Below are 60,948 nucleotides of genomic sequence, written 5' to 3'. Positions count from 1 at the left end.
TTCTATCTCTCTCTAACTCTCTTTATATTCCTCTTTTTCTCCCCCCCCCCCTCCTCTCTCTCTCTCTCTCTCTCTCTCTCTCTATTTATATGATTCTCTCTCTCTCTCTGTATCTCTCTTTATATCCCTCTCAATTTTTCCTCTCACTTTCTCTGTCGCCAGACCGATTTCAATTGTTTCAGGTAGTGATAAAGCAAACTAATCCTAGCTTTTATATTTTTCAAAACAGATACAAAACATACACAGAATCAATCTTCACTGCATTGTGAATGACATCGTTTATTATGATGTTCATCTCAGAGACCTACCTGTAGATCAGGTTTAACATAATGTTGAATCTAATCCTATCACAATTTCTTTCATAACCCACCCACACAGAGGTGGTAAAGTGTGTTATCGCATTAACACTCTTTTATCTTTTAAGATCTCAATGTCTAGTAAAGGTTTTAGGAGATACATTTCGGTATGAACATTTCTTTTGGAAAGGGTGATTGGAACCTCTTAAACCTTTCACTTTTACAGTTTGTCTAAAAAACACACATTTGTCAAGATGATACTTGCATCACTCTTTCCCAAAGTATTATAGTGTATTTTTTTATATGGGCATAATGTTGAATAAAGACCCCATTGCATAAAACTTACTAATGATGGTAACTTCCATGGGAGCCTTGATTTGAGCGGCTGTTGAGTGATGTTGCCATGGTAGTTAAAAAATTGATGGCCAGTTTGCCATCAATGGTAAGTTTTATGCAATGAGCCCTGGGTCAGACCTTACTGGATATCTAAAACAAAAATATTATAATCATTCCCAAATCACTCCTCTGTTTTTTATGTGAAAAAAGAATTGGAAATCACTGTTTTATAAGTGTCATCAAAAGTATTGCACTTCAAATTTCTTATTCCACTCAAATAAGTTAGTGTGCATAGGACCTTTGTTGTGTGTGGCAGCTTTTTCCATCCTCACTTTTCACTCATTTCATACACGAAAATTGCTGTGGTTAAACTGGGGCCGTTTGCCACAGCATATGTGAACGTGCCCTTATGTTCTTCCTCTTGCATCTTGATATATCGAGGAATTCACTTCATAGGAGTTCACATATGATGTCCTGTTATAACCTTCCCATTGCTTCTTGGTATATGGTGGAATTCATAGGAGTTCACATATGATGTCCTGTTATAACCTTCCCATTGCTTCTTGGTATATGGTGGGATTCATAGGAGTTCACATATGATGTCCTGTTATAACCTTCCCATTGCTTCTTGGTATATGGTGGGATTCATAGGAGTTCACATATGATGTCCTGTTATAACCTTCCCATTGCTTCTTGGTATATGGTGGAATTCATAGGAGTTCGCATATGATGTCCTGTTATAATCTTCCTCTTGCATCTCGGTATATGAAGGAACTCATAGAAGTTCATATAAGATGTCCTGTTATAATCTCCCTTCTGCTTCTTGAAGTATGAAAGAGTTAAGGACAAAGACTGTTTTATCCGTCTGCAATTCACTCTGTTCTAACCTGTGGATGCATAAAAATAATATGAATAAAAAGAAAATCATGAATTAATACCAGAAAAAAGAAAGAAATAAAAAGAGCATTAATTCATAAACTGCCAGTTTTAAGATAAAAGGATCATATAATCCATTCCTGGGTATTCCTGATAAGATAATGTATTTCATATTTCTTTTCACTTTTTTATCTTGCGACAATGGCTTAACCATGAATTTTTTATATATATTAGTTAAATTTTAATAATTCAGGATGAAATGCTATATTTTAATCCTAGAAAAATAATCTGATAATCACCGCAACCCAAACACTAACCCTACATCTTCAATGATATAAAGCCTGGAGCAAATATCACAAGAATTACAAAGGACAGCTGATCCAATATTTCTTCCTGGCTTTATTTGGTAAAAGATAAAGGTTAGGGATTGGATAGCCGTTGGGTTTTGGGCTAGGTTTTCAGTTATGATTACTGATGGGTATCCTGTCTTGCTCAGGGGTACATTTTGGAATTCAGTTGCTATAGGAATCATCCAGTATAACATGCAAACTTATTATGCCATATTTTCTGTCTACTTTAGTTTGGTATCCCAACAAGACCACTGCACAGAGGAGAGATTGTTTTCAACCCAGTTTAGGGACCCTTTGATATGAATGTTAATGGAACTGAACTCACTTAGCTATCCTTCCTTTGTATTTCTGGAGTTGTTCTTTCTCTAGCTGTGTCATCGTCTTCTCGATCTCTTCTAGCTGAGCAGGTTCTGCTCCTGATCCTTGCATGGAGGCTGTGATGGCCTCCACCTTCTGCTCCTTCTCAATCAATCGTCTGCATTAATAAAAAAGACATTCTTAAATGTCTCTACGTTGCCAATTTTCCTGTGCCCATATTCACTGGATTATTATTTACCTTTTGCCACAATTTGAGAATTATTTTCACTGATCTTGAAGGGGGAAAACATTTTCCTCTACATTACTAATTTACAATTATATGTATGAAATAAATCAAGATGCTAAATTGACATTTGACCTTTGAACTGTTCATACCCCATTCACACCAACAAGACAGACACCATACCAACAACTGACCCCCCCCCCAAAAAAAAAAAATAAATAAATAAATAAATAAATAAAATAAAATAATAATAATAATAATAATAATAACAATAATAATAATAATAATATCAATAATAATAATAATAATAATAATGATAATGATAATGATAATTATAATGATAATGATGATAATGATAATGATAATGATAATGATAATAATAATAATAATAATAAATTAATAAATTAATTAATAATAATAATAATAATAATAATGAATAAATAAATAAATAAATACATTGCCGGTACCCAGGGATGCCAACCTTTCAGAGCACAAATCCGTAATCATAAGGCTAAAAATCTGTAATTTGGAGACAAAATCCGTAATTTTCTGCGCGACGCAAATTTTTCTGCACGCTGGCAAGCGCAGCTCCCGCAGGCAAGCGCGATAGCACAACAAGTTAAATAAAAGTAACATACCTGTTCATTAGTTGGTGTTACACGATGCATTTCCATTTCTTACTGTATTCTTCTTTAAAAGTCTGTAACTTCTTGCCACGCTTCTTAGTTGTGGAAGACATGATGATTGATATCTAAATCCAACCAACATGAGTTCAGATTGTCGACGAAAATCGACGAACGCTGTGACAGCCTGTGAGAAATCCGACAGTGTACACGGCGCTAGCGTAGCGAGGCCTGGCGCTGGGCGGGCGGTAGCGGCGCGGCCAAGAGAGGTATTTCACCCGGCCCCCGCTCGCGAAGCACATGTTGTATGCACATGTATGCACTGAAAGGGGTGTGCTAGATAACAAATTTTCCAATCGGAAGCCCTGTGGGATTTCTATGCATGGATTCAAGGATGGCTGCGCTGCAATAGTCAAAAGTACGTGCTAAACCTTAAACGTGCTAAACCTTAAAGTGCTAATTTTGAAAATCGGCAAAATCTGCAAAATCCGGAATTTACGGTATGAAATCGTACCGCCCGTAATCGGCCGATTTCCCGTAGAAATTACGGGAAATCCGTACTAGTTGGCATCTCTGGGTACCCCAAAAGGATATAAATCTGTCGGTCTGGAATCGATAGTCAGTGACTGGGGTATTACTTACAAATCTTATCAGGCTACCAAGTTTGCTACAAAGTTTGAAGTTCATGCCTCTGGTCATTCTTTTTACTCCATTAAAGATGATGCATACCAGTACAAATCATAAGTTTTTCCATCAAAGAGGTCATTAGAAATTGAAAAAAAATTAAAATAGCACAGTAGATACACCTGCCACTAAGCAGGCTTTAAACCTTTTTGTGATACAGGGTACCGTTACTTCATTTTTTTTATTAAACCTTCTGCTCAATCAAATTTAATGGATAAAAATGGTCATAGTCTGATGCAAAATAATCCTGGAGAGTTCCACAAAGATTAAGATCGACTTAGGTTGGACTGTGGCAGGGCCTCAAGCATAGTGTATTTGAGGAGGAATACTGAATCATGCCGGAATGGGAATTGCTAGACTTGCTTGTTTCAGCCATCTTATAATTGCAACTTGTCGTCAGATTGATCACAACTTTCATAAAACATCCCTAACAATTTGCACATCAAAAAGTTTTCGTAATTTGGGACTTCATATGTACATATTTTTATTCTTCAGGTTGTCTACCAGATCGTGCCTGAACGAGGAGGGTTCAGTCTATCTGCCAGTGAGACTCACTTGTTTTCAGCCGATTCAAAATGGCGTCTTGTCATGAGGTTGATCAAGGACTTATAACACCTCTCTGCCAGCATAAAGGTCACCTGACCAAGCTCAACGGTGAAGAGGTAGAAGGTCCTTGACGGGGCGTGATCAGGCGTACGAGGAATCTCTTGAACGGTTATAAAATTCTCAGCAAACATCTGATACACAAGCTCCTTGGCTTCTTTGGCAGGAATTAAAGCAAAGTTTTCAATCTGAAATACAAATAATATTAAACTGTATCAGATTTTTGAATTATATTAAATGTAATTGTATTAACTGGGCCCCTCTTATAAACAGTTATGAGAGATCTGGATTGATAAAAAGTCCTCCAATCAACTTGCAAAACTCCTATCTTTCAATATTCTTTCATTCTTTAATCATAATTTTATTTAATTACAAAAATGCCTTTTCCCTCATAGTGCGGTATGGTATGTAATCCTGTAGGATTTTTTTGCCAAAGTTGATTTTTTGTTTGTTGCTGTTTTGGCTTCAAAAGGGTCCCAATTGGCCAAAAATGATGGGGATCAAATTTTCAGACCCCTCCTTCATTTCCTGGGGGGTCCATATTGGGCGCCAAAATGGCATATATAACGCGCAATAGGGAAATTTGGTGTCTTCGGGAAAATTTGAACCCCATCAATTTCTAATAGCTTGGACCCCAATGAATCCAAAAATGCAAAAAAAAAATCAACTTAATTTGGCACAAAAATCCTACAGGAGCCGTTTCAGTGACATACCGTACCACACTATCAGGGCAGTAATTAAGATACACAAATATTTTGGAGAGCATGTTCTTAAAATCACTCAGTCATAACTATTTTCACTCTGACATTTCTTTTAGTCAATTTTTTCTGTTGGAACAACTAATATGAATGTTGGAAAGTGTTCAAGGCACTCAAATGTTACCCTAACTACCGTATTTGCCGGCGTAAAGGCCGCAGTATTTTTGGAAGAGAAAATATAAAAAAGTCGGGGTGCGGCCTTTACGACGAAAGAGTAAAAAAAAAAAAAACGAAAGTCAAAACCAACACGAATTTGCACGTACAGTAAACAGTAAATACAGTAAAATAACAATACCACTATGGTACAGGACATTTCCAAACATCTTACCGACAATTTTATCTTGCATTGTTGACATGAAGATGAAAATAAACATCCTAACACAACATTTGCCGATAGATCTTGATCTAAGTTCGTGCCAATGCATTGCAAAGGTAAAGGAAGGGACAGTCAACGGAGCTGCCGCGAACATCCATCCGAAGTCGCCATTTTGTTTTTCCATTTCATGCAGTTTCGCATTACACCCTACATTGTGGTAGGGGTATATCGGACACCAAATCTGCCAGCGATCACTTTTTTAGCTAAACTTCCGGTAAATTATAAGAATATGGATGAATTTGGTATCAGTTTGTAAAAAAAATACAGTGTTTTCGAGAAAATTATAATTATTTTGTTTTGTCCGTTTGTTTTTTCAAAGTTAGGGGTGCGGCCTATGCGGCGGTGCGGCCTTATCGCCGGCAAATACGGTAGCTCTAGTTTTAGCTACATGTAGGTTCTTCCCGGAACCCATTTAACACCTGAGTGGAGAGTGGCAAATATAGGTTAATGTCTTTAAAAGGGATATATGGCTCAACCCACAACCTTCACATCTCCAGTCAAATGATTAAACCACTCGACTAAAACACCTCCCACTAAAGAAATTGAATATATATATACTTTTAAAAAATCACCTGCTTTTGCTCCAAATATTTCTTCTTGAGAAGTGTCTTGAAGATGCGGAAGCTCTTGGAGCCGAATCTCTCCTGGACCACAGACTCTATGTTTGCTGTACAAATGACCCGAGAAGCCTGCTCCAAGTCTATCTCATACATTCCACCGCCTGCATCTCCATACTTCTTTACTATCATCGTCTGACGAAAGGGAGATCAAGAAAAAAGGAAAAGTATAAACAGAAAGCAATGAAAAGTAAGCATTCATCTGTTGGTTTTTTTTTATTCTAGAATATATAAGTACACAACTGACTGATGGGACAGACTTATTTTGTTATTTTTGCTGCTATTGTTATTATTACTATCATTATTACTACAACTACATATACTACTACTACTATTACTACTACTACTCCTACTACTACTACTAGCATTATATCATCATCTTTACTACTCTGGTGGCAATGTTACCAAATGGCTATATGGAGTAGAAAATGACTGAACTTTAATAATATGAATTTCTTTTTTGATAATATCAAAAAAGATATTCATAAGAAGCAAATATGTAACAGCAATAGTTCACAGACTCACACCTAGCCGTGGGTTATCACTTTTTGATTGATTTATTTATTTCTGATATTTATACAGGGTGACACATATCACCAATTTGGTAGTCTTCCATGAGGCCCTGTTTGGTAAGAATAAAACAAATAACAGTAGCGAAAACAAAATACCTGGTAGATAAACACAAGCATATAAACAGGTAATATACAAATTAATTGGTATCCTCATGAAATAACTGACCATTTAAGAAATTATCCTTCATCATTTCCAAGATATATGTGAACCTCTTCCACAGTAGGTATGGCAGGAAAGAATAATGCACACAACTCATTTTATAATTTCATTTATATACCAAATGACAAGATATTAGGCCTCTGATTGGTCAGAAAAATTTCATGTCACAGTTAAATCTATAGCTCCTCTATGATCTTAAAACAGAACAAGACTCCTGGTCTCAGAGTACAGTAACATTTTAAGATCACTTTGAGCAATAGTTTTAACCATGTGCCTCAAAACAGTCACTATCTGTATAACATTGTTTCAAATGGAGTATGTTACAAATGACCTACCTGGTCATCAAGCAATAGTTTCATGTATTGTTCTAGCTGCCTGTTTTCCAGTTTCTTAGGCATCTGTCTTGCAATATCATGGAACGAGAGAGGCTTAGTTTCCCGCGCCATAAAGTCTGTAGTCAGTTCACTCATTCTCAGCATGGTAGCAACCACATCTCCAGCAGACTGCCAACACAGAGAGGAATTGATTTAATTCATGAAATATGATACTCTTCTGCTTTGGTTCAATAGAGATCACATGTATCCATGTAGGATTATCAAAGATATTGATTGTGGAGAGACGATAGAGGAATAGAAGAAAGCAATAACTTAGAAAGCCTACATGCTTTGGAAGTATCTGTTAGTATAAAAATCTCTTGAATCCTAGCCTTTTTTTAAGGGGAAGCAAATGTTCTGGAATTTTTTCAATTCATATATGCCTTTAACAATGTAACACCACTATTTAATCATAAAACAATTTAAACTTTAAGGATTCACTCTGATTAAAGTATCAATCACCTGAGAGATTTTTGTGTATAGGAAGAATGAACTGTACTAATTCAAAGACATCATTACAATCAAAATATCATTCTGATGGGGCATATATATATATAATGAGCATGTAAATAAAATAAATCATCAGTGCTACAGAGAGTAAATTATATCTAACCTTGTCTATTCTCTGTGTTATAGCCGAGATGATATCTTGATCTCTGAAATAACGATGAAAACGTTCAAAATTCACTTTCCAGTAGATTCCATCATCAAGAGGCACCTACACAAAACCATGAAAGAAAATATATTAATATTCTACAACACATGTGGTTAGACTCTCAAGGTCAGTATTACTACTAATTCTACTAATAATAATACTACTAGTAAAGGATTTCCTGTCCATTTTAATGACATTGCTTTTAAAAATGTTTCCAGTTTTACAAATCTGAGATGCATGGTCCTACATGTTATCAGTGTCTGTGATATTATGTAATATTGAAGCCCTAACAAAGTTGCGCTTCAAAATGATCATGAAGTGCCTAAAAAAAGAAAAATCGTTGAGTGACCGGTTTTACCATACTCATTTTCCCCAATAGACTGCAGCGTTATAGAAACTGTTGGGAAATATCGGGATAATCAGACAGGCGATTGGCTTGTAAAGGACATGGGATTCCTGACTGACCAAAAGGTTTATAACTATGATTGCAGCATGGGCTTAATCTAGGATGTTGTTTAGAATCTGAGACAAAGATACCCAATCCCATTAACAATTTTTCTCACAATTTCATGGTGCACTTCAATTTCATCCCGAGAATCTGGCAAGGTGCAAATGTCAAAGTTGATTTTGTTATTTATAATTCACTTTAATCAATGGTCAATCAACTTTAGCATCTGTCCATTCAATTTTGTCAGACTTCATTCAAATTCGTCTTACCTGACGGTTCGCTGCAGAATGAAATGATAAAATTGTCTTTGTGCACTTCACGTTTGTTTCATTCAAATTAGTCAAAATTGGCAAAATTAGGAAAAATTGATTTGTGCAATGGTAGGTTGGCAGCGAGAGATGATGAATTTGATTTGACGTGGTTGCAATTGGATTCATATTGATGAAATTAAATGGACAAAGAAGAAATTAACATGGTGATGTGCAAGATCACAAAGTTTCGGAACGAAATTGAATAAAGAAAATATAAAATTGAATGAAACTAGATGGAACTTTGACTGCGCGCAGTCGAAATGATGCCTCCGTCATAGAGCAATTTTACAAACCAAAACAGAAGAAATTTTTCAAATTCAAGTTCAATTGTAATCCATTAACAGGTTCTCAGAATATCGTGATTACAAGCAATTTCTCATATACATAAATGACCCTTTGATCTTTGACCACAAGACCCTAACATCTACTCAGTTCATTGGCTCTGCAAGATGTCCCGAGTTAAATAGTCATCCATCTGTCAGTTCTAATGAGAATGCGTTCACAAGCTATTTTTGCATACATAATGAGCACATGACCTTTGACCTCATGACCCAAGAATCTACTCAGTTCATTGGCTCTGCAAGATACATACATGATCTAAGTTTGGGAGGAATCCATCAATCTGTTCTAATGATAATGCGATCACAAGCTATTTTTGCATGCATAATGAGCCGCACGACCTTTGACCTTGACCTCATGACCCCCCAATTTAATCAGTTCATCGGCTCTGCAAGTAACATACATGACCTAAGTTTGGCAGGAATCCATCAATCGGTTCTTGAGATAACGCGATCACGAGCTGTTTCAGCATACATAATGAGCCCTTTGACCTTTGACCTCGTGACCCCAAAATCTAATCAGTTCATCAGCTCTGCAAGATACATACATGACCAAAGTTTGGCAGGAATCCATCAATCAGTTCTTCAGATAACGCGATCACGAGCTGTTTTTGCATACATAATGAGCCCTGTGACCTTTGACCTCGTGACCCCAAAATCTAATCAGTTCATCGGCTCTGCAAGATACATACATGACCAATGTTTGGCAGGAATCCATCAATCGGTTCTTCAGATAATGCGATCACGAGAACGGGACGTACGGACGTACGGACGGACGGACGGACAACCCGAAAACATAATGCCTCCGGCTACTTCGTAACGGAGGCATAAAAAGGGTTGAAATGGACAGGAAATCTATATTACTACTACCTGTTGAATATGTAAAATAATGCGAGTTAATGCGTAATGAGCCTCTTGTAGACCTGTGTGATATCACAGGGATGTCTTTTGCACACAGCTACTTTTTTTCTGCCCTAATTAGCAATATATGCGCACATGTAAAATGGCTTTCATTTTGCTGCAGCGGATTTTAGAGGCAGTTTACTGAGTCACGTATGAACAAGCATACCTCTTGATCTGGTTCTGATCCTACAGAAGAACTCCTGGCTCTCTTGCTACTTCTTCCACCATCATTCAAAGGCCTCTTCCTTTTTCCTGTTACTAATAAAACAAATCACAAATCAATCAATCAATCAAATGATATTTGATATAGCGGCTAGAGCGCCTTTTCCTTGCGGTTACAAAGCACTGTACACACCGCTCCACAATGTTTGGGCCACTTATAAACAACTGTTTGTGAAAAAGAGAAAACAAATGACACTTTTAGAATTGCCTGTCATTTTTTAGAGTAGGTAGTAGATATGAGAATACATGTACGTACCATTCCAAAGCTTTGGAACAACCTACCACTAGACCTAATAAAAGCCTTATCTGTTGCTGTCTTCACAGTTTTGTTGAAGACGCATTTGTTTTCAGAAGCTTTTGAGTAGCTTTTGGTGGTGCGTTCGCAAAGTAGCACTGTTAGGATTTTTTTTACCATCACACTGCCGTTATATGAATTGATCTATATGTACATACTGAATATTTATCTCAAAACTTGTTTTATACCAAATACCATGGTTGGTTACACAAAGGTCAGCTTAGGTAACTTGCTCTAAACCCCCTTGCACCAACTGAGAAGGTATTAGTAGGAGATAGAAAAAGAAGCAAGAAAGAGTTTTTATCCATCAATTTGTTTTAAATCAAATCAAGCTCCAGTTAAATTATAAGGATTCTTTCCAAATGTGTACGACAACATGGTGTATATTGCCAAAAATGATGGAAGCTGATCGAATCATTACATCATTATTAAGTATTTGGCATTATCTATGCTTGGGAGGCAAAAAGGGAACTGAATCACTGTAACCCTCTGGTCTCTCCTCCTAACTGATTTGGGGTATGCAGGTAGACTACTACACCGGGGGTTTCCCCCTACTCTTACACGAATAGTGCAGTGGGTTCTTATCGTGCAGAGGTTGTAAAGCTGCCCTTCAAGGGGCCTCCATTTAACCCTTTGCTTACCGGAACCTGGTGGTCCCTGTGTTAAGCCTATGGGACCTATAAAATTGAGTGGTCAAAGGGTTAACTATCCGAGCATCACCTATGATAGAAACATTTTTTTCTTTATTTGTTCTCACCTCCTGCAGTCTCTGGTATCCTATACAGGTCAGCATCGGAGACAGAAAGGTGAGGAATAAGAGGAATTACTTTGCTCTCTTCATCATCTTCAGCACTCCATGATGGTAACCTTTGCAAGAAGTGTGTATTGACAAGGTCAATGAACTTATCTTTGATTGCTGAGGGTTCCAGCTGATTTCCTAAAAAGCAGACAAAAAGCACAAATAATGTTAAAGGATAGTAGGATACCCTAACTTCTTCAAAACAATTTCTTATGTATCCTAGTTTCACTTATTATTTTTTAAATCAAGAATATCTTAAAATAAAACAAAATTGAAATATCTGTTCACACATATGCAAAATTAGGTGTTTTGGCTGTATCAGCATCATGAGCGCTCCAAAGAATATCTTAAGGAAAATTTTAAAAGATCTAAAATGAACCCTGCCTATAGCAGTATCTGTATTATATGTCAAAATTATGTTTGTATTTGAAATGTTTCTCTCAGCATCTTTGCATCTCTATTTTAATTTTGTTTTCCCCTCCACAATTCCAGAAGACAGTGTGAACACCAGAGACCCCTTTCACAAAGGGTTTTGACAACTGACAAAAATCAGTGACAAATCTGCTGATAACCAATCAGAAGCAAGGATTTCACTAGCTTATAACAAAAAAATGTCATTTGTAACTGGTGACAAGTTTTGTGAAATGGGGCCCAGTTTACTCAAGGTTGCATACATCTAACATTGATGAGTCAGAATAAAACTCAACAAAAAAAGAAAGTGGACTCTATTTATAATTAAGATTTTCAAATAAATATTCAAAGGCATTAGGTAGCTTTGCCTCTGATTCTGAACAAAATCCTGGATTTAGCTCATGCTGCAATAACAATTGAACCCTTAGGTCAGAAATGAGTCTCATGACTTTTACAAGCAAATCACATATTTCATTAACAAGATATTTATGATTGGAATTAGAAATTTTTCAACAGTTTTTATTACACTACTGTCTATTTGGGAAAATGAGTATGCCATGGTAAAACCAGTCACTCAAAGATTTTACCTTTTTGAAGCACTTCACGATCATTTTGAACTTTGAAGCACAATTTTTTAGGGCTTCAATATTACACTATATCACAGACACTGATAACATAAAGGGCCATGCATCTCAGATTTTTAAAACTGGAACTTATGTTTGATATATCAAAACAAACAAAGATGAATCCTCTTTAAGATGATATTTTATTGGAATCATACCATCCACGTATGACTGAGCACAGCCATTCAACAATATGGAGTCTCTGAAAAAAATATGCAACTGAAAAATGGGACATCTGGCCATGTTGATGAGCATTTCCCTCTTGTCGGGTTAAATCAAAACTATTAAAAACAAAATCACAAGAAACATAAAAAGGAAAGGCATCTTGACCATACTATGCAGTCTTGAAATTACAGTCGACATCAAGAGATCAATTCTCCTCATCATTTCTCGCTCTCTGTTTTCATTGTAGAACTAGAAAATTTTACACATATTTATTTACATTTGAATGGCTGCTTGCTCTATTTTTGCAATTTTCTTAATCAGATAATCTAACCGGTAAATGAATATGCCCATTCAAGCGTGAAAGTTCAAAACTTGATCTCAATGACGTTTGTAGAGTATAAATTTTCCTACAATTTGATATTTATTGTATTCTTATCTATTGACTGCTAATATGACAATTTTGAACTATAAACAGTGTCCATTTTTTTTTTTTTATCAAGTGTATATTTACCTTCCATTGCTTCTTTCAACCTGACCTTGACCTTTTCAACGACATTGCTCATGAGTATCTCCCCATGATGCAACACCTCCTCTACAATCAGCTCTCCAATGTCACCATAGAGAGTCTTGGCACTGTAGATGTAGCGTGGGTAACGAACGAGCAGTAGAGCCTTCTCAACGTCAGCTGTGTACTCCACCATACCACGCTTGTTCAAGCCATATTTCACAATGTTATGCTGGATTAAGACACATAACGCCTTTTTTACCTGTATTTGGGTGAAAGAGACAAAGTTCATGATTTGGCATCATATAATGTTTTCACATTCTATATTCTAGATCTTTTTAATTTAATTCAGTTTAGTGACTTAAATTTATTATCATGTTTATTTGATAGACGTCTATTTTCCCATTGCATCATTTTGTTGCCAAATTGTGAAAGTATTCATAAATTGAAAATATCGACCTAGAGTAGACCGTACATCAAAATACAAATAGTGACTTGAAGAAGCACTGAAATGTTTGTATTTTTATGTTTGTACTAAGGCTGTGCACAACAGTGTAATGAGGTACCCGAGTACACTCCCAGGCTCACAAGCGAATACTCGAATATTCGGACGCCATGTTTTTTATAATTTTTTATTTTTTTATTTTTTTTATTTTTTTGCCACTACTATACCACTCGGCAGTTACCCAGGTCCCTCGCCGAAAACGCATGCAATTTTACTTCAAGTTGCAGTTGAAGGCGCCGATTTAATAAGAATAATAGCAGTAAACAATGCTGTTTTAAAAACCAAAGATGGCAGAATAATCCATTTTCCTCCAAGTCCAAACAGAAATCTGGACATTTGGTCCCAGTTTCTGAAAGGTGAGTTTGACAGTGCTTGAGTTGGGAAACATTTTTACCGACGGTACCATGCCAGCGGTCGCCGCTCTCCCTGGCACGGGTAAGCGTGGGCCTGGACATTTTTTTTTTTTTTTTTGCGGCCGAATATTCGGGTACGAGAAATCGTACCCGGGTAGTTGTCAACCGTGCGGGTACTCGAGCATTCGACTACCCGTCGCAGCCTTAGTTTGTACTTTACCCACACTGGTACTGTATAACTAAACAGTATGGTTCGAAGTACTTAAAGGAAACCTCACAACAAAGAATAAGTGTAAAATCCTAGCTGAATGGGTACAAATTATATTTGACTAAAAACTATTTTTGGGTCAAAGTTATATTTGGCGAAAAATATATGACAGGGGAAATTGTAACTAATCCATTCAAAAATACTAACATATTATAGCATATGAAAAATCTATGTATTTATGAGAAGCCTTCATTCCAGAAGAACACCAACTTATTTATGCAATTTATTTGCATTCTGGCGATTGCAGTATAAAGGATTAATAATAATACCAGGTGAATGAAACACCACACACACCTGAAAAGGGAATATCCATAAATTTAAATACATAAAAAAGTCATGTAATTAAACGATGCATGTCAAGTTATCAAGAAATTTACTGAGAATGTTTACATTATTCTTGTTTTATAACTCTCTCAGTCTTACGAGTCATACACTTTGGAGGGGAATCTTGTATTAATGGGCAAGAATACCACAAGAATACTAGTTTCAATTTTACTACAACTTTGTACAAGAATACATCTCTGTCTCTCACTTAGACTTAGTCGTCTCATTCAGTCATTGCATTGACAGACACAGACCGAATTTTCTGTCTCTTTCGTTCGTTAGCCTCTTATTGGGGTAGGGTCGGCCGGCTCTCTCTTTAGAGACGGAAACCGTCTATACACATTCCCTTGATAACGCCACGGCCATTTCAGGTCGTAGCGTTTTGCCCCCAAAATGTCATTTTACCTCGTGTATATTCAAATGTAAATTAGGCCTAGGCTATAATACATCGGTTCCACTTACTAACTTGACTGAAATAATCCGTTTAATGGTCCCTTTTAAGGAAATTATGGGTCAAAATCGACATCCATGTTGAAAATCTTGCAAGCCGTGTTAAACTCTCGCTGCCGGAGTCATCTAAATCAATCTCATCCCTTCTAGTCTACGCCGAAGGCAAAATGATTATGAAGGAAAAACTGTGCGCCATCTACACGTTCGTAATGGCGTTATCACAGTTTTTCCTTCATAATTATTTTTGCCTTCGGCGTAGACTAGAAGGGATGAGATTGATTTAGATGACTCCGGCAGCGAGAGTTTAACACGGCTTGCAAGATTTTCAACATGAATGTCGATTTTGACCCATAATTTCCTTAAAAGGGACCATTAAACGGATTATTTCAATCAAGTTAGTAAGTGGAACCGATGTATTATAGCCTAGGCCTAATTTACATTTGAATATACACGAGGTAAAATGACATTTTGGGGGATTTTGGGGGCAAAACGCTATGACCTGAAATGGCCGTGGCGTTATCAAGGAAATGTGTATAGACGGTTTCCGTCTCTAAAGAGAGAGCCGGCCGACCCTACCCCAATAAGAGGCTAACGAACGAAAGAGACAGAAAATTCGGTCTATGACAGACACTGATCTCATTCAGTCTCAGGCTGCGTTCATGCTTAAATTTTGAAGGCAGAATGAGCGATCTGAAACGCTCATCGTAAACGCTCATCGTGATCGCAGTTCCACGATGTACTGTTCATGCTTACTTCTCTGGCTCCCCCAGGCAATTCTCAGTGTGTGGCCTTAATTGGTCTTCCAGCTGGATTCGCAAACCTTCACTGTGCATGCTACGTAGACCCACTAGAGGTCAGTGCGTTGACCCCATTTAAACGCATTTACAAATTGTAAACGCATCTTTTTGTGAGTTTACGATCGGCGATCGTGATCGCCGTTTTTTCGGTGATTCTACAAAAGTGAGCATGAACGCAATCGTGTTTTAAACTAAACGCGTAACAGATGCCTGATTCTGGCCGTCAAAATCAAGCATGAACGCGCCCTCAGACTCTCTCTCACTTCTCAGTCTCAGCTCAGAATAACTAGCTATTTCTTGGGTTGAGCCATGGGATCCTATTCAGGACCTCATGAATAAGAAGGGGTGCCTCACTGCCCTGCCTCCCACACAATTAGGGCCTAACAGCTGCAGCATGCTCCCCGGCCCCCCCCCCCCTTTTTTTTAAACCTTCACTAACAAAAAAAATTATACGTGGGACTAGACCTAGATCTATACTAATAAAGCCCACTAACAGCCCACCGACCATGTACCTGTTCTGGCTTTTCCTTTACGGTAGACACTACACTCCGGAAATTATTCGATCCATTTTTAAGGAGATGTGTGCAAATTTTCTCCACAACATCTCCGAAATGCTCTTGAACTAGAAGAGAAACCAACTTTAGTTGAAGAGACGACATTATTGCTGAGACTTTCAATGATTTTTTTTTTTACGCAAATCGTATTAACGTCTTTATTGTATGTATGAACGGACAAACGATAAATGAAAAATACATGTGATAATAATTATGTGCGCCAAGCCTGTGTAAATTGAGTGCATGTATTGTTCAATTTGTACCGATTTGAAAACGTGGATTAAGCACTTTATATTTCTAAATGCATTTTATTTTGAAAAATATTTTAAATATATGAATTTTATTTCATTTTGAGGTTCAATCGTAAGATTCGAAGAAGAAAAAAGGTTATTTGTAATTAGTATAAAACCGATCAATACCACAAGTCCACAACGCTTTGTACTTTAATAGACCATTTTCGTAATGTAACCAAATTTAATGCACAAGTGTTTGTGAAGTGCCTCAATACAAATTATTTCATTCACCTGATAAGAATATAGTAATTCAATAGTCAGAATGCAATGCATATATCAAGTGTTACTAGGTAGGTCAAGTCATAATGGTTGTCCAACCTGTCAACAACTAATGTATGCAGTTTGAATAATGTCTATTGAGATACAATTTTTTGTAGCAGATGAATGAAATAATTTGTATTGAGCCACTTCGCAAAGACTTATGCATTAAATTTGGTTACATTACGAAAATGGCCTTATATTGTTCGGCTTTGAATAGAGAGCCCCTTTGACCTACATTACCATTAATTAATTCGAAATATACTAAGCTAAAGCAGATGCGCCCCTTTTCCTTTGTAAGAACTGCCCCTTCTAATAGGTGCTCCTTTATCTTTTGAAAAGTGCACCCCCCCCCCCCATATTTCACTCAGTCTCATAAATATCTCTTTTCCCCTCTGATAAATGCCAATATAAAATCTGATAAGTGCCTCTTTTCCTGCGACAACTTCCCCTTTTCCTTTGCAATAAATGCATGTTCACCGTCATTTCCATAAGTGTCCTTTTTTCTCTGGTGCCCCATTTCAGGTACGAAAAGTACGCCTTACCACCTTTGAGAAGTGCCCCCTTCACCTCTGATGATTACCCTATTCAAATCTGACAGTTGCACATTTTACTTCGACAGTTTTCCTTTGTAACTATTGCCCCCTTTTGCTCGCTAGCTTTGCTCGTTCAAAAATTGATATTCAGGCCATCAAACCCAACTGCAAAGTATAGCAGTATTTTTTACATTGTGTACCACATAAAGAGAGAAACAAATATTGATGTCATCCTTGGTAGCAGGCGCGTACGCAGGGGGGGGTGTTTGGGGGGTTAAACACCCCCCTTTGGTATTTTTACATGTGTAAACCCCCCTAAACAAAAAAAAAATTACCTCCATGGCTGACCTAAGAAAGGTGACCTTACCCCCCCCCCCCAACAGAGCAAAATGTCAAATTTTCAACAAAAAAAAAATGTCCTCTTACCCCCCCCCCCCCCCCCCCCCCCCCCCCACTGAGCGACTTTTCGGCTGGCTGAGTCGTTGCGATTTTTTTTTGGACTCCCTAAAAAAAAAAAGTGTCCGCTTCCCCCCCCCCCCCCCCCCCCCACTGAACGACTTTTTGGCCGGCGCAATTTTCAAATTTTCCTGAGTCGTTGCGAAATTTTGGACCAGATTTTAAAACCCCCCCCCCCTTGAAAAAATCCTGCGTACGCCACTGCTTGGTAGTGTTATCACAATCTTGACAGTGTAATCTAAAAATGGTGTATGTTCACTTTGAAGTTTCCCTTTGGCTTTGTAGGTGCCCCTTTTTTTCCAGAGAGTGCCCTTTTTGTTGGTGCCCCCCACAGTCCACCGCCCCTGGGCTAAAGTTTGAAAATGTTCACCGTCCGTCGGGGCACATGCCTACAAGTTCCTTATAGATTTAATCATAGGGCCAAGATCCAGTGTACAAAGAATGAATGCCTTTTTTTTTTCTTCTTTTTTTTAAATCTCATTTTTGAACCTTTGATTAATCCATGAAATTTGTTTTTCCCTTCCACAGGGTTCTTTATTTTCAAAACAGTATATCCATACATTATATACAAATAATTAAAGCAATAATGTAGTGCACAATGATTTCCATACACGATTGTAATCATCACGACCGAAAACTTTGCCCGCAGAAAAAAAAATTATGACGAAACTAGTATTTTAGATATTTAAGAAAATACCTAACAAAAAATACATGATCATAGTCGTGTTGGCACATTTCCAACACTCTCAAAATATTTTTTAATTTTCTAATTCATGAAAGAGCCTAATCGAGCGAGCTAGCTATTTTAGGTTCAGTCTCTCAACTTCTATCCAACTCTTGATCAGACCAAGATTCACGGACACAGTAAACAGTAATTTAAAGTTTCCTGTCTTCCCCCCCCCCCCCCCCCTCTCCACTGCCTCTTGTGTCTCCGAACGCTTATATTTATTTGTTATTTTCTAGTTTGTGGACACCGTATATGAGTATTCAGACGACTAGGATTCTATGTTCAGACATGTGGTACGAGAGAAAATCCAGTCGTTTTGTATTATATTTGACCGTAAGTTAGGAGGACACATGCGCTCTTTTTATTTATTTTCAAATAGACGAATGCGAAAAGTCTAAGCGCCTTATCAGCTGATTTACCTAACACCATCCAATTCAACAACACTCTTCCCGAAATCCATTATTAATACTATTTTGTAAGGTGTACCGTTAGTTCTAAGTTTAGAATTTCAGTCAGAATAATGGATTCTATAACTCGAGATAGCACAGCCCCTCGGGATCAGTTATTAGCAGAGCTTCATCGCTGTGCAGGTCTAGGCGAGACCGCTCATGTTTCTCGAATGGTGCAAGGGATGAAGTCCGGGTTGGATGGTCGCAATGAGCAGGGATGGACAGGTCTCATGCTGGCTGCTAGAAATGGACACGCTGATGTGGTCAAGCTACTGCTACAAAATGGGTAAGCATGCATACCTTGTATTAAAGGCATATCGAATACATTAACTGATATTAGTATTCAACAAACAAAGCAACAACAAAAATGATAATATTAAATTGATAATGATATGATTGATGCATGATGATAATCGATGTAGGCCCTAGAATCTATACGAATACTGAAATAGTAAATTTTGAATAGGTCTAGGTCTAGTCTCTAGATCTAGACCTATATAATATTAATAATAATGATAGATGATGAAAATCCTATTAATAATAATGATAGTTGATGAAAATAATCATGATTTAGATAATTATGATGATAATGATAATTAGATTCTAGGACTAGACCCAATCAACATTTTCTTCATCATTAGTGTTTTAGATCTTTGTGACAGGATATTAAAGGGTTCATAGCCCACATGCATGAAATAAATGTACTTTTCTTTTTTCTTTCGCTATAATTATACAGGTGCGATCCATTCTTACCCAATAAATCAGGCCAGAATTCTTTGGATATAGCTGAGTTCTGGGACCATACAGAGGTCATCAGTCTTCTGAAAAATGACCCCCAAATCAAGAAAGTGGCCGACAAGGAACTGATCAACTTCTTCGGTCTCAACCCTCTTGATCGCCAGAGTCACCAAAGAACCAACAAACAGTGGTTAGAAGATGCGATGCAAGCCCCTACAACTACCTTCGTCCTTTACAGAGACTTGAATCCATACATCATCCCTTCTGAAGACAGCAATGGAACATTCCAATATAACCTTGCTGCCTTCTCCTATGCAGAAATCTCATTTGCCTTGAAGGAGGAAGCTTCCATTATATTTCTAGGGGTAGGGTCACTCCACATTTCAATGAAAAAAAAAGGAAATGCCCAAGAGAAGAGTTCTGAAGAGGGCGCTTGGTTTGCTTTAGACGTTGCCAGTATTCCTTCAGAAGATCTACAGAAAATCAAGCCCGAGGCAGAGTTATTGCCCAAGAGGAATCGCATGGCTATCATGTTACTGAGGGCAGAAGATGCTGGAATCATTGCTCTGGGCAAGTCCGTGCTGGCCTGGCATGACAGGTATAAGTTCTGCCCAACCTGCGGTGCACCTACTACCATAGCAGAGGCAGGATATAAACTTGTCTGCACAAAAGAAGGTGATAAGCTCTTTTCATACCAGCGACTTCTTTAATACTGGCATTACAATTCATTTTCCATTTAGTGATAATGGTACAGTTAAACCTGTCTACAGCGACCGCCCAAGGAAACAAAAAGTGTGCTTGTTGTACACAGGTGGTCTTTGTAGACAGGTGGTCACCAAAGCAGGTTTGACTGCATCAGGTGAACTGTAAGCATAAAAGAAAATTGAATTTAACACTGGTAAAAAAAAAGTGCCTAACAAGGCTACCAGGATAAGGACTAGTGATACAAGTATAATGATAATAAATATGTGTCTAAAGTAGACCATCTAATTGAGATTCCATGTATGTATGCGATACCTAAACACCCCGGCCCCCCCCCCCCCCACTAAGTGTTATTTAGGGTACGCATATGCGTGTTCCAAGCGACCCCCCCCCCCTTTCAGCAAAAGTCCGGTGTGTAAAGTCAATACGGGTTGACCTTTTTCTTTTGTTATACAAGCCTTTTACAGCACCCCCCCCCCCCCCTTTTCAGCAAAAGTCCAGTGTGTAAAGTCAATACGGGTCGACCTTTTTCTTTTGTTATGAAAGGATATTTTGGTAGCATGGGGTCCGTCCGTTCTCGGAGTGGGGGGGCCGGGCTAAACACCTGACTATCTAAACAAGTTTGATTGGAATAAACAATAATTTGATTAGTAGATGAAAATTAGTGATTGAAATAATTTCATGTGCATACATATATATCTAAAGATAAAATTGACAAGAGTAATGGAACCACAGTCTTTGAAGATATTTATCACCCAAGTTATTCCTCAATAATCATGCTACAAGTACAATCTTGTACCTATTGTTTAATTCCCTCAAGTTCTCATGAAATGTTCATACTGTTGCATTCTTTTTATTGGTTATTTTATTGGTTTTTATCTTCTCAGGCTGTAGAAGTCTTCAAGGTGTTCATAACACCTGCTACCCCCGCCTAGACCCTGTGGTAATCATGCTTGTAGTCTCAGAGGATGGTAAGAGTGCTTTATTAGGAAGGAAGAAAGGCTTTCCAGGAAAGATGTACTCTTGCTTGGCAGGCTTCATGGAACCAGGTAGGTTCATCACCATTAAGCCTCCTTCACACATTAAAGCCATCGCTTAACAATATTAAATCTGAGATGCATACCGGTAGCCCTACATTGTATCAGTGTCTGGAAATGGTGTAATATTGAAACCCTACCAAATGATCATGAAGTGTCTCAAAAAAGTAAAAAAATCTTTGAGTGACTGGTTTTACCATACTCATTTCCCCCAATATACTGTAGTGTTAAAAAAAAATGTTGGGAAAACAGTTTTTGAAATTTCGAATTCCAATCATAAATATCTTGATAATCAGACAGGCGATCGGCTTGTAGACGTCATGGAATTCCAGACTGACCTAAAGGTTCATAATTATGATTGCAGCATGAGCTCAATCCAGGATTTTGTTTAGAATCTGAGACAAAGATACCCAATCCCTTCAATAATAGCAGTTGTGTGATGTGATCAAAGGGTGCTCTGACATAATATACTGAAGCGACAATTTCCATGGGCAATATCATGTGAAAGGTATAGGGATAGGAGTAGGTTTGCAATTAGGTTTTAGGCTAGGGTTAGGCCTAGCCTTAGTTTTAAGTATAGTGTTTAGTCCAGTGTTGAATTTGGTCAGTGTAGGATGTTGATTGCGAAGATTCTAATGTTAAAGATAAACTTTAGTACTGGTAATGCGATTGCATTGTGAAAGAAAAGGTGTGGAAAGGATCAGAAACAGTTGATCATGTAGCATGTAAGTATTGGTGTGCACTGCAAGGTTCTGGAGTCATCAAAATCATAATAAATTTGACCGAGTCTTGGTAAAGTAACAAGCACATACACAGAAAGCTATATATGGGACAACACACATGGTGTCGGGGCTGGTACTACCTTGATTCCTTGTCTTTCTATGCTCATTACTCAGCCAGTATACATTTTCTTCCAAAATTGTTTGGCACATGTCATTTATTTGTAATCTTGAACATTCAGTGTAAGTTTCGTTTGATTCTGTGAGAAATAATTTTCTTTTTTTTACCAGAACTCAAGTTTATCTTTAATGTTAATCATCGTTTATGACTAGGTGAGACTATTGAGGATGCTGTGAGGCGCGAGACCAAAGAAGAGAGCGGGATCATCGTAGGCAAGGTCCAATACCACTCCTCCCAGCCATGGCCGATGCCTTCCCAGCTCATGATAGGATGTATCGCCAAGGCAACCTCCTCCAAGATCACCGTAGATGAAGACGAGCTGGTGGATGCTCGTTGGTTTACTCGACATGATGTGATTGAGATGCTCGGGTCGTCGGGTGGTTCGGGGTCTTCCGGGGGAGGTATGTTTGTACCTCCCGGGGCAGCCATAGCCCATCAATTACTTAAACACTGGGCCAAGATGTCTCCAAACCTCTGATCGATTCCTACATTCCTCTACCAAAAATAAGGTTTCTTGAAATAAGTATTTTTTTGTCCATCTGTGTACCCCACTAGCTCGTTGTTATACTCAAGAATCATTTGATCTTTTAAATACAGTCATAGAAATGAGTGCATAGAACCTTTCGATTCGGTGCTAGTATGCTTTATCGAGTAGTACAGGCATACTGAAGCTTTTCATCTTGCACTCATAAAGATTGATTTGATTTTCTGTTCATTCTTCCATTTTCCTCTAATAAGTGTAAGATGAAACAGTTCAGACCGTCTGTATTTAAAGCCATTCCTCTATGTTTAAATATAATCCTTTTATGTCATGCTCAATGGATACAAAATTACCAATGATAGGTTATATCAAATTCTTTCTCAGTACTTATATTACTACTACAATCATTATAGAACTTCCGAACCACTCTGAATTTACCAGAATTACTTGCAGTTTGATGTGTTATGAACTGTTGAGACTTGGGGCTTATTAGGTCAAAGGTCACCAGTGTCAATTTATACATGTAAGTATAGTATTTTATTCACAAGATCTGTAGATGCTAAATTTGTTTGGCAATGATACAGTACAATATTTATAGATGGAACCTTCTTGATAGTATGTTGTATTTTCTAGATATCTGTGAGCCCCATCCTTCTTTTATCATTTGCTATTGTCTCATTTTAATGTCATGTGCTACATCAAGAATTTAATTTTAAAATATCAAAACCCATCATCGGATCACTACTTTTTGTAATTGTTGTAAGTGAGATATTAGTAAGAGAGCTATATCCTCAGCCTTTTTACCTAGCTGTGTTGACTTACGTTAATGTACACATTAGTACTAAGTACTACATGTACAAGCTCAACAAACTTCAAAAGATGATCAAATAATAATGTACAATTTGAGAAAGAAAAGGTTACAAATATTGGAGAAAACATTATGCAAGAAAAACAGAATTTGCTGCATGCATTTCAAAACAAAACAGTGCCCTCACTGCGTTGGGGTAAGCCGTGATTTGTTCAATTATTTATCATGTGTGTATAAAACGTATTGTAATGCCAGTGATATTAATTAATTCTGATTGATAATATTTTCATTCTAAACAATTTTTCCAGATATGCGTTTCTGGAAAAATTGTTTAGAATGAAAATACATGTCTCCTTTCACTTTGTAGTAAAATGAAATGCCTATTTGTATTCAGGGATTATCATTTGATCAAATGTAATTATCAAGTGCAATCAATAGTTTCAATTTTTATGATGAATTGAATTTGTCATATATGTAATTCTTTGAATTGTTATGTATATGAATATAGTTTTTATATTATACATATTCAAAGATCTCAATAAATCATGAAATTGAACTTGCTATAGCATGCCTGTCATCTGAGTCCTTCATGATTTTCGATTATTTTTTTTTAGGCTTTCATAAGTTATCTGCTTTGCTTTTACTATCATTTTATAATTTATATGTTTTTACCATAATTTCAAAAGTAAAATCTTTACTAATCCGAGTAGGTACTTGGAATCATACATTCCAAGTACTCATTAATAACAATGGCCAACATGTAAACATACACATAAATCAGCAGACAATTACCCATGTAGCAGGGAGACAGGTCTTAAAAAGGACAGTCCATCCTGATATTAACTTGGTTTAAATAGAAGCAGTTGAGTTGCCAATTTGTGTTTGATCGGGTACAACTTTTAACAAATTAAAAAACTTTCTTAATATTTAACAGATTTTCCTCAAACCTTCACTGATCAATGTCTCACTTTTTTTTCTTCTCACTTTTAATTAAACAAAGTTGCTATCAGGTTCGAATTCCCTAATCAGAATTGATCAGTTTGTACTTCATAGAAGACCAGCTGAATTCTTTCTCGTTAACGAGTTTGGTTGGAGGTCTAGGCACTAGGGGGTGTCATGCTGTACTTGGACGCTTGCTGACTATAGGGTCTGCGAAATGGTTTGATCTCCTCTTTAATATTTTAAAAACGTACTTCAAGTAGAAGATGTAAATGCGGGGGAGAGATAAGAATGAAAGAGTGTTTGAGAAAAGATGCCGATAGCCAGCCCTCCCTCGTCAAGCGACGCCCATCGAATGACACATTAGTCATTCCTCGAACTCTCCATGACACGACTTAAAAGTGCATGTTTTTGTGTGTGGTTTGGGGGCTGACAAGGAAATTAGTTGACCGAACATGAACGGGGTTCCTGAGGACAGGAATGTTAAGTTTCCCCTGTCGCATGCACACTTCTACCTTGTTTTACTCCTTCTATACGAACGGGATCCAATGAAATTGTTAGTCGTATTTGTATCTGTATGTACTCTTATTTTCTCCCAAAATGAGCTCCTGCTCGAAAGAAAGGTTTATTCATATTTCTTAGCCTAGATGGCATACGCCAGCATTGGATACAGGCGCGCATCTAGGATTTGTAAAGAGAGGGCACAATACTCCCCCCCCCCCTTTAAAAAAAGGTCTTCACGTCAAACGGGGTAACACATACCTGGGCCCCGTTTCACAAAACTTGTCATCAGAGACAAATGACAGTTTTTTGTTATACTGAAATCCTTGCTTCTGAGTGGTTATCAGTAGATATGTCACTGGTTTTTGTCATTTGTCATTGAAAAAAGGCTTTGTGAAACACCCCCTGGAGTTATATTCCACTTGTGTTTCAAGGGGACACGGGAAGGTTGACTACCTCCCCCACCCTACCCCTAAAGGCTGCCTGTGCGGGATTTGCCTCTTCATGTGGGGTTCATCTGTTTTTCTTCACTGTAGGTTTAACTTTAACTTTAAAGCTGGGATTTAAACCGAGTCTGAAGGGGTGTGATGATGAAAATGTAGTTATTGATCTTTATGATGAATCATCGCAATTCAGGGTTTACTGACACGGCTAAAAAAAACGGGTCTGTGGTTAAATGTAAAGCGGAGTTCAGCTGGTAAAGGATTTTATGAATACGTGAAAGTCTACATATCTCTAGTAGTTGAACCCTATTTGATCTTTTGATTTGGGTTCAAAAGGCAAGCATTCAAGTGAGGATATAATTCAAAACCAAATAATAATATCGGTGACAGCCTGACAGGGATTTCTAGGAGTCCGACCGTAAAACATTAGGCCTATTTATCTTGCTAGGGAAAAAATATATATTATAACGTTAAAAATCTAATTAACGAAAGACAGTTTTCTCTTAAATATAAAATAATATTGAAAAGAACCATAATCGAAAATGCAGAGGTATATATTACATGTATCATCAACATCAAATATAGACTAGTAATCTGAGCTGCGAGGAGAAAAAATTGTTTGGAAAAACCCGTGTCCAGAGTAGCTTTATAAGGTACCCTGTTGTCAAGTGAATAGCGCCATCAGTTAAATCTATGGAGAAGAACATCAATTATTGCCATTCCTCCAATATCACCCAAGACTAAGAATCGGGTAGTCTTGAAACTATTACAGATACTATGCGCCCCCTTTAGCTGCCTATCTGGATATGCTTTGCCATGATTATCAATTTTGGGTGTGATGCGATATGGAAGCGAATAAACTTTACACATTTTAGATAGCTTTGAAAGTTTTTGAGAATTGTAATATTTCGATATGGCCCCAACACTGTAAATCATTTTTCAAAAATTAGACCCCCCCCCCCCTCTTCTTGAACGCTCCTCCCTCCTTCCTTTTCCTTTCTTTTCTACTTTTTTTTTTTCTTCATTTTTTGATTTCTTTCTTTTATTACGATCAAAACAAGTAACAACGAATCATCAACCAGTAAGTGCAATTTCAGAACGCTGTTCTAATCATATCATGAGAAATCATGTTCCGATTACGTAACGCGTCATTGCCATTTTCACACCTTCCAATAGATGACGCATAAGACTATTCAAATGCCTTTTACGGAAGTAGTTGCAATCATGTTTTGACGCTTTTATAGTTACATCGGAAGAAATCATGTTCGGATTACGTAACACGTCATTGCCATTTTCACACCTTCTAATAGATGACGCATAAGACTATTCAAATGCCTTTTACGGAAGTAGTTGCAATCATGTTTTGACGCTTTTATATTTACATCGGAAGAAATCATGTTCGGAGTTACATAACGCGTCATTGACATGTTCACACATTTCAATAAGTGGGGACACATAAAACTATTCAAATTGCCTTTTACGGAAGTACAGGTAGTTGCGATCATGTTTCGACGCTTTTATAATTACATCGGAAGAAATCATGTTCGGAGTTACATAACGCGTCATTGCCATGTTCACACATTCTAATAGGTGACGCATAACTAGGATAAGATTAATCAAATTGCCTTTTTACGACAGTAGTTGCGGTCATGTTTTGTTTCATGTTATCTTTCCTTCTTTCTATCGCTCTTTCTTGATTTAATCGATCTCTTTCTTAGTTTGATTGATTGATTCGTCTATTCATTCACTCATTTATTCATTCAACTATTTTCCATCTCGCGCCCCATCCCTCTCTCTCTCTCTCTCTCTCTCTCTCCCTTCTTTCTCTCTCTCTCTCTCTCTCTCTCTTTCTCTTTCTCCCTTCTCTCTCTCTCTCTCTCTCCCTCTCTCCTGTCCCCACTCCTCTTCTCTCTCTCTCTCTCTCTCTCTCTCTCTCCCTCCTGTCCCCCTCCCCATTCTCTCTCTCTCTCTCTCTATCTCTCTCCATCTCCCTTTCTCTCTTTCTCTCTCACTCTCTCTCGGTCCTCGTTACCCCTCCCATCTGAAATAGATCAAATTTGATTTAAATTATAGATGAAGCCGCCCATGGATGGACCCCATACGTCAGCAGTAGGAAATGAACGCCCTCTCCCACCAAGCAGTGCTGATCGAGTGATAAAGCATTACAGATGGGAATACGTTTCCCCCATGGGCGATACCGGAGTTTTCGTCAGGGGCCCGGGTATCAACAAAATCTCTGACTAGCAAAATGAAAAGTAATCTTACTTTATATCATTTTTTTTTCAAATAAGTGGGGCACCCTATGTACCCCTCCCCCGTATCCCCCAGTAGAAACGTTACTGGTTTCATGCACATCATCTTTCCAGATACGCGGCGTGACATTATCAACTCCCGCTTGATTAAAATCAATGTATTTGTCTCTCTAACCACCAAATTCATCAACCAACAATTTGTTGCTATGATGATACATGTATGTAATACAAATTAGCTAATGATGTTAGATAATGGCAGTCAGTACTGAACAAGATACATGTACATTTACTCTCATATCTTAATTGAGTTCAATGTAACGGTATAAATCATTTTTCGGGTTATGTGCCATCCGTTAGACGGTCCCAAACGCACCCCTTTCCAATCTTCTCATCTCTGAGCAACAGAGGATATTTATCCTGATATTCTAGATCTAAATTTGATATTCCACGTACTAGCCCACGCTTATGTTATTTTCTGTCGGTAAAGAATTTAAAGATAAATGCCTGGCGTACACGTTGAAATAAGGGCTAGATTGATATTGATCTACTACAGATAAGGTGACAGATAGGGGTTCATGCAGGTACGAAGGGGCCTATAATAAGGAAAAGAGAGGGGTAACCCTTGTGCTTCTTGTGTATTCCATCTAGCGTAGTAAATTTATATATTTTATATATATATACAGTGCATCCTAGAATAAACGAAACCGAGAATTTTATTAAACGAATTCATTTTCACTGGCTGCCTGCCGTAGCAACAAACAAAGTTGACTAAAGACTTAAAACTCCGTTTCGATGACGATCAGCCATGCATGAAGTCTGTCGTCTTCTTTGTTTGTTGTTAGGGCAGGCAGGGATTCGTTAAATAAAATTATGGAAATGCAAGCATTACTTTCAACAAACAGAACTTTGTTATTTCTGGCTCATTTTTCCTGATTGAGGTGTCATATGAAAGGGCAGAACATGAACTTTCTAGCAATGTGATTTTCATTTTACAATTCAGATACCATTCGCCAAATGAGTTTTAGGTACCCTTTCTTCAAATTGTTGTTAATTACTCATGCATGAAATATGCATCATAATGAGTTGCATCAAATGAAACAGAAGGATCTAAGCTTTACAAATATGTGTATATATTATTAAGTATAAATGTGATTAAGTTATTATAAAAAAAAATCGATAATTCTCGGTTTCGTTTTTTTCCGGGACGCACTGTATATAATTTATATGTGTGTGTGTGTGTATAATATGTATAATATCGGGAGGGGGAATATAGCAGTTCTAGGTTTGCATGGTCATTATATTCATCCCTACATTCGACCTAAGCACGGTTCATTTTCAGGTCTGGAGACAAATATTTTGATTACATCTCTTTAGAAATATAAGCCATTTTACAGTATGATGTCTTTAAAGATTTTTTTCTGGCAATTGTCCGAGTCGCAGGCTTGCATACGTACAGGGGGTGTGGGAACTGAGCTAAATTTAAACATTTTCAAGGAAGCTCTATAACTGTTTGCTGAATGCTAGCCAAAGCTAGCAACCTCCGCTCATTTGAATTGAATTACCGGTATGAGTGGTCAATATGACTCTCGAATTTTCATCTCATCTTCCCGGTAATAAGAAGATGGGGAATGATATAGATTTATTTTGTCTGCTAGGATAATTGGGATAAAATTAATGGAGATTTGGGCGGATATATATTTATATATGGTCTGACACACTGAGTTGGAGGGTTAGAGATATATAGATAGATAGATAAATAAATAAATACAAAATTGCAGTAAGCTTGATAGATACGTACATATTGAGCTGCATTAATTGATAGACAGACAGACATGTAGATAGAAAGATAGATAGAATAAATTGTAGTTAGTCCGATAGATAGATAGATAGATGGATATATTGATAGACAGATAGACAGTTATATAGAAAGGTATATAGATAAATGTATTAAATTTTAATTAGATAGGTAAATAGATAGACAGATACATAGATATATGAATGAATAAATAGATAGATAGATAAATAACTTAACATATATATTAAATAAATAAATAGATATAGATAAAAACATGATCTCAAAACAATGACAACAAAATAAACCAATTTTCAGACCCCTTTATATATTATCCTACATGTATATCATGTATGTCTTACGTTATATATGACATGGTTCGGTTCGCACATTCTAAAAAGTTGATGGGTAAGACAACTAAAATTAGCTTGGGTTGATTTTTCGAAAACCTTTGTGATCATTTTATAAAAACAATAAGCACATAGATAAATATCGTGGGGCTTTTTTAATCTAAAAAGGCAATTTAGGCAATCGGAAATTGAAGAAAAAGGGAGGGGGAGGGGAGGGGGCTTTGTTCATGCAATATCGGGACACGTGCCACTATTCGCGTACGCCACTTATTCTGCTAGTTTGTATTTATCAGTAAGGTTAACTACTCATTCAGTGTGTTGATCTATAAGCTTCCTCAATGGCAAAGCTCAATGTCTTTCCATGAACTGAACTGAACTGACCTGAGAATCTAATTCTACAGGTGTAAGAGGTGAGATAAGAACACTCACGCGGGGTGGGGGCGATGCCATGGGGGCGGCGAATCGTATTTTTTCACTCCATTTTTTTTACTAATCTATAATCGCTGTTGGCAAAATTGTTTCATTTATACGACTTGTTTTAAACCCCTTTCGTTGATAGATTTGCAAATATTACAACTTCAATTAGCACGGAGGGGGGGGGGGGACGCTCGACAATTTTTAAAGATACCCTATCCCGCAATTCTGAATGGCCTAACAACACTGGATCATGAAAAAGTCACTCTTAAATATTTGATTGGGGAAATAATTATCACCAATTATTATTTAGGCCTATTGTCCCATGATTACTTGGAGGACTTTTATTTCAAATTAATTTTGGGCTATGAAAGACGGAAATTTAAAGAGCTATAAGCGTCATTTTTCACATCACACATTATTGATGAACATTATACATGATTTACAATTAATTTATTTATTCACATTTCCCCCGCCTCCCATCATGATGGCTGTAGACATGCATCTCAATGTATAAAATATTAAGTATTCATTTCACTTCTACTCGATGTTGATTTGCGATTTTACAAAAAATCTACCCCAACCCCCCCCCCCCCCTCCCCCCCCCAAAAAAAAACCTTTTAAGTACAGCAAATCCACCGCAAACGCCAGACAAGGTAATTTATAAGTTATTGCTTCATAACGTCCCAAGATAATAAGGTTCGTTTGCAAGCCAAACGGAGCATTTCAACGCTAAGTTCGCCGTGATGAAAGCGTGAGCCAACTATTTCTCGTTCTCATTTTTTATTTATAAAAGGGAGGGCACCTTGCAATAGTTATTTGCTTGTAGTTTATACTTAGCTAAATTCCATGTTCAAGTCCCTTAATCATAAAATGGGTATGAATATTTTGTAAGTAGGGGAAGCTGCACACGATTATAGCAGTTTGTTAAGACGAATGTGATATCAAGCATCGAATTTGAATGTGATATCAATTCAATTTATCAATTCATTTTATTCCATTCGTCATATAAAAACATACATAATTATAAGATTGATATTTACAGATAAGTAAAGAAATACAAATAACATAACGAAAGACAAACATAAAATATAAATAATATACGAAAGAGGAAACCGGCAAGGGTGGTGCTGGCCGGGGGTGCTGGTCCCGTGCGACATAATAAAGATTATATACCTCACTTAAGAAATCCAGCCATCTGATTGGTCGAAATTGCATTCATAAACTTTAACTATTTCTGTAAAATTCCCAGTAACCATGGTTAAAACAGTTCTAAAATCCCAGTAACCATGGTTACCGGGAAAATAGTTCAGTATCCATGGTTACCCCATAGGTTTACGTGTTAAAAAATGGTTTGAGCGATCGAGGATACCGTACGTGTGCGAAGAATTGGTCGGTATTTTCATACAAGACAAGACAATTCCAAACAAGACAAAAATGGCTCAAGAAACTCTCCCAAGATTTCAACTTATCAAATGCAAGACTCGCTGACAGCAAGAACAACAAAAAGGGTACGTGAAATTATCCATAAACATGTTAGTTTAGTTGCTGAAAAAGCATAGACGTAGACTCTAGACGAAAATAGATCTAGTTGTCAGGGTGTCTGATCGCGCACCCGATGTTGTGTGTTAAAATTCTTCTCATAGAGTTTGCACGCAATGCAGTCGCTATGCAGTCTACGTGCTTTACGCGACCATGCAAAAAAAGTCAAGTTTTTTTTTTTTTTTCAATTCGAGATTCAAACCTTTATCTGTTGTGATCCTGAAGGTGATACTCAATAAGTGAGGTGTCATATGAAAGCACAGGTTCTTCTCTCTATTCCCCACAGGGCCGGTCCACCCCCAAAATTGTAAAAATATCTTGCTTAGTCCTTAGACTAGAATCTAGATCTAGTCTTCTCTCAAAGATACACTCATAAAAAACAACGGTGCAGATAAACTAGAGAAAGGCCAAGGTGGTGTCATTAGTTGCCTCTTTTGTTTTCGGCATATAAAAGTATGAATGACTGCTTTAATATTCGAGAAATAGTTGTTTTTATACGCTCTCGGGAACACGCCTCGGGGCAATAGCACAATTCTAACCTTCCCTTGAGCGTATAAAAACAACCATTTCTCTCAAAGCAGTCATTAATACTATATTTTATGTTAACCTATAACACTTAACACTTAACACACCTAACAACTAACAACTAACACCTAAGCATTGGATGACTTCAATATTTTCACTAGAATGTTGTACTTGTAGTCTTGTCTGTATGGGTATAAGCCTATTTATTGGTTTAAATATCCACGTTCAAGTCTCTAAACTGCTTGCCTGATATCCCCTCCCCCGAATATGTCGTAGTTCCGTCTACGCCCCTTGGGATGACTCGCTTTTGACTTTCAACGTGTGGAGTTCCAGTAGTCATCACGTGGTTTCATGAGTCACGTGACGATAATGATCAAACCCAGCCGACAAACAACATCAAGAAGACGAGAGACACACTCCGCAATAGCTCTTGGCATTACACTGCCATGTCATGTGATCTTTTAAAGGCATCAATTTTCATTTTCACAAACGCTTTAAAGGCCCACTGCACTACTTACTTGTAGCTACTTACGCCCTCTATATAACAAACAATGCCTAATCGGTGACCATTGGTCCCCCATGATCCTCTTTTTCTTATGTTAACTGAGAGCTGAGTTGATGAGATAACCACCTGTCCAGTGACCTTGCAGGGCAGTCTTATCCCTCCTATAAACTACGGCAGATAAGCTTTAAAGACCGTCACCACTACTGCGCCAGAAGGGATTAGACCACACAGTGAGCCAGCGAGGTCACTGTGACAGGTGGCTATCTCATTAACTCAGCTCTCATTTAACATAAGAAAAAGAGAATCATGGGGGACCAACAGGCACCGATTGGGGAAGTTTTCTATATAGAGGGAGCAAGTAGCTACAAGTAGGACAGTGTGCCTTTAATTGAATAATAGTTAGTGTAAAATGAGGAAATTAGCACCACTAGCGATAGAAAAAATACCCAATAGCCATGTTTATATTAATATTGCTCTTCCTAAAGCCACGCAATTATTATCACCCCAGGGTTGCAAGTTTCCCATTTAAAAAAACCTGGATCAAGAGGAGCAAACATGCCTGCATGGACAAAACACAGTGTCCAAGTAAGTAAGCACCGAGCAAGTATCGAACCCGAGACCTCTCGTATGAGAGTCAGGAACCTTCACCAATAAACCACAGTGCTCCATCAGACAAAACCTCGGAGCCGCACCTGTGCGATGATATAACACATATATAAAAATGCATAATTTATAATAATACAGGAGGTATTTATGAGCGTCGAGTCAGTTTCCTGAAAAATTTAATTGCATAATTATGTACGTTAAGAAATATGAAATTTTAAAAGGGACTAGAAATGGGTAATGAGAGAGAGAAAGGAATTGTTTAAATTAGTAGACCTGCATATTTATTCAAGATATATAGAAGATGGGCGTAGAGAAGAGAGAAGAGGGAAGAGGGATTAGTTGAATCGTTTTAAATCTGTGTATAAGGAAACATCAACGAAAGAACATGAAGAATGAATGAAACCCCAAATCTCTGAGAATAGATCAACAATGGGAGGGTAAATAACAGGGGTATTGAGTCAGATTGACGAGAGAGAGAGAGAGAGAGAGAGAGAGAGAGAGGGGGAGGGGTAGAAGAGAGATAGAAAGAGAAGGACTAACATACGGACAAACAGACAGACAGATCATCAAACAGATGGACATATACACAGAGGGGAAGAGAGGGAAAGAGAGTGGTCTTGAAATAGTTATGATTTACTGAGTAATAGCTTTAGGAGATAATTAACTCGTTATCTGGCCTTTCCGTGTGTCACAGGCAAGCCAGGTGTATGTATCCTATATCCCTAGTGACTTAGAGATAATGAGTGATTTTAGGGGATCATTATAGCTTGTATTCAAAACATCCCTCAGCCCACGTAGAAACATATCCCGTCTTCATAAACAGGAGCTTTTAAAAATAACACAGAAAATAAGACATCGAGCTCTGTGCATGCGACCCTTTCACTTCACAAGTTACACTTAAATGTAATTAAACTCATTTTCGTTAACTTAACGCATAAACTTCCAAATTTCAATGTGCTTTCTAGTTAGCGCTTTGATTATAATAGGAATAACAGCAAGAACTTTTGAATCATTTTTAATTTGGTACTACATGTATAACGTCAAAATTCTGGGCTTGTACAATTTTATCAAATTAAATGCGAAATTATTGACTATGAAGATATTTATGACCTCAATTAATAATCGAATTGAAAGCTATAATCTTATTCCCTTCTGACAAAATATAGTAAAATGAAAGAAAGAGTTCTATGAAATAAATAATGTAAGGAATTAGGCGAATATCCGAAAGTAGATGTGTTTGGCAACGTCATAAACAGATGATTATATAACTCTTGTATTAACATCATTATAAACATTTGTTTGCATAGTCAAATCAATTCAATTCACTTCAAAAATTGACTTAATACAAACAAATTAAAAAGATGCATCGCAGCCATTGGCTAATTTGGGCATTTTACAAAAACATTGTACATGAAAACAAATTGCATCATAATTATAAAACAATTGAAATAGCATTTGTGTTCACACAGCTGTTCATGATAAAGAAGAAGAAGAAGAAGAAGAAGAAGAAGAAGAAGAAGAAGAGGAAGAAGAAAAAGATAATCATGAAGAGATAAGGAAGGAGGAGAAGGAGACGTAGAAGAAGAAGGAGAAAAGGAAAAATAAGACGACGAGGAGGAGATGATGAAGGAGGAGGATGAGGAGGAGAACACGAAGAAGAAGAAGAAGAAGAAAAAGAAGAAGAAGAAGAAGAAGAAGAAGAAGAAGAAGAGGAAGAAGAAGATGAAGAAGAAGAAGAAGAAGAAGAAGAAGAAGAAGAAGAAGAAGAGGAAGAAGAAGGAGAAGAAGGAGAAGAAGGAGAAGAGAATGATGAAGAAGGTGGAGGAGGAGGAGGAGACGGAGAAGAGGGGAAAAGATGAAAATCAATTCTTACGTTTAAGAATTTCATTCAATTTTTACATTTTGATTATTGAATGACATAATGTATTTCTAAATGTAACACACAGTTTCTTGTTTTATAGAAATATGAAAACGTATTGAAGGGCAACTAGACAGTTAGATACGTGACTACCGTAGCATTCATTTGCACTAGCCGATGTGCTATTTTCGTCTCATTTCACCGAATCTTTCGGCAGGGTGAGGAAATCCTTTCTTGGCTGACCGAAACTTTTTTTTCTCCAGATCAAAGAGTTGTCAAGCAGGAAACAAAAGAAATCTGGATAGTGTTGTCATGGCAACTAAGTAAAAAGAAAACACCAACTTGACCGACATCGTCGGAATATGCCCATGACAATGACATCGACTAAAAAGTAGGTTAGATGTTTATAACTTTAGATGATGTGATTGCCAATGAAACATTGTGTGAAATGCGAAAGTTGAATTACCATTATCGAAAATTAACTTTGTTTCAGCATCGATTTTTTTAAGAATGAGCATTATGCATTGATTGTGCAATCATTTTAGTAGAGCATGCATGGGGTCGGATGAAAATAGCAACATTTAAATTACATTTCCTATTAGAAAAAAACGGGATATTCCTTTTCCATAGATGGGATAGTTTGTTCTCGTGTTGATGAAAAGTCATCTATAAAAGTCATGGTAGTTGACGACTTCCCATTAAAGTGCATTTTCTCTTGTGTAAAATAATCCATACGGGGTATAAACTATAACGGTCTACACAGATATTAATGTTTCACCATGAAATTTAGGATTTTTTTTTTTCCAACTCAGCGAGAAATCATATCCGCGCCCCAGGAGAAACGTTAATTTCTTAGTCGTTCATCAACGGATTGCTTTTACATCACATTCTGAACATCAACACTTTTCCACAAAAGTGGAGGTGTAACGTTTTATTTAGGGCCAGTCACATATCAGTAATAATTCAATTCAATTCAATTTAATTTATTGTATTAAGTTAAAAAGATGTTAAAAGACGGGACTTGCTGCTACCTTGTTTGGCGTTCAACAATAAGGGATAGAGCAACGTCGATCTGGCGCTGCTCAGTGGCTGCCGGGCTCACGATCAATTGGGCAAAAGGAATTCCCATTTTCCGTTTAACTTAATACAGTTTGGAGTGGACTTTAAAATATTATTATTATTATTAATATTATTATTATTATTATTATAACATAAAATACACGTTAAGAACATATTGGACAAGGACATAAAATAAACTGAATAGGTTGCAACCTGAAATGAAACATAATCCTAATATAAAGGTTGACCCTTTTTTGATAGTAAAAAATATGAAATATATATGATCATGACGATAACTATGAACTATAAAATAACTATAAATATCGGTCTTTGAAGGTAAGATATTTGATATGGGTGTTGCTCGTTTCAGAAGCGTATCCGTACTCCTTATCCTCAGGAGGGGGCAGAACAATTCAACCTACTTTGATCCATATACTTTTTTTTTGTAAAAGGGTTGTGATCTGCGTTTCGGGTCAGGGGCATCGCCCAAAGTTATTTATTTGAGGAAGAAAAAAAAGACTTTGAAAATAACCTTTCGCGTGTTTCAGTGGTTCTAAACCTGCTTATTACTAGTTTACGAGGCTGCTATTCTTCTTTTTGGACGGAAATATATCAGGAGGGGGTAAATTGCCCCCTGCTTCCAATACGATAGTTCCCGGATGTATACCCTCTTTACTTACACTAATTTCCATAATTACAGTTGCTGTAATATCGATGATATTTGACCAGTCCTTATTATAAAAATACGATCTTGTTCTAGATTTCAGTGTGATTTTAATTTTAAAAAGTACGATTAGCGTTCCACTGCTTTATCACCGTTCATACCCGAATTGATAAAGAATTTTCTTCACTTGTCAATGACTCTCCTTGATATGTTTGTCATCATACTCTTCTCTACACCTGCGATTGTCCGAGTGAATAATTAATATCTTCCCGTATGGTCGTTATGAATGACATGCTACAATACGGTTAAGATAGACGTGGCTGTTATCATTCTCCGGCTTGCTCTCTATAATAGGTATAATTGACAGTTATAACCAATCTTCTTTAAGCCATGGAATGAACATTATGTAATATCTAATCGACTTGTCTGTTCGTATGGTATTGCAATCGTTTCATGTGTTTCTTTGAAACGTGAAACATATTTTTCCCCACGATCGTGATTTAATTGTAATACTCCATACATTTTGATAGACACTTACTAACTACCTTTGGGGTCCATTACGAACAAGCGTAGCATTCACCCTATGGTTTTCTCCATATTTCACTCTTCATTTTAGTTCAGTCGTTTTAATTGATATAGCATGCTTTATAAATTGATATGAGGTACTCAACTTCTGCTCTAATCTCTGAATAAATATTTGTTCGTAGCGCTACCTTTTTATATTGTGAAATCAGTGTAAAATGTGAATATGTCAAATATGAATCAATAAACTGAAAGCTGAATATATTCGACGTTTAGCCTTGAATACCGGGTAATCATCAATATCCTAATCAAATTGTGTCAATTACCCCTAAACTATACAGAGGGTCAGAAGAAGGAAAGAATAGACAGGTGGACATGACCAAATCTGTCCTAATATTCCAGTGTGTTCTGCCGTCAAAATCTAGTCAGTTTTTATGTACTCCTGCAAGCAAAATCTTGAAAATATTTACCCTGATAAACTGTTATCCTTACTGTTTGTTTGTAGACCTTGCATTTTGTAAAATCATTTTAAATTATAAAATATGAAACAACAAAGCCAAAGAAAAAATGCAGCGGAGGTGTCGTTACATATATGGTTCATTCACCTTACTCTCAATTCAAGGAGGTATATATTATGTCCTAAAAGTCGGTTGCCCTAGGGGGTAGTTGTCCTAGAAGATGGTTGCCCTAGGGGGTAGTTGTCTGGGAGTACTTGTCCTGGAGGATGGTTATAGGGGATAGTTATTCGGGGGTAGTTTTCCGGGGGTAGTTGTCCTAGGAGGTAGTTGTCCTAGAAGATGGTTGCCCTAGGGGGTAGTCTGTTGTCCTATTTTAGAGGGTGGTTATTCTAGGAGTGGTTATCCGGGGTGGTTGTCCAGAGGGTAGGTGTCTGAATACGCTTATTCTATCCCCATGTTCTTCAATTTGTGGCCTTCTTGTTGAGATACGAACTCAATGGCAAACAAGATACAACAAAACATAACCCGGCAACCAAAATCAGAATTTGAAAAAGATAACGCATTTTAACTACACACTTTTTTTTTTCAAATGCAATTGATTTAACAATATGTGAGCATGATGAGAATAAACATTCAATTCTAAGAATGGCGATTTCAACCCAAATCCAACTTAATCTCAGAACGAGGATACAGGTCAGAGTGTCTGCTGGGAGATCTGACAATATCCGGTTAGATTTCTTGTTCCCCTATATCAAGGATAGCGTTGTGAAGGCACACTTTATAAAATTGCAGTACAACTGACTAATATACCAGATAGTAATCTAAGGTCTTTGCTATACCGTCATTTTTCAAATCGGCTTTATATGAATGCCTTAGATTCACATATTTTGCCCATACTGCTTTACTTCAAAATGTTGATCTTCATGGTCTGACATTCATACTTATAACCATCACGGACAGATACACAATGTTGGAAGTTGATGACATCTTGGTGTTTTCGAGGAAAATGAGTTTGGCGTTGAAAGATCACATAATTTTTTCACCGTACACAATCAGAAAAAAAATAGAAAAAAAATCAAATTATTGAAAGAGGCAATTTCAATGACATATTCCGTATTTCGTAAGGCTCAGCGGTAGAGCGCTCGCTTTGCATGCGAGAGGCCTCGGGTTCGAACCCCGATATCTCCAGACCCACATTCATTTTACAGCGCTTAGAGACTTCGGTGGAATTAGAGCGCTTTAAAATAACCGTTTTTATTATCATTATTATTTCTGAGGGATATATATATATATATGGTTTTGAATTGTCATTGATTTCAATAATGGCGATTTTTAAGTCAAACCCAAGTTGATCTCGGATGAGTATACAGATCAGAGTGTCTGCTGGGAAATATGACAATATCCGGTTAGATTTCGTGTACCCCTATACATCAAAGATAGCATTGTGAAGGCACAGTTTATACGGAGAGTTATCTAAGGTCTTTGCTTATACCATCATGTTTTAAATTGGGTTTTTGCCTACATAATTATATACTCCTTTACTTCCAAATTAAATCTACATGGTCTGACTAAATACATTCAAACTTATATCCATCACGGACAGATACACAATGTTGAAGGTTGATGACATCTTGGTGTTTGTGAGGAAAATGAATTTGACGTTGAAAGATCACAGAACTTTTTCACCGAACATGATCAGAAAAAAAATCAGGGGAAAAAAAATCAAATTATTGAAAGAGGCAATTGTAATGACATATTCCGTATACCGAAAGGCAAGGGGATATAGCTCAGCGGTAGAGCGCTCGCTTTGCATGCGAGAGGCCTCGGGTTCGAACCCCGATATCTCCAAATCCACATTCATTTTAAAGACTTCGATGGGAAGCGCTTTGATTTTTAATTTTTTTTTGTATTATTTCCGTGGGATAAATATGGTTTTTAAATTGTCATTGAGTTGACCCATTGTCAGCATGGGGTGAATCAATCGAAATTATACACTACATAGGAAGGGACATCCACTCGATCGTGCACGACCCAAGATCGGGATTTCGTTTTGACCGTGCTAACTATACGCTAAACACACCGTATACATGTAGTCTGTCGCATTTTTTAAAATTAGTTAAATCTTATTAATTTTTTCACGGACACCAACGTCTTTGTGGTCAACGACACACCGCTCCAAGAATCAGGAACATGATTCTGGTTCTAATTACAATTCCCGAACCATTCTCATTTATTACGTTTTTATGTTCAAATTAAATTTATTTTGTTGTAGATCTAATGTTATTATTCTATTATGTCCAAATATATTGTTCAGAGAATGCTGTAGAATTGAAATGGCCTGTCGGAGGAACAGAATAGAACAAAATTCAAAGATGACGCTAAACTGTGGAGAATTGAACAACATGAGAAGATGAAACCCTGTCAAGAAAGTTCCTTGAAGATATATATATGATAACCTATTAATGGCACATGGGTAGCATTACGATGTTCGATGCTCCTTAAACTGATTAAGACACGCCCCTGTATAATGTCGGCTCATATATCCGTTACATCTCCTAAACTCAGTTTAGTTAAATTACGAAATTACCTTTACTGTAGATGGAGACATTTTTTGCGAGGAGATTAAATAAAATTAAGAATTCATCGCGTTTTATTATGTATATTGTATGTAAATAGGGGACTGGATTGGTCAGATTTATTCTGAATATTGTCAGGACACTACAGATAATATTCAACATACGTGTATTGATTCAATTTGCAGCATGTTTAGGTTTTTTGTCTTTTTTAATTCTCTCAAAACGTTTTGACATGTCATCTTTACAAAGAAAAAACACGATACTGTCGGTGGCATGATAACATCTTAGACACAAATTTTTGCAAGTTCCACTGGGCTCTGTCTACCTCAACCGCAGTGTTCCTCATAACGTCAGCTTAACCCCAAAATAACTCACAAGATCCTGAAACCTCCTAGGCCTTCGGAAGTCTGCTCGCGAAAGACCCTTCAAACGCCTTCCCAATTTCATTACGTTGCTTCCGTCCTGAAAGAAACGATATCCCTCCAAGGGCCACATGACTGCAAGCCTTACAAGGTTTTTACATGAACATTGCCGCAGTCTTTTGAAGGAGATTGGCTACAATCACGAGCATCTGGCAATCAAGATGCTTTAAATAGTCGAAATTCTAAAGGAAATGTTTTAAAGCTTGTTCTTGTTAAAGATTATGTTGTTGTTGGTGGTGCTGCTATTGATATTTTTTTGCTGCTATTGTTGTTGCTTTGTTGCTTCTGTTGTTGTTATTATTGCTGATGCTGTTGTTTTAGGTGTTGTTGTTGCTGCTTTCGTTGTTATTGTTGCTGTTGTTGTTGTTGTGATCTGCCGTACCAGATTCTACAAACGATAGATGGCGTTCTTTATCAATTCTCGTTCTGACACAATTATTGATTAACCAAAATGTATTGATCAATCTAATGTTCTTTGTTTTAAATATTGTCATAGAAATCAATGATTGCTATTATAATAATAATTCTAGAAAACGATGCTTATAAGGCGCTTATACCACCGAAGTCTCTAAGCGCTATAAAATGAATGAAGATCTGGAGATATCGGGGATCGAACCCGAGGCCTCTCGCATGCAAAGCGAGCGCTCTACCGCTGAGCTATATCCCCTTGACTTTCGAGTTATGGAATATGTCATTACAATTGCTGTTGATCGTTTATTTGTGTTGCATGTGTTATAATTGTTAGATAGTTGTTGTTGTTGTTGTTTTTTTCAGGGGCAGATCCAGGATTTTGCTGCAGCTCAATTTAAAAAAGAGATGACTAGAAAAAAATAATTACACAGTGACTGTTGATGCGCTTTTTCCCCCCTCTTTTCTCTATGCTTTTTTTCAATTGTTAAATCTCAAATATGTGTCAGAAGCACAAAAATACACCATGTACATGGGCACAAGTGTGTGTGTGTGGTGTGTGTTGGGGTACGTCATATTTGGGTTGTCGTAGAGGTGGATGCACATGCCCCCCCCCCTCCCCCTCCCTCATTCCTAAGATCCAATATTGATATTCTCTCACAATCTTTTATCATAATCTTAGTCAACAGAAATACAGAGTGATCCCCTACTTGTACATGTAGGGGATTTTAATCAATTTACTTAGAATTTAATATTTGTTAGCCGTTGTGTTCTTCCAGTTGTTGATCACAGATGTGTTGTGGTAGATTCAAGTTCTGCTACTAATTTTCGTTTCAGTACTGGTAGGATAAACATGTGTGGACACATGTGTGGACAATCTGACGAATTCTGACACTTTCGACCCAGTTATGGATGTTTAAGGCCCTTGGTTATCAACATATTGTCAGAATTGATTAGGAATATTGGTGGTTGGATGTAAAGCGAGCCTGAACCGGATAGATCCGATTTGAGGCATTTAAGGGTATCTATGGTCATGACTTCGAACATATTAGGTTTTCGCATCCACCACCTGATCTAAGTTACGTTCAAAATAGACCATGGCTGATTTTCCAATCCAATCTAATCCAATCAAAAATTATTTTTTGACTGCACACATCGCTCCACATGTTTTTGCCATTTTCGTCATTCCATCTTTGTCAAAATGATAAACTTGATATAAATTTAGAACCGCATACTATGAGTGTTCAGTTAAAACTATAGTTTTGTATTTTACATTTGCAAATTAAAGGCCGGCTGTACTAGTTCAGCCAGAAGGGATTAGAACACACAGCGAGGTCACTGACAGGTGGCTATCTCATTAACTCAGCTCTCAATTAACATAAGAAAAAGAGGATCATGGGGACCAACAGGCACCTATTTGGGAAGTTTTCTATATAGAGGGAGCAAGTAGCAGCATGTACACGTAGTACAGTGGGGCTTTAAGTCAAGACAAAACGGCGTGTTGTCCCATCTTATACATACACGTCAGGGTTTCAGCGAGTTTTGAAATCTTTGGTATAGGTTACTGGTTGAAAACCACTCTGAAACACTTATATGATATTGTGTGTATTTTTTGTTTATTCATTCATGTTTTTATTAAATAGTAGACGATAAAGAATAACTTATATTCAGTTTCTTATGAAATGAAGTACTATGCGAGTACTTCAGAATACCATTGATTTCGCGATGGTAGGCCTATACGTAATTGTCTATTCTTTTCATTAGAAGTGCTACGGATTATTGATTTCATAATATGAATTGAAACTTAACGACGCATTTTCAAACATAGGGTTTATTTCTTGGATATTCTTAAGTATTTGGGACTCTCTTGATCCCAGACAAAACTAAGTAACACATGGGACAAACAGCTTGGAGATGTCAAAGTAAAGATATGATACATTTAAGTAGAGTCACACAAATACAGGTGAGGACTGGATAAACCTGTTCGTCATTCCACCGCCCCCCCCCCCCCCGTCACCACCTTCACCTTCAGACATCTGAGGTATGTTTGCTGTTTTATGTCCTAGTCATTGTAGTGTCATTCATTATATAATAACAAACGTGTCTGATCACATCAATTCATCAAGTTCAGAAATGTCTCATGACTGTTGAGGTATTCTCAGATCTGATGCTCTTGAATTGGTGAGTTGGTCTACTGAAATTATCCTCTAAATTAACCGTTTCCGAGGCTATGAGTGTTCCATTAACTCATTTGATATAAAGAAAGGTTAATAGACAGTCAATAGAAAGCGGACGACCGCTTTTCTGTCCATCTGATTCTGTTACTGCATGGAGTTGATGAGTTATCTCTTTGACATAGTCGCTTACTATATAACACCAGACGCTTGAGATAGATGGAATTATTTCTTGACATTTTTACAATAAACAACATTTGGGACCATCTTTCGTACAATGAAAAAGAATGCTCACCCGGTATTTCCATTTTTTAGATTAAAAAATAATTTAGGTGACCTGATTGATTGTGTATCCTTTTATATTGATAATTGTTATTGGTTGGAATAAAGTTGAGTATCGATCTGCAAGGGATCCAAGTAAAAAGTATGGAATTTTACATCAGAAACATTGGTTTATGGATTTGTCATCGTACATGAGAGTTTATAATTCAGGCAGGAAACGCCAAAAGGGTCCAGACGAAGTTTCTAGTCGCAGACGTAACTCTTTGACTATAAGGAGTGTTGCTGATTGAGAAAGAAAGAAAGAAAGAAAGAAACTGATTAAATCTTGTTCAATGATATACTTTTTTAAGAATGGACCTCACTATGATTTTGCTCTTCATCTAAAAAAAAGACATGATAAATAATGAGTTAAAAAAAGATATGGTTTATGCTCACTAGATTATAATCAGGAAACCTGCTCGTTTTTATCAGAAATCTGTATCCGTCTGGTGATTTATTTTTGTAGATGGTTCAGATCTTAAATCGAAAGAAGGAAAAGGAGGTTATTTTTGTAAGGAATGTTTTTTGAGAAGGAAATCTGATATCGAGAATGGAAATGTTGCTGTATTCGATTTCCCATTGACGCAGGTAGGCCTACAATGCGGAAAGGAAAACGAACCTTGTTTTACATGCCATAGTGACGTATTCGAGTATATTTAGCCTGCTCAAGATATTATAAGACTACCCCTAAATTCGGAATAGTTGTTAAAAAATGTAATTTGGGGGGAAAGAAAAAGAGAGTGAGAGAAAGAGAACCAGAGAGACAGAGACAGATAGAGAGAAGAGGAGAGAGAGGAGGGGTGAGAAAGAGAGAAAGGGGGATACACAAAGAGAGAGAGAGAGAGAGAGAGAGAGAGAGAGAGAGAGAAAGAGAGAGAAAGAAAAAAGGGAGATGGAGAAGGAGAGACACAAAGATGGAACAAAAACAATTAAACAAGCAATAACGACAACAACAACTTATTTCACTAAAAAATAAAATGCTAAATATAAATTTCGAACAGGCGGCTCCGCACCTTCCCCGCCCTCCCCCTTTACCCAATATCTCTCTCTCTCTCTCTCTCTCTCTCTCTCTCTCTCTCTCTCACACACACACACACACACACACACACACACACACACACTTAATTGCAAAAATGTTTCACCACTGAACAAATTACGCGCATTGTTTTTTTTTCTCCTTATAACTTTGCGTTTAATTACTTTCCACAGAGTAGTCATGACGTCTTTATCTTAGCATAACTGTTTTCTAACTTTAACCACGTGATCAGGCATCATGAGTCACGTGTAGAAAGGGGAGAATATTGAGGAAGGAACTATGGTGTTCCCGTAGGAGCGAAACTAAAGTTAGAGACCTTTCAAAAGCCGCCCTTATCTGTCAAATGTTACTTGTGTTTCTTAGTGTAACGTGGTGAAGTGACCTCATGATTCATTAATAAACTTGAGGGGGTGTACCCAAATCCAGAAAATTTGTTTTACGTTTCGATCTCAAGTTTCGTTGATTTGTGTAAGAGTAACGTTGGTTCAGATATTTAAAAAAAAACGGGAAATGCTTTACAGATATCATTATAACCCCGGTTATCGGATTCATTCGCCCACACAATGTGTACCATTTTCACTCCCTGGGGAGTACTATGGTTACCCTGAGGGCATGCAATTTATATTTATATTAGTTCCCCATTTTTCTCCTGGGTATGGAGTGGCAAATGTAGATTAATGTCTTTCCAAAGGACATTGGTGCCGTGTCGGGGATCGAACCCAGGACTTTTTCATTTCCAATCAAGTGCTGAACCACTCGACCGCGACACCTCTACACATATGAATTAAGCGGCAATAGACATACGGCATTACTACTGGAGAAAGTGCGAGATCATCAATGAAGTAGATCTCGCTATATCAAAAATAATTCATTTGAAACGAGGACCCAATCATTGGAATAAATCCCCAAAAAATAAAAGCAAAAAAGGCGAGGAAAAGGTTGAAAAAAGGCTATTTATCTTGATATTTATTACTATTTTCATATAGCCTAGGTCTATTCGTTGATCAATAGAATAACAATTCCTTTTATTATAGAACAGTACCCAATAATGTATGTCATGTCATGATTAGACAAGGAAGTAATCAATTTTTGCCCGCAGTTCATGTTATTTCTGGCAATAAGCACCTAGTAGTCAGTGTTCTTGCTATATCCATGCATACATTGGAAACATGAGAGGCAAGTAATCTGTCGTCAGAGTTCATTTTACGTCACAAAGGATGAAGTTGGAGGTCACAAGCTGCACTCATCTGATGTATTAACTTTCTTTCATTTGACCGAAAAGAATGTAATCATGGGATTCTTCACGTGACTGTTCAAACGGAATATTATTCCTGATCAGATCATTTTCTTTTTCTGACTACTACCCCTATTTTAAAGTACTGTTCTGACGTCACGCGTAATATGTGGGCGATATGCGAAGAAAAGTGTTCGCTATATCAGCTAAGTGCATGTACTTGTACAAATGCATTCCTAAGTATATAACTTGTTTGCCTTGATATTATTATGCTTGATTTAAAATGTATTGATTTGGAAAGAGGAATATAGCGTTATACAAAAACCCACATAATTTCTTTTCACATTGTTTCATTAACCCAAATTATAATAATAGGCAACCGTCTTCACTTTAATGCAAACTTTCAAGCGATTTTTTGTTGTTTGGGGTCTAACAATTTGCCAGTTTATCAGTTCAGTCCATCCGTTCCCTGGTAAGGCACCGCCACCCCTCTCCGGCCCCCTCTCCATCCCCTATCCCGGTCATATGGCAATAATATTCTGCCCCTGGTTGTAGCTTGGAATATGTGAGTAACTAATGCAGGGGTACCTCATCTACGTCATGAGAGTAAAAGCTCATGTTATTTAATATTATTTTGGTCGGAGGCCTTGCTACTATTGTTTAAAAACCGCAACATCCAGGCTCCTCATGAATCGTTAGACAAAAAAAATACGTGGGACCCAAAAATAGAAGTTTCCCTATTAGACGATGCTACTATGCACCATGAAATAACAACGTTCTCAAGACGTTCGCGAAACGAGGACGTTAAAACGTTTTATAGAACGTTGACTTGCGTTTAAAGAACGTTTACTGTACCCCTGGATAATTATGTTAGCTTCATTCTATTTTACATTTATTTCTCCGTCCTGAGGCGGTATTCTGGAAACTCTTCTATCTCAAATATTCACCATCAAAACAAACGCAAATGTTGTTTTCTTTTTACTGGGCGCTCTTGCATAAAAGTGCGTTAATATGCAACTAAATAGACTAACTCAACTTGATTTTCAACCAATCGGGATTACGTATTCGGCACGGGTTGTTTTGTTTTTGCTTTGTGTAATGGGTTAAAAGTTTTAAAGACTTTGAAGGTCTGTGCAACTCTGAAGATTTTCCATGTGAGTTCGTACAGTAAATTGATTTGGATCCATCTTTGTCTACAAGCATTAAGAAATCATTGATGTCCAAATATCACTTTAGTTGTTCACGCTAAATGATACACCTCTTTTCTTAGCATATTTTGATACATCCTCCATCAATACATTCAGCTTTATCATTCTGTTCATACAAATCAGAGAGGGGCGAGGGAGATAAAGAGGGGGAGAGAAAGTGGGGGAGATAAAGGGAGAGAGAGAGAGAGAGAAAAAAAACGAGAGAGAAAGAATGAGAGAGAAAGAACGAGAGAGAAAGAAATAGAGAGAAAGGAAGAGATAGAGAAAGGAAGCGAGAAAAAAAGAACTAGAGAAAGACAAAAAGAAAGACAGAGAGAGAGAAAGAAATATATTTAAGAGAGAGAAAGAAAGATAAAGAGAAAGAAAGATTTTTAGAGAGAGAAAACAGAGAGAGAGAAAGAAATAGAGAGGGAGAGAGAAAGAAAGGGAGAGAAAGGAAGAAAGGGAGAGAAGATTGAGTTACACTTACAGATGACATTTATTCAATAATTTAAGAGAGAGAAAGAAAGAAGGAAAGAGAGGTGATGTTATACAGTTTTCCTTGTCGATAACATCCATTGTTTTCCAAGTCTAGTTTTCTCTCTGATTCGACAGGTAATTGTTAGAAAAATCTTTTAAGCCATGTAATTGTCAACCCCCGATCCTGTGGCCGCATTTTAAACCATTAAATCCTAAAGCTTGCATGCCTGTTGTTACCTGTCTCCCCAGGCCATCTGTCAATCAAGTCTTACACCATTCATGTCTTACAAAGCCAAACACTATACCCCGATCTGAAACAAGACTCCCAGTCTGAGATTCGAATCAAAAACCTTTAGAACAAGAGCCCCATTTTCCCATCAAACCCAATTCTATTGTTTTTGAGAATACGAGCTTGAACCGGACTATGATGAATGAACAGCAATGCCGTTTTATTTTCTTTCAAAATAGGGAATCTCTCCTCACAAACTTTATACAGGGGCGGATCCATTGACCTTGGGAAATTATGTGCCCCTCCCCTCCCCCAGGAACAAAAACCCAGGCTGGCATAACAACCACTTTATTATTAAATATAAAAGGTAGAATGCTCCCGTAAATGTGCCCACGGGAACAGTTTAAGCCCCTCGAATAGGCAACTTTTTAAAAATTGCAACCTTTGTTTTTGCTGTTGTTTCTGCTGTTGCTGCTGCTGATGTTTTTGCGGTTGTGGTGGTGATGGCGATGGTGCTTGTCACGGATTTTTCGGGCAGTAGTGCGAACCACCCCCCCCCCCCCCCACCCCCTCCACCCCTTCCAGAGAATCCGGGATCCCTTATGACATGCCAAAAGGCAAGCCCTTCGATGTCAAATTAAGAAGAAAGGAAATTGATATCAAGTGGCAGAGTTTTGACGCAAGTCGGTCTCTCAGGGGCAGGACAGAGACAATAGCATCTTCTATCCGATGAATCATGAGGGGGTCTCCGAGGGTTTCCGGAAACCACCGAATCGAGTGATCATGGTGATTGGGCGCTACGATGAAGGGTTGAATGGCGAGTGAGTGAGATAGGAGAATATGACAAGGATTGTGTCATCAGCTAGCGCTTCATTATCTTGGCCTTTCCCCCTTCTGGATTTCCATTTACCAATGTCACGTTCATGATCGCGACCATGATTACATTGTCTTATGAAGGTGTTATTGATCTTGATAGTCTATAAATCCAGATATATGAGTGATATTGAGAGCGGGGGTTCTTATCAGGACCAAGGGACGATATGTGAGAAGCCGTAAAAAGATTTGCTTTATTTATGGGAATCCGTGTGGAACCAGGCGCGTACGCAGGGGGGGGGGGGGGGGTTTGGGGGGTTAAACCCCCCCCCCCCCCCCCCCCCCCCCATTTGGATTTTTTTTTTTTTTTTTTTTTTTTTTTTTAATTATTAAAAAAAAAAAAAAAAAAAAAATTATTCCCATGGCCGACCTAAAAAAGGTGACCTTACCCCCCCCCCCAACGGAGCAAAATGTCAAATTTCCAAATTTCGAGACCAAAAAAAAAAAAAAAGTGTCCTCTTACCCCCCCCCCCCCCCCCCCCCCCCCCCCCCGCTTATTCAGCGGCTGGCTGAGTCGTTGCGAAATTTTCGGACCGATTTATAAATGTTAAAACCCCCCCCCCCCCCCCCCCCCCCCCCTTGAAAAAATCCTGCGTACGCGCCTGTGTGGAACTATATGGATTCTTACAGCACTTTAAAGAATAACTGGGAAATCGCTGACCCCCAGGGTAACGAATACAAAATAGTATTCAGTATCGAATATAACTCACATAACATGCTTAAAGCCAAATTTTCTGCAAAGACATGGCGCAAAGTCATCATCATCATTATTATACTACCTAAAATCGGGTTATTTTCACAATTTCCGGGGGACGAGCTCCCAGGACAGGGGATGGATGGGAGTTCCCCATCCACATCCTCCTCCTTCGCAATTTCAACCCTTATACCGTCTGCCGTCTGTACATCTCTCTGCATAGACGCGTAAATAGATGGTGAAGAGATGCTCATCGACCCCTCGCCGTCTTCAAGGACCCACGCCCATGATGGCGAAAATCATCCAACGACTATGGAAAACGCCATAAAAACCAACAACAGAAACAAGCCCCTGATTAACCCTTTTGGTCCGAGATAGGAGTCTCCCTTTGCTTCCAGGGTGTAATACCTTCCATGTGTGGAGAAAAAACGAATGCATGGATGAAATCGTTGGGGTTAATGCCTTTTGTCCATTCTAAATGGTCCACTAGAGCTCCTTCCAAACTTCAAAGACAGAAAAGGATATAATTAAATCGAAACATCCAGTTAGCCAGCCTTTGCAAAAATATTTTCACACATTTTAAGGCTAATCTGAGAGGCTTTTCTATGATAGTGGAATACAATTTTGATCCGCTGATTTATATGTTTGGCTGCATGGTATACAAAACCTATAGTTAATGTAAAATAATGACATGATTTAATAGTGAGACATCTAGTCCTTTACCCGTACATTTAAAAAACCAACGATACTTGGTCCTCGTTAGAACTACATTACATCAGAAATGTAGGTTATCAACAGCAACACACAGTCTATTTCCATCCACATATACCACCTATGCTCTCCATGATGCCCATGTGAATACATAAAGCGCTCCTACGTGAGTTCACTAAACCATTATATCCTTCCGCCCTTGGTTGCCTATCGTGAGTCTTTTCATGGAAACAAAATGTTGTCAAAGATTATAAATAATAACTTGTAATAAGCATTTTTTTTTCGATTCCTACGCAATTTTATGAACTACCAAATTAATATAGTAAATACGTATATCCCTTTCAACTTGAAATAATCTCAAATTTGTGGTTTAGGAAGATTATAACCTCAGAGCTCCCAAGGTATAGACCTGCGTCTTTGAGTAAACCAATGTATCCTTCCGCTCTTAGAGCATGTAGAGACTGACGAGAAGATCGTCTGCATACGACCGCATATCATCTTGATTTTCCATCTTTTATATGGCGCCAAATACATTTTGGAACCTATAAAGTTGCATCTACCAAGGCTATAAGGCAGTGGCGGTTCCATGGTTTTTTCAGTGAGGGTGCTGAGGGGTCAACCAAGCGAGGAAAAAAAAAAGGATTTGGACGTATTAAAGCTTGTCATTTTGGTACATTACAGTTATGCAGTTCGTGGGGACAGGTTGCCGGCCCCTCCCATTGCCCCACCATTGGCTTGGCCAGTGGTCTAAGAAAGGAAATGTGCAAATAATCACTGGCGTTGCAATGTTAGTTTTTTAATGAATCGGTGTGCCGTATCTTTCCATTTCATTTTAAATTAATTAATTTAACAGGTACAAGCATTTCGAGGGGAAGGATCACATAAAGCCCATTAACACTCTCATTAGCAAGAAGTACCTCGTGTTGTGTACCCGGTGGGGTCACTCAATGTGACTTAGGGACCGCATGACCGTTACCAAAATCGCGGGGAAAGGGGGTCAATTTCAAGCAATGTCCGCGGACAAATATAGAAAATAGGGGTGCACAGGTGTCCTCGAAATTGATAAATAGGGGTCAGGAAAAGGGAAAGAGAAAACCGGAAAGAAAAAATTCTCGGAGCCGAGTCGAGTCAAAAAGCATTAAATATCTTGTCCTTGAAACATGGTAAAATAGGGGTAAATTTGCGAAAGTGTCCTTACAATCTTATAAAAAGGGGTATTCCAAAGTACGATTTTGTCCTTGTTTTGACGTAAAAAGGGGGGTTAAATATCACAAAATGTCCTTGAAATTGACCGCAAAAGGGGGTTATTTGCATTTGTGGTAACGGTCATACGTGTCACCCTCTGCGGGGGGGGGGGGGTGACCCCACCGGGGTTGTGTAGTCCCATATGATAAGTCTTGCCCTTTGCTGCCCTTTCGCTGTGAGCATGACTTGGCCATTTGTTCCCTTTTTCTATCACACTTCCATTCATCCATCCGGCATGAGCAGAGTCATGGTATTGACACGCTCATGTTAACGCGTCATAATTCAATGAATTCTTGACGTGTGTCCACCATCTGACAAGTCAAGTGTGTCACAGAAGGGTGATCTAGGGGTTATCACTTTGCACTCTCTCGGGTAAGCAGGTGACAAGATCGTGAAAGATGTAGTTTTCCTGTCTACAGAAGATGTTGAAATAGAAACAGTTGGAACTAGAGGAAAGAAATGCCGTGGCTCTAGGATGGCTCATGAGACACTGAACCTAATGTTTCCTTAACAGTTTTTGTGTCTCCTTCATTACATCCGCGAAAATAAAGTTCTCCTGGTATATTGTCAAGGATATTTTCTTGATTGCACCATTCACAACCACCGGGTTAAAATTCGCCAGTATTATGCGACAATGTGGGGATATTCTATTACATATTTCAACAGCCGAAATAGCTCAGTTGGGAGAGCGTTAGACTGAAGATCTAAAGGTCCCTGGTTCGAAACCACCCGGAGGACTCGCATGAGTTCTGAACTGTCCCGGGTTTCGGCATGTTCATTTTTTCTATTTTAAAGATGTCATTTTGTTTCAGTAACCAGTCCATGTTCCGTTTACGGTTTAATCATATTGGGGCGAGCATTGGTTGCTACAGAGGAGGAAATAGGGACTTTTAGATTCGCACGAAGACAATGGCCCGAATTCACAAAGGAGGTTTGTCGACAAACCACCTTTTGTTTCGACAAACCTCCTATTGTTTTTTACAAACCAAGGTTTGTAAAAACGCGTCGAAACGCGTCGTATGACGCACATAAACCTCGGTTTGTCGCAAACCTCCTTTGTGAATTCGGGCCAATAGGTCTACGATCGACGTCCTTTTAATGCACTGCCTTGAATGGACGTCACACGTATCAGTCCACGCAAATCTAAAAGTCCCTAATATCCCGCTTCTCAAACTTACCAGCCACTTTTTTTTCTAGGACTTAAAATGAAAATAGCTAAATCATATTGCACATATTACTGTATCCATCTCAGGGGACACTCAAAGTTCTACAGAGTTTAACCTGGTTATAGCTATATAAGCTTCCTCAATACAAGGCACTGAAATTATAAAGGGAGTTACCGTCTATACCATGTGCCCATTTGCAAAACCTGGGTTGTGATGAGTGGAAAATGCAGATTAATGCTTTGTTGAGGGGCTTAGAGCCGCTACTATAGGACCAGCACCTAACACCCGCACCTAAGATGGGGCTACTCTCGTCTAATCGATTTGTATTATGAATTTAGATTGTTCAACCAATTTACAGAAGTTTCTTCTCCCTATTTTGGTGGGAGGATGTGTTGAGGTTTCCCCATGATCCTTTTCGCCCAACCTCCCTGCTATCTACGTTTGTTCCCTTGTAACCAGGGGAGTGTTTCACAAAGACTAAGATCGACTTTAAGTTGGACTTAAAGATGAAGTTGAGTTCTGGTCATGCCATTGCATTGTGAAAGAAACGTTGTGGAATCGACCAGAAAAGGTTGATCATCTAGCATATAAGAATGTGTGTGTATTGCAAGGTTCTGGAATCATCACAATGATAAGAAATTTGGCCAAGTCTTGGTAAAGTTACAAACACTGTACACAGAAAGATGTATATGGGACTACACGAACACGTGGCGTAAAAATCCTACCCTGGATTTTTAGAATACGTATTTAGAATATGAAGGCATTTGAAAAGCCATGCTTTTCAGGGAACATGTCTCATCTGATGTTCTTCCACACTTGCATGATAAGAATGATAACGCTCACAAATTATTTTTCACCTCTTCCCAGAACTAAACCTTCTCTTTAACTATGGCAGGCCATTTTTGCCACTGGTTGCTCTCACAATTGGTTTCTCGATTATGATCTTTAAATAATATTTTTTTCCTTCAATAATGAACGATCAAAAAATGTACATTCTGTAGATTTGTGACCATGATTGTTACGTCCCTTGAGAGACCAATGCAAGTAAATGGTGAGAGCAAACAGTGGCATGAATGGCCTGCCATATTTAAGTCCAACTTAAAGTCGATCTTAGTTTTTGTGAAACACCTTCCAAGTCTAGTCACCCAACGTGTAAGATCACGCGTACAACCCTAGCACACCACACGCCACGCGCCCAGACTGCACCTCTCCTAGACTACATCCCTTGACGGATGCCATCAGGAACTGCGGATATTCCCTCAGAGGCTCGAGGTAACATCCTACGTGTTTAATTTCTTCCTCGGGGAAAGGAAAGCGGGAACGGAAAAGGGTAGACTTTGTATATAGGTTAGAGTGAAGTTTATAAGATTGCGTGCACTCATAGTAATACAGGGATTATAGTGCAAAAACAGGGTCTGTTGGGGACAGGGGCTGTGATATCTGGAAGAAAAATGAACCAAAAAAAAAATGACAGTCATTGTCTAAATTATGACACTTGAGTGTCAACCAAGTAATTCCTGGAAACAGAGTATTTTCCATCTTCCTTCTGCATGTTTTGCATTCACTCTAGTTTCCTTTCCAGGGACAAGGCTTGACCATTTGTCCATCATTATTAATAGGTGGAGGGTGTCAGATCGAATTTGTCGACAAGTTATGCGAATATCGAAACAGGGGATGGAGAAGAAGGTGGCAATTCATTATGCGATTTCCTGACAAGACACTGCTCCCAAACTAAAAGAGAATATCACAATATTACCCCCTATCGATACCTCAAGGAAATAAGGAAGGGTCTCACCCATCATAATAATTATCATTGTCTGTTTTAGATTCGCGTCCCGGTTGGCATAGTTAAAATGTCAGGTGAAATGGGAAGCAACAAGACTAGGAGCGGATCGAGAAGAATAATATTTTATACATTAATACGCAAGGATTTTTCCGTTTTTGTTGGGGGGGGGGGTAGAAGGGTGCCAGGCTTCTGAGGACTTTGGGGTGCTTGCATTTATTACTCTATGTCCCTCGCTTGAATTTAATCTAGAAAAAAATAATGGGGTGGTAATTTAGCATCAAAGCCCCATCTAAACCGATACTGAACAAGACTTGAGATTCGCCATACGCGAAGGGAGGGGTGTTCTAACCTTGCAATATCGATCAAACCCTTTTCTTTCCCCAATGAAAGTTCGTAGAGCGACACCCCTGGGTATGTCTCTGAACAATGAACTGTATGGAGACGTCACTTGATCAATCACAGCGTTGACAGGTATGACTCATATAATCTTGTCCTCTGATCATTTAACATTGCCCTGGGAATCAAAGGCGGCCAATTCGATGAGTAATGAAATTTCACTATGTTATTATGATGATGAGGCCCCTTTCACAGCCCCTTTTCGACTATAGGAGCAACATGACCAAGGGAGCGTTTCACAAAGACTCAGATCAACTTTAAGTTCGACTTAACTGCAGGCCTTGCATGCCACTGTTTGCTCTGACCATTATGATCTTTAGATAATAATTTTCCATCAATAATGAATTATCAAAAAATATAAATTATGCAGATTTGTGACCATGATTTGTACATCCCTTGAGAGACCAATACCAGTAAACGATGAGAGCAAACAGTGGCATGAATGGCCTGCCATAGTTAAGTACAGCTTAAAGTCGTTCTTCGTCTTTTTGAAACACCCCCTGGTTTTAAAATCGAACCGGTGAGGAGATAATCTAGAGGCGATTGGTATCCTACAACGTGTCAAGAACAAGTTTGAGGTCACCCGCTGGCCCGGGAAGAACATGTATAGATTTATCTTTTACAGTAATTATGTAGAACTGGAATTGATTAAAAAAAGAACTTTCCAGCACATAATGTGCGCACATTCTTCACCCCCTGCGAACCATTCCGGCCAGGTACCATACGAAATGTCCAGTAAACCTCAATGACTTTAGCATCCTATATAGCTACCGGCCACGTAACACATGGGTAGAGAGAAGCAATACACATAAAATGCCTCACTGAAGGACAAGTGCTGTGCCGTTATTCGATCCTACGTACGTTGCGTCTCCGGTCAAGACATGTTTAAACATCGACTACGCTGGAATGAGAGTAAAAACATGAAACAATATAGAACGAGTATGCCTTTAAAAGTCAGGGTTAAAGGGGGTGTGAGCTTAATTCAATTTCTAATCGCACTAAACTGTTTTATAGTTCAAGGCCTTTTTTCCTCTTTCAAAAACCTCAACAGCCAAGTACAGTAACAACATTCAAGCCAATCTGGCACTATATTGTTTAATGAAACAATGGACATGGCTCATGACATTCCAAAAGACGGGTTTCATGTGATAAAAATAAAATTCGAACAGACAAGTCCAACATTCTGATCGCATCCCCTCATTCATATATTCATATAAGGAAAATAACACTTGCTGGCACGCGAAAGCAGCAATGGTCGTTTACTCATAAGATTATAAGGATCAGACAAGACATCATGAATGGTTTCCTTTTAACTAATGTGCAGATGACAGATGAGCTTATAAGATGTGACATTATTTCTGATTAGTTAGCTTCTTCGAGAACTCTATAGCACAGACTGATGAATATGCATGCGATTTGTATAGTTCCTGTACAATAATTAACGTGACAGACTCAAAAGACTCCCCAGTTCTACGTTCAATGGCCTACCATTTTTATCTGACTCTATCACTCTCTTCTATTGTTCTTGAAAGCCCGCTGGCTTCCTTTCTTTCTCAACCTCTCCCCGCCCCAGTTTCTGTGTTAACCACCCGTAAAACGACATGTACTTCTCGACCTAAGTTCGATTGCAATCTGAACAGTCATTGTGCAGCAGATGATTTTTTTTTAAATTAAGAATACTGTCATCATCATTAAAGACCGAGTATTGACTTTTTCTGATTGGTCCTGACGAGAAAAAAACGAACTCATTGCTAAATTCGTTCCCAGAAAGTGTCCACTCACGATGTGCAGGCTGACATTAATTTCGACGTTTCTGACTCACTGTATCATTATACACCCTTTCCAAATCAGATATGGTAATAATATCTCAAATCATATAAATATTTGTATTGAGTTTACTTGAAAACCCACAGGCTTACCTAGCCAGCTGGGTTTGGCCAACGGAACAGGTTGATTTGCTATGGTTTTCAATGACGCAGTTTCAACACCCCTGCAACATTGTACAATCTAAAGACAGGTTCGTTTGCCAAGAAAGCCCCAGCGATGGAAAAAAAAACTGACTCATCCTCGATGGGGTACCCTCTCAGGCTGGTTAAAGAACAGGGGAATTCGCTGTATACCATTAACATGTATAACTTTGTTTTGAAATAGTATAGAGCTAATATAGAACTATAGGAATAAATGAGACACATGGGCACCACTTGGGCGTCCCCATCGGAAAACATGGAGATATAGAGAAACTTAGAGAGAATGAAATTATGAGAGAGGTTTTTTAAAAGATGACAACTCCCTCACCCCTTCTCGTCCTCCTTGATCTCTTTAATCTAAAAATAACAGAGCAGTAACCGGGGACACGTTCCCCGGGTACGAGAGGGTGACGTGATGGAGATCACCCCCCCCCCCCCCTTCCCCCTCCGACATTTTAGGAAAGAAGTTTTACTTTCCCTATTAATAATGGAGAAACTTCAGGGACGGGTGCTATACGTTCCCTTGCACATTTACAAGCCAAATATATTTTAACTTTAAAATATCCTAGAAATTTGTAGAATGGTATGACTCGGAGATTGCATGGTTACAAGTGCTAGAAAATGCAAATTTGCATGAGGAACTATACAAAAAGAAGGCTCATTGACTTTACGGGGACGGCGGATGCCTCTTTAGCAATGTAGTTTTGTTTTATAATATTTCCATTATTAGCTGCATTTTGGATGCGATTTTCCACTTTGAATAGCTAATGTAAATTTAATATTTAAAAAAAAAATCGAAAAATGTACGGAAATAAGAACGATACGTCAGATTTCGTGATGTAGTCACAAGTCTGTACTTAGAGTAAACATTACAAACATAGTACGGCAACCAGTTCGGTAAACCTGAAGGTAGATGATATTCTTTACTCGGGGTATAGCCTCCTCAGTATTTCATACTGCTCTCCTCCGGGATCCTGCAATTTTAGAGGGGTAAAAGGGAGCAAAACTCCTTGTCTAAGGAAGGATCGAACCCGGAACCTTATGAATGTAGGAGAGTCAAGATAATTCATCAACATACCCACAACGCTCCCATTGTAGTAAAGTTTATACCGCTACGATTATCATTTCAGCATTTAACTAGATTCATATTGATTCTATTATCAGCAGCCCCATCCCTCCCCTTTTACAAGCTTCTTATATTGTCTCCTTTTCCTCTTTTGTTAAAACTCTCACATAATTCTAGACATGATTTGGTTATGAGTTCTGATCATGATTCCATTGTTGCTGAATTTGCGGGTCCCCAACATGTTTTGAATGCAATTAAGTCTAGGCTGATAACCAACACTTCTGATGAGGCTATAGTTTGCCAGAGAGGTGCTATCATTCAAGTTGAACTGGCTAAGAGAATATTTTGTCCCTGAAACAATTTAGGATTCACACGTTTCACGAGCCAAGATCAAATTAGAAACCGTTGTAGAAGCGTTCCAAATTGTATCTGTTTCAACCCTAATTTATTGATATTTTCCTTACCTTTCTTTTGTTTTCTTTCATCCACATGCTCACTTTAGTCACTTGAAAATAATATTGTTTTACCTTGAGATAAATTTCCATCCCAGAGTCTTCAGCGATTGTTTTCCCTTGGTTTTCCCCTTTTCCACCACTCTATTGTCTTTCTTTCGTCATCTTTTGCGTATGTTCCCTTATATAGAATGTCGATATCACCAATTTTACTGTCATTTCCTCGACTTGCTTTCTCCCACCTTTTCTTTCCTTTTATATCATAATTAGATCTTCATTGAAATCATAATTCTTTCAAATTATTTTTGGTGTTTCCTTTCTTCTTTTTATCGTTCATCCTGTGACTTGAACTTTCTCTTTTCATAAAAAAAATTGTCAACATGTCATCACTATCAATGTCATCACTATCATCATCTTTTTTTCGTCGTCGTCGTCATCAAAACTATTATGATTATCATCCTTGTTGTTATCGACATCTTCATCAATGTCAGCGACGTCATTATAACCATCGTCGTCGTCATCGTCATCTTCTGTCATCTGTATCACAGCCAACTAGATGAACCTCGTCCCATCTCAGTTCCTTATAAATAGCTACTGACCAAACCACTGACTGTGTTTTGGGAAGGAAACGGTTAAGGTCAAAACCATTATCAGACTTCACGTTGTAGATGTGTTGCCCATCAGATAGCATAGTGACGAGGACAACTAGAAATACATAAAAATGAATAAATGCATAAACTTAACAAGTTATAATAGATCAACAACACTCAAGAGCCAATACAGATAGCTCATGAGACCAAACGACAACAAGGGAATATATCACAAAATAAAGAAAAGAATGAATTTATGGGTCATGAGACCACATCAACTCTACACTGATCTTGTCGAAAAATATCAAACTAATTTGAGCTGAGAAGCGAAAGATTAGGTGAGGCAAAGACAGGGAATACAAACTTACAAGGATAATAACTAAAGTTAACGATATCAAGTTGGGGCGGGAAATAGGCGAGGAGGGTGTGGTAGTAGTAGACGAGTGTGTGTTATATTTTCTTTTAATAAATCTGTGTAGAAATGAGGCTCGTGTTCGTTGCATATAATTGAATCAACATTCGATTCAAATGATTTTATTTCTCATGCAAAACATAATACAAGAATAATTATATCACAACAAATATGCAATGAAACGACAAATATAATGGACAAAAGCACGAAAAAAGAGGAACTAACTTGAAGCAGAGCTTGTTGAAGTGTTAGTTTCTCAGATGCTGTTTTACAATGAAACAAATCTAGTGTTAACTCGCACGGGGAATGCACAATACCGATGCATCATGCAGCAGGGGGAGAAAACTAAATGGGACGGAAAATGTAGAAAATGGAAATAAGAGAGAATATCTAAGCATGGATTGAATAAAAAACAAACGAAAAATACAAAGGGACAGAAATATTAAAAGAGAACGCAGAGCTATAGGGATGAATGTAGATCCAAATATACAAAAAGACATACTACAGAGTCAAGGGGAATATAAATGAAATTGGGAAGCTATCATATTAATTAAGAGGTATAAACTTATTTATAGAGTTATATGCACTCTGTTGAATCCATGATGATTGTGTATACCCTTATAGGCGGATCCTTGCTACATCAGTCATCAAGGTATTTCTACGATAATCTTTTAATACCTGCGATCGTATATTGATCTACTTTCTTCGTCGAGATGAGTGATATACGAGGTGGAATACATAGCAACCCCTCAAGGAGATGAGGTGCACAAATACTCAAAATATATCGCGATGAAAGAAATAGAGGGGAAATTATGATTAGATCCCTGGTGTTTAATTACGGTCAATAAGTATAATATTAATTTCTATTGTTGACTTGTTTTGTTTTCGTTTGAGGGAAGGCGAGTTGAAAATGACGCCGGTATTCTGTGATCGCCGTGGTGAACTTGAAAAAGATATTATTTTGAAACGTGCTGACTGCCGCATTAAAAAAATCAGAGTAGCGAAATTCACTACCATTAAAAATGTTGAAGTTTCGACAAATTATAGAGTTAAAAATGAACACAACAGAGCTATATTTATCAAACACATGACAATTAATGGCGAGTTTAAAATTAGCATGAAACAAACACGTCAATATCAGTCGTTTTTGCCCTTTATGTCAGTTCTATTTGAATCCCGATGAATATTATACTTTTTTTCAGCATGTAAGAATGTCAATGATTTTTCATTTGAAATTCTGAAATTGAAAGGCAGGTGCGTGTAATCCTGGGCCTGAATCTGGGGTTTGTTAGTTTAAGGTGATTGCAAAAATATGCAGTTAATTGGCACGATTCCGTAGGCCATACACGTGCTTTTGGTTCGAAAATAGATAACTGACAAAATAATTAGCCATAGAATACATAATAAGTAATTAACTCACTCTTATCAACGATGCTTTTGTTTAGATTCTTTGCAACAGCGCAATCACAAAGACTTTCTGGAGATAACAACAAATTTAAAAGGCAATTTGAATAACCCTGAGCACCACCATTTTGGAAAGTGCGAACAGAATAATGACATGTAAGCCCATCCGAGCATTATTTTTTATGGGATTGTAAACAAGATTTTTTTCAAAA

The 60,948-nt window shown here is 37.9% G+C and overlaps 2 protein-coding genes and 2 non-coding genes across 4 annotated transcripts; 2 read left to right on the top strand and 2 right to left on the bottom strand.

The window, feature by feature from the left end:
- Positions 1–254: 254 nt before the first annotated feature.
- On the bottom strand, positions 255–16,252 carry LOC594487 (DNA-directed RNA polymerase III subunit RPC3). The gene is made up of 10 exons (XM_030976911.1): positions 16,051–16,252; positions 12,848–13,103; positions 11,096–11,275; positions 9,988–10,079; positions 7,780–7,884; positions 7,128–7,295; positions 6,016–6,195; positions 4,262–4,497; positions 2,184–2,333; positions 255–1,519 (listed from the first exon to the last, which is right to left on the bottom strand). Exons 1-10 carry the CDS (start codon positions 16,195–16,197, stop codon positions 1,435–1,437), a joined length of 1,599 nt encoding a protein of 532 aa, XP_030832771.1. The 5' UTR covers positions 16,198–16,252; the 3' UTR covers positions 255–1,434.
- Positions 16,253–18,683: 2,431 nt separating this feature from the next.
- Positions 18,684–24,040, top strand: LOC115920738 (peroxisomal NADH pyrophosphatase NUDT12-like). The gene is made up of 4 exons (XM_030977270.1): positions 18,684–19,097; positions 19,548–20,224; positions 21,139–21,300; positions 22,341–24,040. Exons 1-4 carry the CDS (start codon positions 18,883–18,885, stop codon positions 22,664–22,666), a joined length of 1,380 nt encoding a protein of 459 aa, XP_030833130.1. The 5' UTR covers positions 18,684–18,882; the 3' UTR covers positions 22,667–24,040.
- Positions 24,041–39,683: 15,643 nt separating this feature from the next.
- On the top strand, positions 39,684–39,755 carry TRNAA-UGC. The gene has a single exon. It is a non-coding gene; the product is annotated as a tRNA-Ala (tRNA).
- Positions 39,756–41,500: 1,745 nt separating this feature from the next.
- On the bottom strand, positions 41,501–41,572 carry TRNAA-UGC. The gene has a single exon. It is a non-coding gene; the product is annotated as a tRNA-Ala (tRNA).
- Positions 41,573–60,948: the final 19,376 nt, after the last annotated feature.

The sequence above is a fragment of the Strongylocentrotus purpuratus genome, unplaced genomic scaffold, assembly GCF_000002235.5.
Source record: "Strongylocentrotus purpuratus isolate Spur 01 unplaced genomic scaffold, Spur_5.0 spur5_scaffold_9, whole genome shotgun sequence".
Classification (NCBI taxonomy): domain Eukaryota; kingdom Metazoa; phylum Echinodermata; class Echinoidea; order Camarodonta; family Strongylocentrotidae; genus Strongylocentrotus; species Strongylocentrotus purpuratus.
Note: the sequence above shows the minus strand (reverse complement) of the source record. Positions and strands in the feature narration are given on the sequence as shown.

Coding starts and splice junctions, on each gene's coding strand:
- LOC594487 (XM_030976911.1), bottom strand. CDS start 16,197: ATGTCGTCTCTTCAACTAAAGTTGGTTTCTCTTCTAGTTCAAGAGCAT. Junction 11,276..12,847: donor GTTGAAAGAAGCAATGGAAG/GTAAATATACAC, acceptor TCTGCTTTTTAG/GAAATCAGCTGGAACCCTCA. Junction 4,498..6,015: donor AATATTTGGAGCAAAAGCAG/GTGATTTTTTAA, acceptor TTTGTATTTCAG/ATTGAAAACTTTGCTTTAAT.
- LOC115920738 (XM_030977270.1), top strand. CDS start 18,883: ATGGATTCTATAACTCGAGATAGCACAGCCCCTCGGGATCAGTTATTA. Junction 19,098..19,547: donor AAGCTACTGCTACAAAATGG/GTAAGCATGCAT, acceptor ATAATTATACAG/GTGCGATCCATTCTTACCCA. Junction 21,301..22,340: donor GGCAGGCTTCATGGAACCAG/GTAGGTTCATCA, acceptor GTTTATGACTAG/GTGAGACTATTGAGGATGCT.